The 65,010-nt window shown below is 41.0% G+C and overlaps 2 protein-coding genes across 2 annotated transcripts; one reads left to right on the top strand and one right to left on the bottom strand.

Moving 5' to 3' along the window:
- Positions 1–4,572: 4,572 nt before the first annotated feature.
- LOC308223356 (L-threonine ammonia-lyase-like) lies at positions 4,573–33,956 on the top strand (the record flags this gene model as incomplete). Its single annotated transcript, XM_080622185.1, has 12 exons — positions 4,573–4,718; positions 9,552–9,578; positions 12,801–13,143; positions 18,183–18,299; positions 19,560–19,801; positions 23,416–23,581; positions 24,055–24,151; positions 25,044–25,119; positions 25,833–25,958; positions 26,961–27,128; positions 27,442–27,499; positions 33,858–33,956. 12 exons carry the CDS (start codon positions 4,573–4,575, stop codon positions 33,954–33,956), a joined length of 1,665 nt encoding a protein of 554 aa, XP_080478311.1.
- A 7,699-nt stretch (positions 33,957–41,655) lies between these two features.
- Positions 41,656–49,541, bottom strand: TMEM254 (transmembrane protein 254). Its single transcript, XM_080621589.1, has 4 exons — positions 49,406–49,541; positions 47,297–47,400; positions 46,056–46,115; positions 41,656–43,867 (listed from the first exon to the last, which is right to left on the bottom strand). The coding sequence occupies exons 1-4, from the start codon at positions 49,511–49,513 to the stop codon at positions 43,747–43,749; spliced, it is 393 nt and encodes a 130-aa protein (XP_080477715.1). The 5' UTR covers positions 49,514–49,541; the 3' UTR covers positions 41,656–43,746.
- Positions 49,542–65,010: the final 15,469 nt, after the last annotated feature.

Genomic DNA, 65,010 nt, shown 5'->3' with positions numbered 1-65,010 from the left:
GAGGATTTAGATCAATGAGAGTCTAGTCCAAAGTAACAGACCCGAACTGTTACGTACTTGACCTTGAGCATGCTTAGGCTGGTGGGGAAACAGAGGAGTTCACATAAGCGCTGATGCTAGTAGGGGCTGGTACACTGAAGCATTTATTCATGTTCAGCAGAAACCACGATCTGTTCTTCACTGCTGCTGGATGTCTAAGCAGTGACATGTCAAACATCTTCGAAGGCTTTTTAAGCCTTGGAAACCATCATGTTGTAGTTATCTACAGACTGTGGCAAATCAGAATCTACATGAGAGTAAGCCTTTCAAAAGAAAGGAAACAAAAAGCTAAGTGTTCCAGCTCATGCTCACTTGCCATTTGAATGCTTGGTGATCTTTGTTAGTGAAAATAAATGTAATGATTATAATAGTCCTTTGAAATTCTGCAGTGCCGCTGTGATGTTCTAATGTCGTCTGAAATAGCAGAAGGTGAAGCTGCTGATCACAGTTGTTGTGCTTTGTGCAGACAAACTACTACATATTTTCAGGGATTTACTGTATGGGCTTCAGCTGGTGCATCTTTCCTCTACTGTGAACACAACTGCATAACCGATGTTTTAGATCCAGGAGGACAAAAAGCCTGGAGTCAGTAATAACATACGGTATCTCATGTTACCCTAAGATATCTAAATACAGTCTTCACTAATTAATATAATAGTGAGGTATATTTGAATAGATTATTGGATACTTTCATGCATCTGCCATGCTGATTTACTGTCTCTGCATGAAATTGAGAGCAGGATATCACAGAGCTAAATCCCAAATAGCAGCGCAAAATGGTTTGCTGCTTCTTATCAGTTATTTAGTCTCAATAGCAGAGAGTGTGCATTTTTTTGTAACAGGAAAGCAGCTGTTATGCTGGAGTTCCTATTTTTTGCTCAACTGCTGAAATGTGTTGGTTCAGCATCTTAGAATTAGACCATGTATGGATATGAATATTGTTTTGGGGAGAAAATTTTTGGACCTCTAATGTAAAGATTTACTATTTGTCTTGAGAAATATCCTTTCTGCAAAATGTTTACCTGACAAGCAGATCCAGTCTGTCCCATGTAGTAACTTCATACAAAGCACACCCAGACTTCCCTCTAGCCTCTTGTACCAGCAAATAAGTTCTTTGAATTGATGCCTGTACTTTTTCTCAGATTCAACAAAATATAGCTTGAGGAAGCTAAATCTGTTTAAAACTGATTTCAATCTACCTTATCAATTTTTTCTCAGCTCCCTAAAGATAACAAGTGGGAATGCAACATTTCACTACCATAGGTCAGCTGCTATCCGACAAACAGAAATACTGGGGGCTGAAACTCCAGTCTGCTCTATAAATGTTGGGATGGAATTTAAATTAGTACGCTAAATTAGAATGAAATGTGAAACTTTTTGGTGTATACTCCTTCTTTGTCTTTTTTTAAATTGGTGATTCTTTTTGAGTTGTCTATATTCATCCATACTGATTATTACAGTGGTTTACCACCACATTTGCATTGATATATTGCATAATCCTAAATTATCATTTTGGTTTTCTGTGTTGCTACTCTCCGAACAACTGAACAACTTCTGTTGTTTTTCTTGGCTTAACTTCAGATTGTCCCCACCCTCTTTCCTTCTGCAACTGATCAAATTCTGCAAAGAATTCTCTGCTTTGGATAGACTATCGGTTCCCACCCATGCTGTTCCCACTGAGGTTGGAAATGTTATTAGTTTTATTTAGTGTGGGGAAAAACTTGGCTAACCCTTCAAAACCATCTCTTAAGTTCTGTAATTCAATGAAGTCTTTATTTACAGTGGTAATAGCTATTTTTCCCAGTGCTGTCCAAACTGAGTTCTCTCTGGTTACAAAAGAATGAAGCACTGTTTTCCACTTTCATGGCAAAATAGTCCTATTTTATTTTTAAGTTTGGGGAAAAAACAGCATAACCTAGTTTAGAAGGTTTTCTAGAAAAAAGAAGCAGCTGTTATTTTCCACATTATGCTATCTTAATGGCTTTTGTGCCAGGGACTGAGGGAGAAAGGCAGGCAGTCATATACAACCTGATTATAGTAAAACTGTTACTCTGAGATTTGGATTTTCCTCTTCTTTGCAGTCCTGATCTTTGATCCCACACACTAGCACAGGAGCACTGAATTTCAATCAACTGTCCCTTGATTAAAGGGATGTTTCCCTTCTTTGGACTCAAAATTATCTAAGTACAATATTGTAGTGTGATGTGTATACAACCACTTCTCAAGCATTGTTGTTTCAGATATTTACAGTGCCCCTGACAGAAGCTGGTTTTACTGAGGTCTTCATTAGGTATGCCTAAAGCTGTGCTGATATGAACTATGATTTCCTTGCACAAACGCAAGAAATGTGAGTGGTGACTGTATGGAAGATGTAAATGAAATCTTTGGAAAGCTATACAAAACTGAGGCATTGGCTTTCTTTCCTGAGGACCCACCAAAGAATAGGTGGGAGGAGGTGAGAAGCTTGAAAAAAAAATGTGATCTGGGAGAGATCTGAAACTTAGTGTCAGCTTTGACAGTTTCATGGCAATTGTGTTGGGTTTCACTTGACCATACCAACAATGTAATTACATCTTACCTGCCCAACCCCCACCCCATGCCTCATATAAAAGGTATGGGTATCCTTATAAAAGGATATCTTTATAAAAGGATATCTTTTTTTATCTTTTAAAGGATCTTTATATGGATATCCATATAAAAGGTATCCTTCTGCTGGAGAGTTCTGGTTCTCAGGCAGCAGCAGAAGATATGCCAACTCCTGCTAATAATTATATTAGTAAAGACAAAACAAATAAATAGGAATTTCCTGGAGAATGATATTAGGAGGAAGTAGGATACCAGATTAACTTCTTACATGAAAGTGGCTAAGTTATACAAAGGATTCAAGTAACAACAGAGAGACATCTTAGGGAATACAGACAGATACTAAAAGAACAGTGCCTGTGAAAGGTGACAAAATCCAATTGCTTTAGAAGGAGAAAGCAGGATTGCTGTACAGCCATAGTCTCTGTGTGCACAGACAGGGAAGGTGGATACGTGAATTGGAAGACAAAGTGAAAGAAGCTTATAAGGACAATGAAATTTGACAGGCAAGAATGAAAGGAAGATATATCTAATATTAATATGGGTTTAACTACTTCTCTCTCATTAAGGAAATAACCAGTTCAGAAAATGGCCGTAGCTAACAGCAATAACAGTGGTGCAGAACCTCCTAAGACAATGCACAGTCAGCGTTTCCAGCACACACTTAGATAATGGCTTTGAATGAATGTTTGACTGGGGCCTAAACCTACAGCAGAAATTTCCAAATATCCTTTTGCCCTAGTGGTCTGCTTGTTTGCAAGTGTTTTAGAAGGACAGCAGTTCAGTGGCTCATGTACTTCTGTCCTGAATCATCTTGGCAGATTTGTTTCCAGCTGCTTGGTCAAATGGCCCCAGAAATCTTTTCAACTGTTTTGCATGGTCTATAAGTGCTGATCACAGATGGGGGCCTCATTCTGTAAGGAACTGACTTCATGTCAAGACTCAAGCACATCAGTCTGGGCTCCCAGACACCTGAAAGTGAGGCATTGTGATTTTCTCTATTTTTAAGTTCCTTTTCCTGCCCACCATGGCACTTTGGACACATTAGGAGCAAAATAATGACTCCACGTGCATTCTCTCTATGCTTCAAGGCACCAGCAAAGTTGGCTTGATCTTCACTCTGCAGATGCTGACAGCAGCCTCATCTGCAAATGTGGCACTGCCTTTGCTAGCACTCTCTCAGGGCAAAGAAGAACAGATTTAGATGTTTGGGGCCTTTTTATATCTCTTCTCCCAGTCTTTTGCCTAGATGATGTTTTCTATCTGTGTGTTCTGGATCTCTCTTTCTGCTACAGGGACTTAAGCCAAAAGAAGACCCAAATGAAGTAATCAGTCTTCTCTGCGCCTCAATCACAAAACCCCATATTCCTTAGTACTGCCTTAAAGGATCCCTGCAGGTGACTCAACCACCACAAAAAGGGCATTCCTTTCTTGCTATCTGTGCCTACCCCAGTGCATGCCATTCAATTGTGGGCCCTACAGCAGGTCTAGATCATGCTCCACAGCTAAGCAGTAAGTAACTAAAGCTTCAAGTGTCCTGCTAACAGTGTCACCCAAGTATAATCCAGGCCTTGACTCAAATTGACAAGGACAGGTTGGCCTCTGGAATAATCTCTTTAAATAGCAACAGCCACCTCTCTTGAAGGCACTTCCCTCCCCCAGCCAGGCTGGAGAGCTTCTTACAGTGCTGCCGCCCACTATTTCCCACCGGGCATTGCAGGGCTGGCGCTGCTCACAGGCAATTCCCCTGCCCGCAGCCTCCCAGCTTTGCTTCACACCAGGAATTACAATGAATTTTGCAGCACAGTTTCTCTACTCCAGGGTGCTAAAAAACAGAACTCCCAGGGACCGCTCCAGGGAAGATGAAGAGTACGACCCTTTCTGGCAAAGGTTGGAGAATATTGCTGTCTGACTTAGAGCTAGAGTGCTCCTTTCTCCCCCTCAGCGGTCATGGTCAGCCCTCGGGGTCCGCCCAGGGCGAGGCCCACGGGGAGGCCCACGGACATGACAATCCCTGGACCCCTCCTGCCTCCTTATGGTGTCGTAGTTGGAGTTTTGCTTCGCCTCGTTGTTTATTTAGTCGCTGTGCTGTATAGGTAATGCTTTCTTTTTCCTTCCCTTATTTTATAAAAAAAAAAAAAATAATAAAATTGCAATTTTGCAATATCTGCCAGGGTTCTGTGGGTCTGAGTTGCTTTTGGAGTCATCCACTAGAAGCAGTGAAGATTTGCTTACTTTAAACCCATGGAATTCAGCTTTTTTATTTCTACATTAGTATGATATTAGAAATAACCCTAGACAAGCCAATGGACTGCTCAAAATATATCTTGGGATAGCCTGTATCATATCCTGCTATTACAGGTGTTCTGCAGTTGTCTTTGTTATGGTGCTTATGGTCTTCCTGAATTCCTCTTTTCAGGCTTGGATGGTGCAGATGGAATTTAGCAGATGTCTAGTGTCCTTGCATAGCATCAGGTTGGGGGGGGTGGGGGTGGGGTGGTGTATGGTATAGTTGTGTTTGCACAACCTTGCTTTTAACCTTTTCTGTGGTTGTTTTCTCCTCCAATTTTATTATCTGGACACTGCTTGCAAGATCACAGCCTGGTGTTGCCAGATGTGGTATAAACATGGGCCAATTCTCATTTTGTGCATCCTGCCAATAGTTGCAGATGTTGGTAATAAGTGCACTCAATGCTGTTAATAAACCCTCAGGAACACCAAAGGGCAAGACAAAATCCCAGCTCTGCTTTGAAAAAATGACTTGCCCAAAGTCATGCATGATGTAATGTGTTCTGCAGCAAACTGAGAATCTTAAACCATTCCTTTCATCTCAGGACCACTCTTTCCTCTGGGTAATGCTATTTATTCTTTATTACAAATGAATTATAGAGATGTGTTAATCACCACAGAATCTCTAAACTCAGAATGCATTTAACTTAAAGAGGAAAAAATGTTTAATTACTTGAAGAGTTTTAACTGCCAAACTGTGTGCAATGTTTGATAGTGATCAGTTGACATACACAGCTGTGAATGTAAGGACTAATCAGAGGTGGGTATTTGAGGGACACTGGATGCTTTTGAAGCAGAGGTAGCCAAGAGGGGTGACCTTCTGAGTTCCTGCATTCAATTTACTTTCTCATGTTATCTGTTTAGCAGCTGACACACAGTTGCCATTGCCAGCAGTAAGCAATGACATTTCCACAGTGTGTGAAGAAGACTGACAGTGGATTATGACCACAGATAAAGGCAAATATAGTACTAGGCTCAGACTCTGGTAAATCTGACTTACTGAAAATAAGGAGATATTTTATCAGAAGCGATAATGCAGCTTGATTGTTCCCTGCATGAGCCTGAGCTTTCCTTACATTTGTGGCTGGTGTAGCATCACATGGTTTTGTCAGACCTGTATATGGTGAGTAGAGTTATAAACATCTACTCTATTTTGAGACTTGGTTATTATGTACCTATCTAGGCTGAATGGCCACAGTGCATACATCTCCAAACTTTTGTGTCATACAGGCTAGTAACTAAGTCTGACCTCTTTTTTCTTAAAGACACTTTGATAAGTAGCATTTCTATGAACTTCCTGCAGAAGTCTTAGGCAAGTCGCTCGATCTGTCTGTGCCCAGTTTTTATCAATAAAGTTGAGCTAATATTTCCTGAATTTGTCTTTGTGTTTAGGGTAAGATGTTGGAGATTCCTGTGATTTAGGAACACAATGACTTTGTGTAGGATTTGCATATTTAAATGTCAGAGATGCATTTTAAATTTCCACCTGTAATTGCCACCCGTTGAAGTGATGCAGTCTCAAATGTGTGTTTCTAAGTGCTAGTGTTATACAAAATAATAATAATTAGAGGAAATAATGTTTGAGTGCAGTATTGTCTTTATCTGTTTTAGCTGTATTGTGAGAGTGATCCAAGATGTTCTTTTCTCATGCCTGGGGGACTTGTCACCCTGTAGTGCTGCAGAGGACACTCAGACACTATCTAGTGCAATAACCTAGAATTACTAGCAGTGAAGATGATATCTATTATGTTTCTTGCAATTTGTAAGTCAGCAAGCCTCAATTTTTATATCATCTATCTTTCATATAGCTGCTGAGATGCTTTTAAGAATTGCTGTTATTGCAGCATTTGGATGTGTTTGGGGAGGAGGGCAGAAAAAGTACAAGAGGAGTTGGGATGGAACAGGAATAATTAGGTGCTACTGGGAAAGGGGATTGCAACAAATGGGGAAAGTATTATAGGGGTGTGGAAGGCTCAGGCATCCAGAAGGGTCAGAGGAGACAGGGCTGGAGACATGGAATAAGAAGTATTAATGGAGCTGGGGAGGTTCAGGGTAAAAGAGGGATTTAGATGAGGGAAAGGGCCCTCTGTCATATCCTGGGATTACCGCTTTCTCACTCGCTTGAGAGGAGATCCCAGCCTTGGTCGCATCTCAGTCATAAGACAGGCAGACTGCTGCCTCCATCAGGCTGCTCCTCCTGCGTCCCTCTTCCCACTCCCCACTCAGTATATGACCCATCTCTGCTCAACACTTTGAGGAATGGAGCAGAAGTGGCTTTAAAGGGGTCACTTTTTTCTGTAACAAATATTCCAAATTTGCAGGCATAAGATCTGATTCCATTTAACCAGAAAGCAGATGACAAATATGTCTAAAACTGTATCTTATCAATATCTGTTGCTCAGTGTGCTCCATGAAGATGTTCAGGAAGCTTGAAGATGATGGCAACATATAGGGTTTGAGCTTAAGAAACCCAGCACATTAAAACAGAATGAAAGGAAAAATTCACATATAGAGAACACATGTGTATGTGTGCTGATAAGTTAATTACAGGCTACCCCAATTTATTGGGATGGTTTGAAGTAGCATTTGGGCTTAACACTTTGCCAGTATTCACCATGTTACTGATCAGTCCAAGTTGGACACTGGAGTTTGAAATTCTTGTCATAGTGTAGATCTAGAAGGATGCTAAAATACTCTACAGAACTTTTGCCATACTGTCAGTCCCTCTTCATGGTGAGTGTGTACCTTTGTGAATGCAGATGATAAAAACTGCTCTAGAAATGACACAGAAACGTTTTCAGTCTTGCACTACAATTTCTTTGTTTCCTTTTGTAGCACTTGAATTTCTGTCTTGAAGCAGCACAGTAACATGGGTTTGTATATCCATAATTCCAACTTCATTTCTCCCTCAAAATGTGTTGTTGTGACTCATTTTGTAAGAGGTGTAAAAGCTACCAAATGGGCCAAATGCTGATATTGGGTATGTCTGCAAATCAAAATGGCAGACCAAAGAAGTCTACTCCCATGTCTTCTCTGTAGTGTGGTGGCCAGTAACAAGAACTTGGAGAAAACATGAGATCCACCTGAGATGCTTTTTTTCATATGTTTTCATGGTGTCTGCCAAATAGATGCTTAGGGGCTTTTGTAATCACAGGTTGCTTCTTGAATGTGTTTATTGATTGTTATTAGACCTACTTCCATACAGTTGCCCAAGTTTTTTAGGAAGCCATTTGTACTATTGTCCTTCATAGCATCCCATGGCAATGAGTTCTGTGAGCTAATTATTTTCTGTAAGAAGGGAACTTTTAAATTTTCTATCTGATGCTTTCATATGACCTCCCCCTAACAATTATACTGGGAGAAACAGCAACTAATCCTTCCCAGCCTGCTATTTACTGGGCACCAGTGACTTTGGGGTTTTTTTGCTCATTTGGTTTCAGAAGCTGAAGAGATCCAGTATCTCAGTTTAATCTGTTTAGTCTGTTTCATGGATCCTGAGGAAGGCATTCTGTGTGTGCTTCATCTGATGGGGACGTGTAATTGTCCCATCATCGCAGTAAAACTGTGTTGGCATTTCTTTCTCCTTGTAGTGGAGGCAACAGTTGTCATCTTTAGGCATAGTATGCTCTACTACTGCATTTTATCGTCCCAAAATTATTTTTGTTGAGTTTATTACTTTATTAGTTTATTGATATTACTATTTTTCAAATGTATTTTTCCCAGTGTTATTTAACCCTGGTGAAAATTATCAGTATATTAAAAGAAGAATAAAAAATAAAGAAAAAAATGGAAAACGGAAAAATTAGTAAATAAATGAACATGATCCGGCAGTGTGTGCTCGCAGCCCAGAAAGCCAGCCGTATCCTGGGCTGCATCAAAAGGAGCGTGACCAGCAGGTCGAAGGAGGTGATCCTGCCCCTCTACTCTGCTCTCGTGAGACCTCACTTGGAGTATTGTGTGCAGTTCTGGTGTCCTCAACATAAAAAGGACATGGAACTGTTGGAACAAGTTCAGAGGAGGGCCACGAGGGTGATCAGGGAACTGGAGCACCTCCCGTATGGAGACAGGCTGAGAAAGTTGGGGCTGTTCAGCCTGGAGAAGAGAAGGCTGCGTGGAGACCTCATAGCAGCCTTCCAGTATCTGAAGGGGGCCTACAAGGATGCTGGGGAGGGACTCTTCATCAGGGACTGTAGTGACAGGACAAGGGGTAACGGGTTCAAACTTAAACAGGGGAAGTTTAGATTGGATCTAAGGAAGAAATTCTTTACTGTGAGGGTGGTGAGGCACTGGAATGGGTTGCCCAGGGAGGTTGTGAATGCTCCATCCCTGGTGGTGTTCAAGGCCAGGTTGGATGAGGCCTTGGGTGGCATGGTTTAGTGTGGGATGTCCCTGCCCATGGCAGGGGGGTTGGAACTAGATGATCTTACGGTCCTTTCCAACCTTAACTATTCTATGATTCTATGATTCTAAGTCATTACTTTTTATCATTCTAAGAGTACATTCCGGCACACACTCTCTTTGCATTGGCTTTGAGACTTCAAGCTATGTAAAGCTATCTGCTTAAACAAATGGTACTTTTTCCAGTTCCTTAATTATTCATGGAATGCCTGCATATGAATATCCTCTCTTATTTTTTGCAGTTATGCTGAGGAGCTGCTCTTGAAAAAGTAGGTTTATAAAGTGTATTTTCATGTTTGCTTTTACTAATCACATTAAAGGTAAAATGTCATAATTTATAAGCATGTAACAAAGCTTGCCAGTTGGATATTTGGTTTATGGCTGGAAATAAACAGACTTTTTCATGAAAACTTGCCTAGACAAATTCTAAAAAAGGAAAAGCAATTCATTTGAAAGGAGCAATGTTTTATAATGCTTAGTTTTGTATTTATATTGGCTCAGAGTGGTGGGCATGATTGCTAGAATAGGAGTCATGTTTTGTTACTGTGCATGAGAAGTCATGTGCTGTCTTTCTGTGAGCACTTGCATGCGTTGCTGCTTTCTTTGGCTGTTCCTGCAAAAGAAATTGATACTAAGGTGGTCTACACCAAACATATGAGCAGTGGTCGAGGAGGGAAATGCATCTGATCCAACATGGTTATTAGCTGCCTGTTTCTGATGGATTATCATACTTCAACCCACTGATTACCTTAGGAGTTTGAGAGCTCTCAGTGCATCTGTGGCACATCTGGGCAGGTTCAATAGTGAAAAATGTCTTTTGCTAATGTTAATGAAAAATATGTACATAGAAGGGGAATTAAAAAGCCATCTGAAATAAATACGTGCAATGCATACGTATACAATAGCATGATGCTACTCCTTTGGTAATGAAGCTGCTTGAGCTTTCAGATGCAAATGGATGATAGTTTCCATATTAAATGTTGAGATGGTAATGTTTCAGATGTCTTTAAACATATCTCAAGCTTGAAAAGCCAATGAATATTTTTCAGCTGGCTTGAGTTATTTTATTCTAATGATCATAAGGTGGTGTCTCCATCAGGATCCTGATACTCACTGTTCATGAAAGCAGTGGTGAAGATTAAGGACTGAGAATGTGATTTATTTCCCACCTTTGTTCTGACAAAAAAAAAAAAAAAAAAAGAAAAAAAAAAAATCTAAGAATAGGGCCAAAAATCCGTATCTCATTTTGGTCTTTCTGTTTGCAGATAAAACTAGTCGATAGCAGTAGTGTTGTGAGGGGTTACACTGCAGTTTGTACTATCTAGGAGAATCCTGGTTCACCAGTGGACTTCTGGTGGTCATCTTTGGCTGGGTTTTTTGTTTGTTTGTTTGAGATTTTGTTGTTTGTTTGTTTGGTTTTTTAATTAATTTTGTAGTTAATTGCAACAGATACAAGGTAAAAGAATGAATTTATAAAAATCACAACTTTTTGATCTAGCTATATATTTTACCCTACGTGTACGCTTTCAACCCAGTTTAAAGTAATGTCATTCTGTGTAAGAAATGTCATTCATTGCTAGTGCTTGCTAAGCATTTTTAGATAATATATTCAGAGATAAGATGTATATATTGTTCTTTTTGGAGTGATTATGGGCTACTGTGATATGGAAGATTATTTTTGAGGGGAGGTAGGAAATGAACTCTTAACAGCAATGTGGCTTCTTAGATGATGATAGCTGTTGTTTATGCTAGGGGCTATGCTGTAATAAGTTGAAAGGGAAACAATCTGATCTGATTCTCATCTTTGCGTTAAGCAAACACTGGAATATTAACATCTTTATGAAGTGTTCCCACGCTCTAACCCCAAAGGAACAGAAATGCAGAAAAGTATGGAATAAAACACATTGATAAGCTATTTAATTTGAAGACAGAATGCCTGATGTTTTGGGTGTATCAGCTTAAAGACATGGTATTGGGAAAAGATTTTAAACCACAAGTTTCAGCATAAATAAGTTACAAACGAGTAAATACTTTATCTTAGAAAATTAGCGTTGATCTCATAAATTTTGAAGAGAGAAGACCTTGCTATAAAAATTTTCCTTTTTTGTCTTCTATGAGGTGATAGAGGATGATTGATGCTACTGGTGTACTACTTGATTCAAGAAACAACCTTTCATGTTTTCCATATTGTTACATGATGTCCTCAGTGGAACAATTGGAAGTGTAATAGGAAGCAGAGGTACTAGCACAGATTATTAGGACCACAAATAAAAGGGATGACACTGCCAAAAGTGGGTCAAATTGCTCAAAAAGCAGAGGTTTCTAGATATTTTTTTTAAAGAATACAATGCACATTACAGTGCTGATTGCTGCTGTAAAATCAGCTTTAGCCAGCCCTGCTGATGGGTAACTGCATAATTTAAATCCAGATTATTTTTTTCATGGTAAATATTTTTTGTTGGAGATGATGGTATGATCTCTGACATAATGTGACATGTACATTTTTCAGAAACCCCTGTCTTCCAGATAGATTGAGTCCTTCATGTAGAGGTGGTTGTACCCTTTGTGAAATCATAGCCACAGACTGGGGGTGGTATCAACTCTTTTCCAAATCACTGAACTTATGCTTAATACTCCTTCTTCCGCACATTACTCTGCAAATTGCCAGAAGTTTTGCATTTATTTGGTAGTACAGCTGCAAACTCCTACACTACAGTGTATTATGCCTAGTAAAGTTGTGAACACTGTGGACCATAAAGTAGGGCAATTGAAGATAGGAGAACTGTCAAATCTTTGTAGCAGTGTTGACTCTCTGAAGTTTCTTGTGAAAGAAGGTGTGTGTGGAATCATGGTGTCATCTTACCTACAGGTATTTTTATCCAACTCACAGATCAGGAGACCCAGTTCTTTAGCTCTGTAGTAGGATATAATTGTTATCCCTTATCAAAGTAACTTCCTTCCCATCACGAGGCAGCTGTTGACTGTCGAGAGTATGCTCTGCAAGTATGCAAGAGCAGAAAAGCAGACCTCTTGTGTGCAATGTAATGACATTTGTTACTGCTATTAATAGCATAAAGAAATGGTCTACAGCAGTTATTTGCCTTTTCTGAAAAACATGGAGCTGCATACAACAAATACAATTCCAGTTATTCCAAAATTTCTGGAAGCACTGAATTGGGATCATTGCCTACTGAGTACTGAGGAAGGTCTGGCTGGCTGTCCTGACTGCACAGATTAGATCTTTCTTCTTTTCTTGGGTATGAGAATTTCATAGTTTGTCCACATGCCAGGTTACCTTAGGGTCTTCTAAAAGCTGGCTAGTTACAGTAGCCTTCCATCCACCTACATGATAGGTAATATAACAGCAATAATTCAGTCTGCCCATTTCAGGCTTGCAAACAGCAACTGAGATGCGCATCCTTCTTAAATGCCAAGTGTCAAGCCTTTAATCATCCAAGCTTTCCTAACAAGTTTCTTTTATTTGTTTGTAGGGATGACAATAAAATAAAGAAACAAGATGCCCCAGCACTTTGTGATCTTCACTGTTGTAAGGATGGGCCGATAAGAAATGGCCTTATTGGGCAGAAGCCACCCTCTATCAACCCTGAGAGACTGAAGGATTTTGGTGAGGAGGATTACCTGAACGGGGATGTGAAGACCTGGGAAATGAAGATCGTGAGCCGTAACGAGGAGTTACTTAGGGATGGTCATTCCTACATCCCTCAGTCAAGCAGTAGGACCAGCCTGTCAAGTTGTAACAAGCTGATTCGATTTGAAGATATTAGTGCAGCAGCTTTCAAAATCCAGTGCAGTGTTCAGAAAACCCCCTGCATGGTAGGGAGTCTTTATGGCTTTGCATGTTTCTTTTATTTTCTTTATAAAAGTTAATCAGAAATGAAGGAAGGGTATGTGTGAGTTGCAGCAGATCTGTGTACAATGACTCATGTTCTTATTAGTTATTGTTAACTGTCAATAATAATTTTCTTCTTACCTGTTAACATTAAACTAAATTCTCAAAGATTGCAGTGACCTGCAAACAAAGGATAAACCTTGTTAGACACAGACTTACTGCACTGTGGTATTATGCTCCCAGTGAAAATCTCTTGCTACAAGGAACCTGAGCTGGAGATGGAGACTGTCAGTGTTTGGGTAAGCAGTCTGGTGGGAAGGTCTGGTTTGGAACCAGCCCTCATGTTTGGAGAGGTTGAAGGTGCAGATTTTCCTTCCCAGCATGGCCAGCCGGGGAAGGCTGACTATGTTCTGTAACCAGATGGTTCTGCCACGTGTCTTCAAAATGATACACATGCACAAACATAGAATTCCCATAGACATATAAGCATTTGCTAAGCTGTAAGAGAAGTACAGTGGCAGGCTATTTAATTTGTTGTGTATTTCTACTGAGAGAAGCTCTTCATGAAGGCTGCTGTAGGCACTCTATGGCTAACATCTTTTTCCTGTGTTGGGTGAGAAGAGTGTCTTTGCCAAATGGGAATTCACAGCAGCAGCCCAAAATTGATCTCCCAATGCTGACCTGGAGCATCCTCCAGCCTCACTGCCTATGGATTGTCTTTCTATCCTGCACAGGGAAAGGACCTTGGTGTCTGAACCACTGCTTGGAGTTAACAGCCCATGGAGCAAAGTGGTTGGGTCTGCAAGGAGCAGCAGTTCTCCTGGTTCACAGATAGTGCCTGCTGCTTCAGGGGCAACATAATTGCTTTTGGGGGTTCTTTTTTAGCTTAGAGTTCCCAAACTAAGGGTAGCTGTTTTTTGTAGCATACTGCTGAAGAAGTGTGTCTTGTGACAAAGGACGTGGTACAAGACCGTTTGGGGCTGTAAGGTGGCACAAGAATCTTGCAGGGTAGTGTTGGCCAGAGTGCAGGGAGGGAAACTGGATGCATTTTACATTCACAGATTTCATATATGTTCCGAGTGACGCAGGAGTAAACCATTCTGCTGGCTGTACCTGGATTTCCTTTCAGAATGGAGAAATTGGCTTGCTCGGGAAGGTAGCAGTGGGAGTGAGCAAGCACACATGCAGCACGAGTGGCCAGAGGGGCTAACAGAGGGAGTGTACCAAATGCTGCATGTTGCATCGTTCATCACCAAAACTCTCATGCTCAAGAGCACAGACAGTGCTCTAGACAGAAGTGTCAATCTTCTGCTTTTGTTGACACACTATCCCAGAAAAAGAAAAGTTGCATTTATATTGCAAGTAGTGAACACTTCATCTCTCTGCATTAGACAACTCTGGTCATATTTGTTAGATGAATTTAATCTCGCTGTACAAAGGTAGGTCTATGGGTGGGAGAGTGGGAGTGTCACAGTTTAGTTCAAAAAGCAGAACTAGCTAGCTCTGTACCCTTCGATAGACTGGATCATCCCTTCCCTGCAGTTCATGGCATCATGCATTTCTGACAAACAGTTAAAGGATACTGCTTCTGTACCTCTGCCAGTGTGAGACTGCGGGAGCCTTGGCCATGTGGGTCATTGAAAGACCTCATTCACACCTTCATCTCAGATGGATCAGCTCAAAACTAGTAGAGTGCACCTTGGCCCCATCCCCTGAGCCATTTACATGCTCCCAAGGTGTGGCTTCCACTCTGAAAATTAATCAGTCAACACATCCTAATGCAGGAAAGGTGAGACTGCATTACTGAGTCCATCTTTTGCTGCTGCAGGCTTCCATGTAATATGAAATTTTCTGTAAACTGGTTACGCTCCTGCTCACAAGTAGTTAAGATCTCTTTGGTCAATTCACACTGTTTGTTCCCAGGCAGCTTTGCCTCTTATGCTAGTTTTGGCTGGGGTAAAGTTAATTTTCTGCATAGTAGCTAGTATGGGCTATGTTTTGGATTTGTGCTGAAAACAGTGTTGATAACACAGGGATGTTTTTGTTACCACTGAGCAGTACTCACACTAAGTCAAGACCTTTCCTCTTCTCACCCTACCCCACCAGCAGTAGGCTGGGGATGCACAAGAAGCTGAGAGGGAACACAGCTGGGACAGCTGACCCCAACTGACTCAAGGGATATGCCAGACCATATGGCACCAGGCTCAGCAGCAAAACTAGGGGGAAGGCTGGCCATTGGGCCGCTTCTCAGGGACTGGCTGGGCATCAGCAGGTTGATGAAGAGCAATTGTTTTCATTTGCATCACTTGTCTTTCTTGGGTTTTATTTCTCTTTGTTATTTTCCTTTTCATGTCTTTTTCTTTTTTTTTTTTTTTTTTTTTTTTTGGTTTGGTTTTTTGTTTGTTTTTTTTACATTATTATGCTGTTCTTATCCCACTTTTCTCACTTTTACCCTTCCAATTCTCTTTCCCCCATCCCGCTTGGCTGGGCTATGGAGTAAGAGAGTGGCTGTGTAGTGCTTAGTTGCCAGGTGCAGTTAAACCACGACACCCCTCAACTTGAATCGTTCTTTTCTCTTGGGTGTGCCTGATGGGTTTGTGCAACATGGCTGTATCCCCTTTCTGCATTTACTGTGCCAAGCTAAACACCTAACTTTCTTCAGTCTCTTTTTATGAACTATGCTTTTGGGATGATCAGTGGAGAACCTACATCCCCACTTGATTTAGTGTGAAAATAGCCCATGACTACTGCTATTCAAAGTAATATTCTCACAGAAGTCATTAGCATATGTTTCATGCACATGTATTGAAAGCACAGAGTGGTGTCAGGAAAAACACAGATAATCTTTATTTTAACTCATGCTGAGAGGTAAGAGCCCCTTTCAGGGACATTTGTGTGGATTAAAAAAGCAACTATAACTGTAAGCCATTCAATTAATTGAATGGAATAACACATTGCAGGGTGATTCCTGTCTGTAGGTAAGACCATGAATAGCGTGCCCTGGATCCTTATGCAGGAGTTTCCCTGGAGCTGAGATACGGCTTGTGACAGATGTTATAGAGGCCCTCAGTAGAGAGAAACAAGGAATTAGCACTAACTTGGGTTAAGTTCCTGATGTAGGAACTTTAAGGGTTGTTCTGTGTTAGCTTTGTGGATGCCCAATGTAGGCTGTGCTGTGTGTTGTATGTTAGACGTAGTATCTGTAGTCCTTAGATAAGTTCACGGTAACAAAAGGAGAAACTTAGAGGCTGGGTCAGTAAGTCTTACAAGGTCACGCATCAGGACAGTACAGCTGAAAATAGCACTGACACCTCCTTTGTTAGAATTAATTGCTATCTTTAGGTTACGTGAAAGGAAGCCTCTGTTAAAGGACACAGAAAAGGAAAACGTAAAGAGTTAAAATATTGAGTATCAAAATTAAAGAAAAATAATAATAATCTGAAATACATCACCTCAGTGGTAGTTTAACTTAATGACAAATTTTTAAATATATGAAACTCAGCAACTTTATAGTCACAAGATTAATTTCCTTTAAATCCTTTTTTCTCGTTGTTCACTCTAGAATCCAAGATTGTCTACAAAACTGAAAATTATAGAACTAGTACAGTGTGTGAGGAACCAGTGAAGTACTGTTTCTTATCTAGCGTTCTTGTTCTGTTTGGCGTAGGCAGTATAGGATAGAAACTATTATTAGTGTACTAAGCACTTTCCATTCTTTCAGTTTTGCAGCCAGGTTTACAAAGGAGCAGCAAGTGGTAGCTCCTATTGCAGGATTTTCTAAGAGAAAATAGAGAATCTGGCCCCACCTATGGGTGAGGAAGTTAACACATACTTGTGAATCCACTAAAAAGCCTTGAAACAGTCATCTGAAATATTCAGTTTTATTCTATACCTTAAAGCAAGTATCTGTTTCAGATATATTTAGTTTATATAAATTCACTTTGAAAGTGCCACAGTCTAGAAAATGTCAGTACATATTACTTTGTACACTGTACACTGTGTGCACGACACTGACAGATACTTCTTGAGACAAATATTTAAAATATATTGTCATGCTGTCTTTTAATCTGTTTCTCTGTGAATTACCATAGATAAGGGCTTGATCCCCTAAACCCCTAGGTCCTCATTTACTTTGGCAGCCAGTGGAAGAAATAGAGCCAATTACTAAACAGAGACACAGTAAGCCTAGGGAACTGGAACCCACAGACCTACTGAAGCTCTGTATCACAAGTTACCTTGTTTAAAACTCTTGTTTTAGATAATGTGGTAATAGAAGATTACTATGGTGATGCATGCTGTGAATGTCTTACTATAAAAATTTACAAAAATTTTGCCATTAAAAAAATAATTAAAAAGTCATGTATTTTGGACACTGCATCACATGTACTCTGCTTGCTAGTTCCTCTCAGCTCAGGGGTCCTTTCTGTCCCAAACACTGAACAGATTCAAACAGCTGCTGCTTACACTTACGCTCCTGGGCAATGCTTTTTATTATTTCCACCATTCTTCAAACAAAAGATGTCTTTACTGATGTTGTACTGGCCTTAGGGTGCAAAACGGACAATAGTCAGTAGTGATTCAGTGTCAGAAACCATAGCAAAGACGCAATAGGAGGAATTTTCTGACTGCTTTTGTATTTAGGAGATGATTTTATGTTTGGGGTATTCAACATCCAGTTCTGACAAGTGCTAAAATATCAGACCATAGGCAGTTTCTTTAAATAATTGAAAATACTTATTTTAATATATGTATTTGAACACTAAGACTAAAAATGTACTGTTTTCAGAATTCATAATGGCATGGGGTACGTATTTCACTGCTGCCTGTTTGAAAATTACTTCCATAAACCAGAATAATCTGGTAGGTAGCACTGTCATGTATTTCTAAAGAAGCACAGTATGAAATTTACATTTCAGAGCTCTTACACAGAAGCTAGATGCATGCCTCACCAAGGAGCTGATGGGGTGTGGAAGGTTTTTCTTAATTTTACATGTATGGCCATAATAACATTTCTATACTCCAGTATTCTAGGCTATCCAAGCAGTATGGAATGGACATCTACCTAAAGAAGGAGTTCCTCCAGTACACGGGATCTGTGAAGGAAAGAGGTGTAATTTACCTTCTGACATCACTGCCTCAGGTATAAGAAAATGTCAACAGTAAAAAAGAAATAGATCATAGAATCACAGGATGGTTTGGGTTGGAAGGGACCTTAAAGATCATCTAGTTCCAATGCCCCTGCCATGGGCAGGGACACCTTCCACTAGGCCAGGTTGCTTAAAGCCCTTCCAACCTAGCCTTGAACACTGCCAGGGATGGAGCAGCCACTTCTCTGGGCAACATGTTCCTTCACAGTAAAGAATTTTTTTCCTAATATCTAATCTAAATCTACCCTCTTTTCAGTTTAAAGCCCTTTGTCCTTTCACTACAGATCCTTGTAAAAAGTCCCTCTCCGCATTTCTTTTAGGCCCCCTTTAGGCACTGGAAGGCTGCCCTAAGGTCTCCCTGTAGCCTTCTCTTTTGCAGGCTGAACAACTCCAACTCTATTGGCCTGTCTACTTCACAGAGATGGATGGAGCATAATTAAAGATATTTTTTACCCACATTGGACGTTCTTTTCTTGCCTTTTGAACCATTGTGTGAAACAGCATAGATAGGTCTGCAAGTATCTGAAAATACTACTTTATTTATCCTTGGCCAGTTGCTCATAAAATGCTTCAAAATATTTGAAAGAAAAGCTTACAAAATGTAGACATCATCATTTTTTAATGGAATTTAGGTGAAAGGGTTTGCATGCTTACTATGGTTCTGACATGTTGAAACCACCAAACTTTAAGTGGTGATGAAATTGAACTACAGTGAGTGATGAGAATAATCTGGATCACCAGTTGATTTTGTAATGAATTTCAGTTATGAATAGCTTGTTTATCATTTGCTGTAGGAGGTTATTGAGTCTCTGCAGCAATAATAATTATAGTTGGCATGATAGAGCAGCCCAGAAACAGTGGTTATTCCTGCACTTTTGTAATAAGATGAATAAATCATTCTATTAAAGGGAAACCTGAAATGAAATAATTTCACACAGGCAGGGAAGAGGGACCAAATATAGGCTCTGAGGGGCCAGATACTGGCTCTTCTGAGATCAACTGGATTTTTACAGCCAATTCCAGTGGAACAAGAATTGAGACCAGAGGAGTGTAGGAACACGGATTGATCCTGTGCTGTCTTAACTCTGTGTGTCCTGAGATCATACCAGATATGCATATATTGTATCATAATGCCATAATGTGACCAGCTAGTAGAGGAAAAGAAGGAAGTCAGACCATTAGAGTGATCCAGAATCATATGAGATAACTTTGTGACACTACATAATGCGCAATAAGCAACCCTGTTTTTTCAGGATCAGCAAAGAAAGGGGGTGATCGTGGCTTCGGACAGTAACTTTTCTATGGCTGTTGCTTACCATGCCTCAGAGCTCCGTATTCCAGTGTTTGTCATCATGTCAACCAGCACATCCCCAGCCAGAGTGAAAACATGCCGTGAGTACGGTGCCATGGTTATATCCTATGGCACTACAGCTAAGGATTCCCAGACGCATGCAAGAAGGTTGGCGCAGGAGAATGGTTATCTCTACCTTGAAGAGTAAGTGCAGAGTCAGACTGATTAGAAAGATTACTTTAGATACTTGTGCAGCTCTGCAGAAACAATTACTTTAACTAAAAACTGATCACGGGTCATCAAAATGTTCACATTACCTGGAGTATGGGCAGTTACATATTCCCAGGCACAAATCTTGAATCTTTCTATAACAGCTGGGGATGGAAAGCAAAATGAAACAATCTTCCCCCAAATTAGGCAAACTTCCTGAATAGGAATTATATGGGCTAGCATGATAATGGATATATGCTAACTTTTTATGAACCCTGTAAGAAAGCATTAAGGCTAGCATTCATTTTTGGTCTCTGTTTGGTGTAAGGTGGCTAAAAGCTACTTCAGTGCAAAGGGTTCAGTGGCATAGTGTAGAGCAAAAGAAGGTTAATGCTGTGAAATTTTCACATATCCCATGTGAGTGACAAAACTGTGATTATGCCTTGAAAAAAGATTATTAAGAGGTTACTTCACACACGTATTTAAAGTAGCTAAGGATGAGTATAAATTTAAGTTCGAAGTATTTAAGGTTATTAAACAAGAGGAGTCTAATAAAAACCTTAGAATAAGACAATGGACAAAAATATATAGAACTGATCCATTTTCCCTTTTTTTTTTTCATTTTTTTTCTCTGCAGTCTCTTCTGCCTTTCCATTCCCTTTTCTTTCCTTTTCCTACCTTTCTTTCAAGTGAGATTTCCAAAAGCATGGAGGGATGAATCATTAGCATGAGGTAGCTGGCAGTCCCTCTGATGCACTGAGCTGGAATGTTATTCTCCATCCCTGTCACTGCCTGTGTTCAGGCTTCATCCACCACTTCGTGTTTGTACAGCATCTACTGCAGCAAGTGCGCATTCCCTTTCAGCTGCTAGGCACTACTAAATTAAACATAGTAATAATGAGTAATGTTGCTTGGAAAGAGGATGTCAGGATGAGCAGAATGGAGGAAGTCCTAATTTTTTTTCCCAGCTGGTTTGTTAGGAAGGCAATATTAAAAACTGTACTCTTCAACTACACTGTTAGCTCTGCTGTTGCAGGTGGCTCACAGGGCTGGTTGGTCTGCCTTGTCCATCATCAATGGCACAACCTTGTCCCAGACTAAGACTTTCAAAGAAACGTAAGGGAATTAGGTGCCCTAGATCCTGCTGAATTTTAAACCCACTTCAGCTTTCTTTGAAAACCACTTTGCTTTCCATAACTTGGTGATTTCCAAATTCGTGTCAGCTATTTTTCAATCGATGTATTAACTCCCAGCCAGCTTGCACCAGCTATTATGTTTGCACAGAAGAAAAATTTTATTGTAATTTCATATTTAATCATCCCCTTCTCCCCAGGTAATTATTTATATTACACAACGTAGATATTCTCCAGGTTCACGAAGCTCAAGCGACAACACATGTGGAGAACTTCAGTATGTAGCATTGAGGAACTTGAAATGTACATGTTACCATTAATAATATCAAAGCATTTTGATTTATTTCATGTTACAAGTAACAGGTATTTCAGGTTATGAGAAACAGAGTTATTTAATCTGTTACTATGTTTAGTTAAGACTTCATAGATGCAATTTTTCACACTCTGGAGAACAAAAAAAGAATAGAAAATCCCTGACTACTCTTGTAAGCCTTTTCATAATGGGATGCCTGAAACATATTTTGTTAGGTGTAGACTGGGAGAGCTTTCCCATAGAGATGTATGCATATATGGATAGCCAGTCATCTTCAAGGCGTGCTGACACACATTCATTGTCACTAGCCAAAGTTGTCTGTAAAACATCAGCTGATCTCCTGTGCTTTAGAATGGAACTTCTGAAATGTCATTTTATTTCAGTTTAATTCTAGGTTGCATGAAATCCCTAGTAATTTGGTCTCTGGATTTCCTCAACCAAAAATTCATTCTTTTCTTCCTGAAATAGACATTATGTGCCTGTGTTTGGTTTTACCTGCATAGGTGATGTCCTGTGTAGGGTGTGTCAATGTCAGTTCTTCCCATTTCTTGAGCACAACTGAAATACTATGTTATGGAAATGATCGTGCCAGAATTCAGTTAGAGGAAGGAAACTTTTTATCCAACTGCAACTTCCCGTGAAATTCCAGGAATTAAATGTGATTTTTCAAATTGGAATTCAATCGTTAAGTCTACCTAATTGGTGCCTAGGTGACACGGGATTTTTATTAACTATAGGTGTTCAAAACCTCATTATAAATGCAATGTGAATATTGCCAGTGAGTAACACAATACCTCTGGGATGATGTGAGAAAGGTTGATTTGTGATTCAGAGGCACAGTTTTCAGTTACTAGTGAAGTTTTACTCCTAAATTGACTATTCCAGGTCCTCATTCATTTTTGCAGGTTCCCATTGTTTCCCATGTGACCATGGCAGAGGTAACTCTGCATACTCAATTCTGAATATTATTTGTGAATAAGAATTTTTCATGAGACCAGAACTGTTCACGAGACCAGTAATATGTTTTGCCACAAATAAGAAAGAGGAGAGAGCTCCTTCAGTATCTTGATAAAGACAATAAATTCAAGGGTTCAGTTACTCATCCCACAATGACAGTCTTTAGCTGTGCTATGGGAACTTGCTGTGTTTTGCTACATATGTGAGGTAACTTCTCAAGAGGGCCTTGCTTTCCACCTTGCAGACATCCTGTGCTCCTGTGCTAGGTCTCTCTGTGCATGCCTAACAGTAATAAAGGCTTAGCTTTGTAATACCCAAATGCCTTGGGTCATGTAAATCAAGTGAAGTCATTTGATCTATAATTCTGTTTGCTCATCCGTTTGGCAGAAAAAGCAGAACTTACAAGCATACAAAGATCTCCTAGTTTGGGGGGGTGGGGTGGGGTGGTGTTTGTTCATACACCAGTCTACATTTACATCATTGCTAACTTTTAAATAAAACGCAAAACAGCTTTTAGAAATAGATCCAAGTCAATTGTGACTGTACAGTGGACTTCTCTTCAGACTTTTGACTCTGCCCATCCCTATTTCTGCTCATTATATTACCTTTGCCTGAAAGTGTTTTACCAGTGAGTATTTTGGCATGACTAAATGCTTCTCTTACCCTTCCAGAGTCTTCCAGAGTAATGTGAAGGTATCAGATGTTGGCCCTGGATTGTGGAAAGGCTTAACTCTGTCAGAATCTGTTTAGTATTTGTGAGGTTGAATGCAGTGCTTATATTTCATGAAAATTCCCTTTCATCACAAGCACTAAATTCCACTTATAAAAAGAAGAAGATTTTCTTTTGAGACTCTGTTTTTAGTTTGGACTGCAACATTAAGAATTTATGAAGCTGAAGGAAGTGATGGCAGTGTTTTGTCTCACCAGCTCTGTAGACACCTGATGCTGGTAACAACAGAGATAAGTGCTCTTCAGCCTGAAGGCTATTTGTGGGGTTTATCAATGGCCCGAGTTTTCTCCCAGTAGGTGACAGCACGTGATGGTTTGTCTGATGCAGTGTCCTGTTGTACTGCCTCCTTCCTGCATTCTGCTTGTGATTTACTCTCACATATCTTTTTCTGCTGAACAATGTCCTCAAAGTAGTAGATTGAACTATTATTGTGTTGACTACTGTGAACCTTGAGCTGTGCCTTTCCTTCCCACAGGGAGGATAGTGCTGTGTACCTGTCAGGCCTGGGAACTGTGGGACTGGAGGTGTACGAGCAGGTGCCAAAGCTGGACGCGGTGATTTTCCCTGCAGGAGGCCACTGCGGCTTGCTGGCAGGGTCGGCTGCTGCACTGAAACACCTCAACCCACATATTTCTGTAATTGTAAGTTTCCTTTAACCTACAAAGCATTGCATTTGAACAGCTTTGCCGCAGCTGTTTTTAAAAGACACTGGTATCTAGTGATAACAATACACTGGTATCTGCTACTACACTGGCAGAGGTTGCATGTGCTGGGGATAACAACTATCTGATCCTGTGGGCTTCACCTAGGAGAAGAGACTCTGAGAGGTGGGAAGCCTCTTGTCCTTTCGTCGCTTGGCTGGATTTAAGAAACAATGTGGGAAAGACTCTTCCAAAGCAAATGAAATTCAGTTCTGTGTCTTGAAATAATTTCTTACTGGAGAAGTTTGGCCCTAAATAAAACACAGGATAAGTTTAATGATAGTACAGTTATTATGCAATTTGAAATTTATTATTAATTTGAAGGAAGCTTTGTGCAGCTTTTGTGGTATTGACTTTGGTGGTGATTTCTGTTATAACTGGATCAATAAAAAGTAAAAACACTTGTCTTCCAGGGGGTTGAATCTGAAAGTTTCCCTGTATTGCAACAGTCCTTAAAAGCTGGCCATCCAATTGAAGACCAGGCTTGCAGCAATCATTACTTTTATGGAGGTAAGAAAATGCATTATTCTTTTGGAGGTAAAACAAAGTTTGTAATTGATTTCTCCAACCATATTATTTTCTCAATGATCCAGTTCAAACATTTTTTAAAGGAAATCTTTGAAGAGTCAGAATTTAATTCAAGTTGTAGAGGCAACTTCTGCCACATTTCTCCCACCACCTCCCTGGGGTACAATACTATTTACAATGCACATGAAATGTTCAGGTGAATACTTAGAAATATTAAGAGTATTTATCTGACCATTGTGCTCACAAACAGCACCTTAACCAGTGAAGTCAATGGGAAAGCTCTTATGTAAAAGACTGCCTTGTAAGAAGGCAGGAAAATGCTGTGCTTAAATATTTAGACTTACAAAACCATTCTCTGAACAAGTGTTTATAAACAATAGAGTTGTTTCCATATCATTTGCTCAAAAACCCTCAACTGTTAAGCAATGTAAGAATATCCTGCTTACCTGATGTCCAAATCTCTGGAAGCTCTGGGTTAAATAGGAGTTTCATAAACAACTCTCTTGGTAAGCTCTACCTGTCTCTGCACTCCTTCACTAACTGTCCTGCTGTAGGTAACAAACCTGGTGCCACGCTTGGTTCTTCTCTCCTTCAAGTAGTGAAAAGCACTGGGTGCAAGGTCACTCTTGCAGTGCAACGATGCTAGTGAAGAATCAAAACTTTCTTAAAGGGGTCCAAAATGCAAAAATCTTCCTGCGAGATTTGGTCTTTCATTACGAGAAGTATTTCTGTCATATAAGAAAGTCAAGCAACTTAATATCATATGACAGCAGTGTGCTGCACTTGTTAAGGAGACAAAAAAGCCAGAGATCTGAAAAATGTTGAACTTGTCTAAAGCAGCCAGCGTCATATTTTTGTCTTTTGAAATCTGCAGATGTGAGTGGACTTTGCTTTGGCAGCAATTCCTTGCAGCTGACTGGGAAACTTGTGGATAAAGTTGTTGCTGTGAGGTGGGTAAACAAGAACAGTGAAATTAATAATACTGGGTGAGCATTATGAAAAATGTGCTGTACCACCAGGGTATGGTAGGTTCTTCACATATAGTGGAGAGCAGGTTGGCAGGAGTTGCCATCATGCATGTGCTGTGACAGCATGGTGGTGGTAAGGTGCCTTTCCTTCCAAGAGGGGCACAGAAGACACTGAACCCAATCCCACATATCATAGAATCGTAAATTATCTCAAGTTGGGAGACACCCATAAAGGACCATTGAGTCCCAACTCCCTGCTCCTCACAGGAGTACCTAATACTAAGTCATGTAACTAAAAGCATCATTCAAACTGACCCCTTTGGCCAAAACTTCCCCTGCTGCTAGTACCTGGTCATGCATCTGGGTGTAAAATTTGTCCTGGTTGTATTCTACAACACTTACAGGCAGCCTTTGACAAAATGCTTCTAAATCTTCGCAGAAAGGCCAAGTTGGCAGAATATACTTACCACTAGGATTTAGCTAGCGCAATGGTTCTAGTTAAAATGCCACCCTGTCTTTCAGTTAATATCAAGACTGAGATATACATTCACCCTGGCAGCACAGCTTTCGGTAACACTACTTTGGGGTCATATGTACCTGGGAGGGTGAAAGGAATCCAGTTATACATAAATGTATTGTCTTCTGCTATTGGTATCTCATTTTGTTTTGTTTTGACACAAGTCTTTTGCTTTCAGGGAGGAGGACATCCTCATTTCTATGCTGAGATTGCTGGAGTATGAGCGAGCCACAGCTGATGCAGAAGGGGCCATTGGCCTTGCAGCACTGGTTGCAGGGAAGCTGCCAGAGTTGAAGGGTAAAAGGTATGGCAGCTATTGCAAACAAGGAACTGTGGCGAAAGCACATGAGCACTTGGCAAAACAGGGAACATGTAGCAAAGCAGGGAACTGTGGCACTCAAGGGGTTGAGTGCCTTGGTCGCAGGAAATGGAGAGAAGCTGCTTGTTTTATGAGTGATGAGGCGGTTTGTGCCCATGAACTAGGAATGGGCTTATTATCTGTGGCACCTACTTCAGGCTGAAGAGACCACTCGCAGGTCAGAAGACCATGTTGAACAAGACTAATGTCAGCCTGGAGACCTGACAAATCTTGTAATGTTCCTGTATTCTTTAATGGCTGGCGAAAGCCACACACAGCTCCATGAGGCATGGTCACGTCTGCCAGGAGAGCATCCTGATCTTGTCAGACTGTTGGCCTCTCTCATTCTACATGTGGAAATTAGCCCTGTCTGTGGTGGGACAAGAGGTAAGCTGTCTTCTGCAGTTGCTCAGTGGCAGCTGCCTCACAACCCCAAGAACTTCTGCCCAGATAGTCAATGGGATTACACTTGTGCTTAGTGTTAAAAGTGTGGGTAAGTGCCTTCTTGCACCTGGGCTTGAGTACTTGGTACTTAAGCAGATTGAGTCTTGGCTCAGGACATAGTCCAGAATGTATGCCTTGAACATACATGTTGTCTAACCATTAATAGGGTGAGATTTGGAACCTCCAGGGAAAATGATGTCACGTTTTTAAAATTTGACACAGAGCTAGAATTTCCCATCTGATTATCTCTAATCAAACCAACATCTCCAGGTAATGCAAAATGAAAACAAAATTTCAGGCCAACTAATGCAGCCAGCTTCTAGGCTCCCACTGCCTGCAAACAGTTGATACTGAGAGCCAGGAGCCCCACTGACATTTAATATGTATTTATTAAAGGGTGGTCTAGCTGATCCTAAGCTGATATTGAATACAGTGTCTGTGATTTATGGTTCCTTTGCACAGACAAGTGCTAATCAAAAATCCTATTTTTCTCTCTGTTTCCAGAGTGGCAGTTGTTATATGCAGTGGAAACTTGGAATTACATTTGCTGCAGCAGTGCATAGCTCGTGCCCTGGCCCTTGATAACAGAGTGTGCAGATTTTCCCTTGTGCTTTCTGACTGCCCAGGAGACATTTCAAAGCTACTAGAGGTTTTGGCTCGGGAAGAAGTAAGGTAAATCAGACTTAGAGTAGGGAAATATAATCACAGAGTAGCACAAAGATTATTAAAGATTTGGGCATGTTTCCAAATGTTCTCTGAAGTCAAGTCTGTAAGTAACTAATTAATCAAAGGGGTTTTTTTTCTTGTTATATTTTAAAAACCCCTTTTATTTCCCTCATTTTTCTTGGAATGTGAAAGCACCTTTGCAGCATAGAGTAAGTGTCAAATATAAAAAGCAGCAAAGATAGTTACTGTCAAGACACAGAAACTGTTTTACAATGACAAAGGCTTGTTGTGATCTCTAATTTATCCCTGTTTGATCTAGAGTTTTGGATATCAAACAAGAATGCACATTTGTGACATCTGAGCTCTTCACCGTTGAGGTAAGATGAGATGCAATTTCAGTTTCTCCAGCAGCACTGGCCCTCCCTAGTTTATTCTGTTTTCCAATACCTCTATATGACTATGTTGAAGAAGTGTAGTACAGTGTGTACAATGATTTGGAGAGCCGTGTGATAATTTTTTCTGTGTTATACAGCATCTTGCCTCATCAAATGCTTGGCAGGCATATAAATAATAGAGGACCTGTTTTACCTGATATTGCAACACTGTGAGTGAAATACTCTGGCTGTTGCTGCTGCAAACCTTCCTTACCTGTGTGGTGGTGTGTTGGAGGTGGTGAACAAGCTGCATCATAAGTCTTGAACTTGAAAAGCCGGCTTTGTAGGGTGGTTGTAATTATCTGGGATTGCTTTGCCTTAAAGCAATGTGGAGAACACCCTTACTCTTAAGGATTCCTTATTTTTAAGTAGGGCTTCAGTTTTGTGCCTTATCTGCGAAGAGCACAGAGAAAAATTATTACTCCTTTCTTGAGTATTTGATACCATAACAGTGAGGAGGTGCTATCAGTTAATGGCATCTCTTAAAAGGATCATTTGCCTCATGGCATATTCCTTAATTCAACTGGTTTGGCAAAGGTGTGGTTCCACTGGCTTGATGCTAATGCTGTCAGAGTCCAACCTGACTTTGTGAAATCACAGGTGGAGGTCAAATTAGGGATCTTTGCTAAACAGGGTTATAGCTGGAATTCAGGAGTGTTGTTGAGTAAGCAAGTTCTTCGATTTTGACATTTAAATCTAATTCCCCACTTGGATGCAAAACCCTGCTCGGTATTTTCACTTGCAGATATAAGGAATAGCTTAGATTAGAGATGACAGTAGCAAAGGACTACAATGTAGTTCATGAACATTTTTCAGAACATGATAATATCATTTTTCTCAAGTGTGTAGGACTAAAACTACATTGTTCTGCAGTGTCATAACAATAGGCCAGCTTACTGGTTAAGGTAACTTGAAGATAACGTGACAAATCCGTTTGATTCAGTGACTAACCACTGAAAAAATCCCTTTCTACCAAGGCTAGATTCAACAAACCCTGTAACTCTTCTAAAGTTTTCAATATGATTTTTAAAAAGTAGGGCTTGTATTTTTTATTAATCCTACTAAGTAAATTAAACAAAATCCACTTTCTTAGGTTTTGATTGAGAATATTAGACCAATTTTCCATTGTTCTTGTGGACCTCTCCCATCTATAGTCCTTGAATCGGGAAGTGCCATGTGCTATTGTCTGCCCTTTAAACAATGTATTTTCACTGACTGTCCACTTCAAGGATGTGGCAGTGTTGTATTTGAGTCCCTGGATAATTTAATTGGATGTTGGATTTGCATGATGGCTTTTAATCAGTCTGGGAGAGGCTATCGGATAATTAGATGTGAAGTAGTGATTCAACTTGATAGACTTCAGTGACTTTGGAGGCACCTCTATCTGGTGACACCTAATGAATCATAAAGCTTTTCTTTGGAAACTAAACCAACGGTAATAAAAAAAGTAAAATATTGGATTTATCTTTAAATATGAAAATTAATTTGCTCTAACCAGATATAGAAAAATGTACAAATTTTCATAGTAAAGCTGACACAAATGGGGAAGGTTTTGCTTTTTCTTTCTTTGTTGTTTGTAAGAACCAAAGCCCTTTATTAGCAAAGCATTTTAAGCATTTGTTACTAAAGCAGACCTGCAAAGAAATTTGTATCATTTCCATCAGTGTAAATCACAGCATATTAAGTATAGCATGCATTTAAATCTGGATCGAGAACCAAAATTATCATGTGTTGAACTGGTGGTAATAATAAGAAAGGCATTGCAGCTATACACATTCCACTGTAATACATAGTTTTGACTGTGGATATAGATGATGTGTTTGACAGAACAGAGCAGTAAGTGCAGTGGCTTATTTTAAACACTAAATCAGTCCTGTCAAGATTGTCTTCTCAGTATTTAATCATCCTTTCAGATTTACCCCTTCCTTTCCAAAGGAGAGAAACTTGGCTTCTAGTCACTGCTTATCAGAAAGATAGAGCACATGGTTTTTCTTCCCCTCTAGTGAAATGTCTTTCTGGATTAGCGCTTATTCATCTGACACACACTTCATGGGAAGATCCTTGCTGATAGTCTGATTTCATGGAATAGTAAGGACTTACTAAATTGAAGCTGTATGTTCAAACTATACTTTTGGAAAAATAACTTTTGGAACATTTTACTGACAAAAAAATAAGAGTTTTTTTTAAATAAAAAAATATTATGATGACATTAGATTCAGCTGATTCTTAATGAAGCGCCTTGTGCAGTGGGATTGGCTGGTCAAGTACTTTTGGAACAATGTGGGAATTTCTTTTGGATATTGTCAGCTCACACCTACAGTTTAGATTCTCTTTCCTTGTGGCTCACACTGGATTTCTGTCTTGCAGAGGACTACACCTTAATTCACTCTTACCTGAGCAATGAGTAAATGGATTCTAAAGTCCCAGTATTGAAATAGATAACTCTTAGCAAATTATACAAATAACCAGTCTGGTAGGCTTCACCTTTTACAGCTATTGAAGCAGGATAGGTGATCAGGAATACAGGTAGAAATAAGGATCAGAGCTAAGCAAAAAATTATCTAATATTACTGGCTAACTGGATATAGAAATCTGGTCATATTACCCAGTTAGTGGGAGGAAATTACAACTTGCTTCTGTGAGCTTTCCCTATTCTTCATCAGTATCAGGGTGTCTCATATTTGGACTTAGGCTAAAAAAAAGGAATTAACTTTGAGCTCATCAAGTATCCATAAAAGTCTTCTCACCACCACTGCAACTGCAGCATAGTCAGACTGGCAGGTACAGGAGGGTCCTGGAACAAAGCATTGAGGGTCTGCAAGGTCTTGAAGTGCTCCAGCAGCTTTGCAGAGAAGCAGCTGCAGTGGCTGTGTTCCCTCTGACCTCAGTCCTGTTTGACATTATGGGGTTGTCTGGTTTGTTCACATCAAACCTCTCGGGAGCTTAATCTGCTGCGGCTTTAAATAACACAGAAGAGACCAGTTGTAAAAAGAACATCCATCACATTACTTCTGCCTCTGACTGTGCAACAAAATACTAATTCATAAATCAAATACTGCTTTTTCTTTATGATAACATTACACATTGTCCCAGTGGTGCTGCATTTCCTGGCTCACTTTGTGTGGTGTAATACCTTTTTTTTTCCATACAGTTTATTCACCTCAAGCCAGAGCCCATTAAATTACTTTAGTCTGCTCTCGTCAATTTGAGTAAATTCCTTTGGGTCAATGTGCATTTTGTAAAAGGCTGGAGGAGAATATTTTTGATTAGAGTCTCCAGTTGCCAACATATTCTGCATTATTGACCTGTGAAGAGAATATAAAGGAGCATGCAGCTGTCCAACTACAAAAAGGATGCTGTCATTCCTAAAGCATTTCCTGCATGACCCTGGGCAAGGCATTGTTTCTGTGCTTCAGCTCCCCATCTGCAAAATGAAGACACTTGGAGTGGGAAGTCCAACAATACATTTCTTCTCAGTCATTTTCTTCATTGGCATTCCCCAGCAGACTAAGGTGGTACAGAACAGTTTGCCCCAGTTGCAGAAATAAGAACCTGACTCCAGGAAGGCTAAAAGATTATTATCTGATTTACATAATGAGACAATAACTTGCTTGTGCTCACCAACCTGAATGCAAGAATACGCCAAAAGATAAGGGCTCAGGTTGCACGAACAAGTGACAGCTATGGCAGTTCTTAAGCTCTTTCTCAAGTGTTGCATTGCACCAATCTTGAGGACTATCTGGCTTTTACCTTTAAGTAAAATAACGTGCCTGGTTATTTTAATGGTCTTACAGGACGAGATTGTTTTATTTTATCCATCAAGGATACTATATGCAGGAGAGAAATGCATAAAATGTACTCATTATTTGCTGCTGGTGGTTTTTTGTGGGTTTTTTGGGACACCCAAAAGCAAGGTCTACTATGCAAACATGGTCCTGCAGTGAATGAGAGCTCTGCTGGGTCAAAAAGCTTGTGTCTAGTCCTGAGGGCTTATGGGTTTGAAACAAATTTAAAGCTTTCTCTAGTTGTCACGGGTTATCTTGCATGGAGTGTAAAACACATCAGGCAATAGGTTTTGTTATTCGTTCTTAGATAAGACCAATTTAGAGCATTTACTCTTAACTCATCAGCAGGTATGTAACATCCTGTAGCAATTAGTACCTAGGTGACTATTCATCCTAGATAGATAAAATCTTCATATATCTCCCCATGAATATGAGGATTGCCCTGTTAGACACTTATGTAAATGATACTTCCCTGGTGAAGTGAGTAAGAGAGACTTCTGTGAAAGTAAAACTACAGTGTGAATTGGCTTAATCTGAGCAAGAAAGCAAATTCTTGCCTGCCTTGCTGTTTAAATCTGCAGCTGCTCTCAAGTGTAGTGTAATTCTCTGTTCACTCCTGCTGTGAGGAAATGTTCTCTCTTCCTCTGCTTGACAGGTGTGAAACATCAGGTGAATTTCTGGAATTGTTTATTATTGCTGCTGTGATGCTGTTATTACTTTTATAACACACTACAGCCTATTAATGGCCATATCAGGTGGTGTATGCTGTGCATGCACAGAATAAAAAGACAGTATTTATCCAAACAGTTTACAAGCTCTTTGGCTTCAATCATTAGCACAAAGAAAAGGGCAGAGAGGAGGATAGTTACCTCTATAAATCAAAATCATGCTTGCTCCCAGGGCAGAATAGCTGCTTGCTGCCAGGTGTTCAAAGGTGGACCTGGCAAGTCCAGACTGGTTCCAAGTGCAGCAATTGATTTGCTCAGGACAAAACAGGCATGATTGCTGTGAAAGGGGAAGAAGGTTGCTTTTTGTAATTGCAGACTAAATCCCACTTCAGAGAAGAAAAAGTGGGATGTAGTCTCCAGAGAATTTGCGTTGCAAAGAGCCAAACAATAATGGAATGACGTTCAGGATAAGAGGCGTAGAATTACAGAAACAGATCAGAAATGTGTCTCATTTAATGAAGCATATTTAAGAAGCCATAGCCAGTTTTCTAATCAAGTAAGCTCATGACTGTTTAGAATAACGTGGAGTTAGTCTTTTATCTTCTCATTCAACAGTTTTGCTAAAGGTTTATTGTTATTTTAAGCTCATTCAGAAACATGAATTCACAACGTTCCTATTTAGAAATATCCTCATAAACGTATTTGAATAGAGACAATTTTATTTTTTGCTTTTTGCTCTCTGTAAAGGATGCAGCTCTGATACGAACATTATACAGGACATCTGTCTGCAGCAGTCCACCTTAAGGTTACCATGGCCAGGTTTTTTTTTATTTATTCTCTGTAGATTTGCCTGTTACAACAAACTCTGTTGTTGCACCATGACTCATCTTGGATCTTTTCCTCACTAGATTCCCATGTTTCTGTGAGCTATTTTTTCCACGTGCCACCTTGAACATCAGTGATAATTCCAGCAGGGTCAGCTGTGACAGAAATTAAAGAAGTCTAAAATTGTGAGGTGTAATTTTCCTTCTGCACCTTCACATTGGTGCCTCACGTTTGGTAGTGCCCAAATTTTCAAATGGTGCTATAGAGATGTGAGTGTGTAGAAAAGAGGGAATAAAGAAGAACTGAAAAAAATTACCTTGACGTTATTGTCTGTAGTGTCTGCCTGGCAGGATTGTCAATAATACTTGCAGAGGTGAGTGAAGAGTAAAAAGGAAAACTATCAGGGTTAGGTTTGTCTGGGTTTGATTTAGCAGCAGAACAACCATAACAGAAAAACAGAAGTGATGCAATGGGCAAACAAAAAATCAGAATGAAACAAGAAGGTGTGTGAGTAGGTGAAACCAGCCAGAATACTGCAGAGACAATGAAGGACTGGGGGGGATCAGTCCAAGAGAGAGAAGAGGAGAATATAAAGAGGTTGAAGGATGAAGGCAGTGGAACAAACAGTGCCCAGAAATACGGAAATGTGGTGAGGTAAGAGTCAGAGATGGGTGAGGTGGCAGCAGCACCATCTAAATACCTCAGGGAATGGAAATAAGAAGCTGCTAACAGATGACTTCAGGGAGGCCAACAGAAGACAAGTATTTTGCCCAGGAGTCAGCAGAGGATCAGCCTATCTCCTTTAAACCTATTGAAAGCAATAAAGCAGGGCTGTTCAAAGCTTTTAGGACCATACAGGACAGCTGGAAAAGCCCCATATGTCTGTTTTCTTACCTGAGTAGACAGAGGATGCAAGGTCCAGAGTTTTTATGTTGCACTGATCATTTTGCTTTTATGAGTTGGAAATGCCTGTATCTGAGGTTGCTGCCATGCCATCAGGAATGCTCTTAATTGTTTTCCCAGGTCACCTGCACTGTGGAGACCAGAGACAAGATCCACACAGCCCAGCTGAAGAATGCACTCTTGGAACGCTACCCCACAGCTGTCTGGACCGAGCGGTGATGGGCACAGCACAAGGGAAAGGGATGAGATCCTACGATAAGTGTTTTATAGAGCCCTAATCTTGAGGCATTCAGAAGAGATACTAGCTTTCAAAGCTGAACAGTTAGCAAATAGTTTCAGGATATTTATTTTCTGCTCAGAACATAGTGAATGTCCTTGGGAAAAAAGTCAAACTCCAAACTTTAGCTTAGCTAAGGGAAACTTCTAGTCTCTGCTGGTGTTGGAATTCAGTAATTCATTATCAGCTGGCTGGCTGAATTTTGGCTAGTATGTAGGATCCTATGTCATTCAATATATAAACTGGGAGAAGGCATTTTTCTTTACATCTAATATAGACCTCTCAAAGGTCTTTGGATTTTCATGCCTCTAGTTAAAGTAATGCAGCTCCTTCTTCTGGACTTTGCCATGCTGATAGTACAGTAATTTTCCATTTCCAAGCAAGAAGCAGTTCTCCATTTGCTGAATATGCTTCAGGACATATACTCAAGTGTGGGGTATGGGTTTGAACACACTTCTGATTCTTGCTCTGGTCTTTGCTATCATGCAAGGAAAAATGATGCTAACCAAATACAATTTAAACAAAACCAAAAAAACCTTGGAAGACAAAAGCCAATATTGTACTTTTTTTTTTTTTTTCCAAGGGAAAATGATCCTATTCATAAAGTAAAGTTCCAAAAGATGTTTCAGCAATTAAAAAAAACCCCAACATTACAAATATAATTAGACCTCATGTGCAGAACACAAATATAATTCTTCCCTTTGCTTTTGGTTACTCAGTATAAGAAGTAGCATATAAAATGGCTTGTGTTTCTTTATAAAAAGGGGTCTCTCCACCCATGTGTATTTTATAATTAGCATTCCACTGATCATCTTACTCTGCCTAAAACAGACTCTATCCATTTCACCTGACAGATTAAGTACACTGTTAAAAGTGAAATATATTTATAGACCACATGTTAATAGCCCAAGGCAGTGCCAGGTGAAGAGGAAGCCTGAGTCTCAGGCATATGGCTAATGCAATTAACAAAGAACACATTGACCTAAATACACATCACTACAGACAATGATAACAAAGTGGGATGGCAAGAAATGTAAGAGAAATTCAGGCCGGCTTCCGAGTGTGTGTACAACAGTGACCTTTCCACTTGGGCAAAATTCAATTTAAGGCCAGGTGCGACACAGCTGACATATGCTATTCCTCTTGGTTAAATGTAACCATGATTGACCCAAATTTGAGGTGTAGGCATTTTAATAAGAGGTAGGTATTTTAATCCTGTGTCTAGTGTATCAAGTTGATAATTAAGTATATAAAGTAAATATGATGTATTTAGCAGTGCCCTAGCAGAGCCCAGATGAAAATCCAGCAAGGTCAGAGTGAGCATCTCCATGGGCTGTGTAGGATCAAATAATTCCAGTTCCCACATGCAGAGCTGGGTGAGAGGTTGCTAGGTGTTCATGAAAACCAACTCTTACTATACCTTTTGGGGAGAAAGATGCTGCAAGCCCATAGTTATGCTCCTCTGTTGTCATATTACGATTTATAAATTGAGTTTCCATCTTTAGACCTCCCCTGCAGTTAGGAATGAGCTTGCTAGATATGTTTCATTTCCTGATTCTGCAGTGGGAAACTTTTGTCTCTAAAGCACTATCAAGAAGTCACATGAGGAAGAGGAGATGCCCTGGGGTGGGCAAAAGTTTTCTCTGCCCTCTTTTAACTCTAGTGCATCTGTAGGCTGGGAAGGGCATCATCCGAAGAGTTTGAGCAGCTTAAACAGAGTATCCCTATGGAGTAAAAAGAATGAACTGCATATCCAATCTTATGCAGATGTCATCTGTATTGTATCTACTACCTATGGACATCCAGCTGTATCTATAACTTAACTTGTGCCTGCAAGATGAGATGAAGAGGGCAGCATTCTGACTATCTGTACAGTATTTTTTTCTTTTCTGGGAAATAGTCTGTTCGTTCCTTCTTGTAGTGGCTCATGAAGGAGCAGGAATAGAGAAGAGACTATCACAAGTTGTGGACATACAATAGAAGTTCACTGATTTGGTCTACTTTTGAAAGGAACATGTTGTTTTGCATATGGAACTAAAAATTGTTCATGACAGAATGGCTAGTTTCTTTCCCTGCTTGCCATCCAGAATCGTGGGTATAGGGCTTGGGCTCCAGAATATGTTCTGTAAATCACAGCCTGTCAGACACTACCCCTTTCTTCATGGTCAGAAGAGTTTAAGATATCTCTATAGAGATATGTGATGTCAGAATACATATTGCCTATGTGCTACTTCAGTTGAAACTTGCAATTAAACCCATCGTCAAAGAGCAGATTTGGGGGTGTAAAAACCATTATATGTAAGGGTCTAATTATCCTCTTATCTCTTTTGGCAAAACTCAGGAAGTTTTGAGGATGTCTCAGGTATCTACATAAGAAGAAAATTGGACTTTTATACTAACGTTATCAGTAGTGACCAACAGCTTCTGCTGTCTGAGTCCTTGGTTTATTGCCCTGCATTATCCTGGACTTTATTTTTTTTAGAAGCTCAGAGCATTAACGAATTCTTTTCTAATCAGTGGGAACTACATTTAGCAAGTCCTTACCAGACTGGGGCAGGAGAGGCAACAGACAGAGCAACCAAAAAGCAATGCATTCAGAATCATTTGAGGATTTTGAAGACATGTTTTGGGGGGGAAAAAAAAAAAAAGGAAAAGTTAAAAAAAAAAAGGAAAGTGATGTCTAGAAGATACTTAAAATGTCAGGCATGATATATGTGGTTTGGTTTTATTTTTATTGCATTAAGTACAAATATAAAGTGTAAATCACTCTTCAGTGGTAAACACTTCACATGTGAATGTAATGATACCAGAGTTGATTTCCATTCTGTATTGATTTTATGCAAGCCTATTGGCCTAAAATCTAAGAAAAAATACTTCCAAGGAGGAAAAAAAAAAAGGAAAATGAAACATTTAAATGAATGCATGCAATTGCAAAGAATACTGGAATACCTGTGCTGCTGACCTTTTTGTATGAACTGTATGTATGTATGTATGACCTACAGTATGAACTGTAATGGGACTACAGCATTTCAAAGATCTAATAAGGTTTTAAAATGTTTCATTGAAAGAAGTACTTTTATAAAGAGTATTCTTATGTACCTTGAATAAAAATAACTAATGATTACATAAGAATTTCATAAATTGTTAAATCAGCAAAATGCAAATGTAAGCATTGTATTTTTTGAAAAATAATTAAAAGGATGCTGTACCACCTCAGCAGTGAAATATTTGTCATTCTTTCGTACAGTACTAATAGAAGCCTTGCATTAAAACTTCAGAGTTAATTTGTTTTCCATTGACATTGACACGAAATCCACATCTTTAATGCAGGGGGAGCTCTGGACTGCCAGGGAGGTGAGCACAGCTGGGCAGGACTGCTGCTCTTGCCTGGTGGAGTGGGACTGAGAGACTGCCAGGCTGGGTGAACATCTCTTCTTGAGAGGTGCTTCTGTTTCACATGCTGGGCCAGGTGCAAACGCTGCCTTGCTTGTACCTGGTTGTGTTCCTGTGCAATGTGTTGAGTCTGGGTGCAGAAGTGTCCTGGGCTGGGCTTCTGCAGGTGAATGAAGTCCATGATACCTGGTGAATCGGATCAGGGTGCAGCAGGCCGCCTGCTAAAATGTATGTGGATGTTTTGACCTGGGTATTTCCACTAGAACTAAGCTACTGAGCTTTGGGAGCAGCCCTATGAATACAAGGTTGTCAGGGACACAGAACAACTTCTTCCAAGAACTGACACAAACAAGGTGTATCTTTAATTGAAATAAAATCTCTTGCTGCATTGATTTCTTAATTTCTTCAGGCAGGTCCTGTTAGTTCTGGATTAACATCTAAAGCTCTGCCAGTACATGTTTACATGGTATCAGGAGAAGTTCATCTCCCCTTGCAGGTGGCATGTCCTCACAAGTAGCACCTTGCTATCTAGCCTAATACTTGTGGAAGATTTAGAAATGTGTGATCCTGCTTCCCATCCCAAAACGCAGTAAGTGCTTTTCACACACTACATCGAACTTTTGGCAGATCCAGGCCTGGACATGTGGTTTGGTGGTTGGAAAAGGCAACTGCAAGACTCTGGGGTTAGGCTGTAATTCCTGCCAGTCATTTATTTGATGGCCTTGGTTCGCCTGTCACCTTCTTCCCTGTTTGTTTAACTGTAAGCAGTCTACCATGTATAGGATATTGAAGTCTGCAGAGTTTCTTTCTATTACAAACCTTTCCTTTCATGTGCCCCCAACTGTTTCCTTCATCTCAATGGAAGGAGAATTCTGAATGTCATACCCTGCCGAGCTGCTGAATTTCTCATTGTAAAAAAGCACTTTATTTATATTAAATGAAATTGCAGCAAAAAGTGGTGGCTGTGGTTGGAAAGCATTCTAATGAAATATGAGTGTTTTGAAGTACTTCAGTAGTGAACATATATAACTACAGAGTCCTTAAGCCTATGCAGCTTGCCTCTCTGAAGAAAGGAAGAGTCCCTAATGGGCAGAGCCAGATCAACCACACCTGAGTGCATCCACACAAAGGATATGAGGGGCTTGCCCTGCCTTTAGAGGGGAAGGCTAGGTTGGTGAGGGGGGTTTAGTTGTGCTGTTGGTGTTGTCTGTAAAGCTCTTCTAAATGCAGGTACTCTTATTTACTTTTAAATCTTTTATGCTTCTGGAATTTGTGGAGGAGGGTGGTGTTTGTGTCTAATTCTGTTTGCTTGGTGGTTTTGTTTTTGGTTTTCTTTAGTAAGAAGTGAAGTGTCTTTAGAAGGGCATTTTAACTTGTGTGGTTTCTGAGCTTGGTAAATTGGAGTCCCTGTCTACTCCCTCAAGGTGTAAGAGGTTTGTTTTATTTTGAGAGAACAGTCTGGAAAAAAAGGGGCCAGAAAGTACAGTGGTGTTCCTTATATGTTGAAGAAGACGAGCCGAAGTCCAGAAAACAATATGAGTTACATATCTTGCTTATTTTATTGCTCAAAGCATCTATATTTATATTGATAATTACAGTCCACACACACCTAGCTGTTTCTTCGTTGGTTACATAGATCTGTTCACGCGCCTATCTATACACTGCCATTGGCTAAGCTAGTATCTTCAGGCACATCTGTGCATCAGCAGGGCACATTCCCTGCGGCAAGCAGTTTCTTCTACTTCACGCTTTTTGTTGCGAAGTTCCTCGCTTCATGTTGCAAAGTTCTTCACTCTAACGTTGCATCAGGAATAGTTCCATGGTTAGTCAGCCATCTCCCGTCCTGGGTTGTGCAGCCTTTCATGAGACACAAGGCCTATATTGTTCGGTCTCTGGTATTCCACGTGTCCACGTTCGGCTAACCATTGTTCCACACTTACACCTCTCTTTCCTTCTCTGTCCTAGTGATGTATGTGCTGTAGTCATATATGGAATGGCAGAGGCCTTGTAAGGTCTAGTACAGTGTGTGGGTTGTGCCACATTATTGCTTCTCCTCTGAAAAGTGTTAGTAAAGGACATATTGAGGTGGGGTGTTTTTTTTTGTTTCTCTTGCTTTCAACAACCCATGGCAATCTCTTGAGCTGTTCAAGCAGGCCTTGCAGACAGCCACCAATCTGAATAAACACGTTGCTGGCAAGACAGACTGAATGCATAGCCTGTTGGCCACAAGCCAGAAGTTTTAAATCCTCACTAAGCCAAGTCCAAAGGCAGAACCAGTTGACTCCTCTTGTGTTTAGAAAAACCTAGGTCAGCATAAAAGAGAGGCAAAGCAAGACATTGAGATTCTGAGAGAGGTTTTTCACTGCTCCCTTGCAAAAAATGAGCTACAGCCCTTAAGGCTTTAGAAATGGTGCTTGGAAACAGATGGGAGACCTCTCATTGCCTCTGTTCGGACTCAGCAAAGCTGCTGAGCTTTTGCTTTATTTCCTGACCCAGGTTCTCATCAGCAGAGCTTGATTTAAGCAGTGATTTGTCAAACATGCTCATCTGAATTCCTCACCATACTTAAGAAGTACATTATACTCATTTCTACATATTCCCATTTATTATGGTTTAAAAGTGAAAACGGATCTGTGAAGGTTTTTTCTGCATTCTCTCCTGCAACAAAGTTACCAAGCAATCAGAACAAAAGCGGTGTTGTAAGAAATGTGGTTATTTGTGACTTGTACGAAATTCTCTCTTTTCATCACCAATGCAGGTCAAATAATGACTTATCTTTGCCTAGAAAAAAAACAGGCACTGTTGTTTTAAATTTTCTTGGCATCTACTTTACTTAATTAGCATAAAGTATATTCAGCTCTGCACACTGGCTTTCATAGCAAGTTGGTTTTTTCCTTGTTTTCAATTAGGAATGGATAGCTAACCAGGATTTCTCTTCACTACTGTCCACACCCTAGTTAGCAGAAATATCCACCCTGAAAAACCTTTGTTAATGTCAGCTTAGCTTTCTTTGTGATTTGCCACCTTGTTTAGTGTTCTTCAACAGTAAAATCCCTTCTGTAAGACTCACTTGATTTTCCTTTTGGTGGGAAGCAGTATTTTGAGACATTTTTTTACAGAGAAGTACTAACATGTGCAAGTGTTTTCTTTTGGCAGGCTGGGAGGGTTGGGTGGGATGTGGAAGATGGTTTGACACAGCCTTTTTGCTGCTGAGAGAATGTAAGTGTATGCTTCCGTTGCTCTCCCCTTTTGTTGTGGAAAGAGGGTTTTTATTGCAGTGGAAAGAATTTCTCTATGTGATGAAGAGTAATCCCTTATTGTTGCTATTAGGGTAGCCTGGGGAAATGGTTGTGTGGTGTGTAACCAGTGCTGTTTCTGAAGAGCCCATGTTGCTAGTTGTAAATAAATGTACGTCTCTATGAGCTTAGTGAGTTGCAGACCTGGATTCAGGTTCCTTTTGCTTCTTCTGGTTCCTTTTTCTTCTTCTGGTTCCTTTTTTAACCAGTAATTTTGTAAAGTATCATGATATGTTTATCTTGCTGTGATGTTAGGGACACTAAACAAATATTCAGAAATGGTATCTTAATATTATTTTGAATCTTGTCATTCTGTGGGTTTCTTTCTAATAAGTGTTGCTTATCCCATGCTTCTCAGATTTTGACTTGGGGATCTCATGGGCTTCAAAACCTGTAGAAAATGGGCATCTGAGCTGCTTGCAGTTCTGAGACAGGCTGAGAGTAAATACTTGTTTAAACAAGTGGAGAAACTTGAGTGCTGCAAAGCAAGGGTAGGGAAGAGAAAATGTGTGATGGTAGCTGAATACAATGTAGTTACTTTTCTAAAACATTTGGTAAGCAAAGCCCAACCACCTCCAGAGAACTGCTGAGATCTGTCAGGCCAGAAAAACCCCAACAAGCAAAAAACAAAACAAACCCCCCAAAACAGGAAACAAACAAACAAACAAAACCCAAACAAACAAAAAAACAAACCAAAAACCCCACCACAAAAAATACCAGAAAACCAAAACCTGCCAAAAAATAAAAAATAAAAAACCACCCCACCCAAAAACCCCAACCAAACAGAATGTCCATAAACATTTCGGAAAACTGCTGATGATTCTAGTCTGGTTATAACTTTTTGTAACCTGGATGTATTTTTTAACTAAGGCAGTTATAAATGGACCACTTTTTTCTTTTGAAGCTTCCCTGGGCCTCACTTGTGGAAGCTTTTACCATTGCCTCTCTAAAGGGAAGCTCTTCTAGTTGAGTCTAAGAGTAAGCAGTTAATTTCTCAGAGCTGTGATTTATCTCTAGCCATTCCAGAGCTCAGCCTAGGAAGGGCTGTGAAAGCTGTGATGGTGAGTGTGACAAGTGCTTGGAGTGCAGACTGGGGGTGGGAGGGGAAGCTAGTGGAGTTCTGACCTTACCTACAGCTTTATTGATGGAAAGTGAACAGTGGGAAACAAAATCAAACAGAAATACCTATTAAGGAGAAAAGCATTCTGCCACTTTTCCTAACTCTTTAACTAGCCTTGGTGTTATTGTTACACCTTTTCCTCTGTACAGGAACACTACCATGAGAATGCTGAATCAAAGCTATTTAATCCCTTCCCATTCTGAAGTTAATGCTCATTCAGCATTCCATTAGAATTCATCTTGAGCCACACAGTATTATATCTATACATGTTTTAGTGCCATGGAGGTTTGGTTTGGTTTTTTTTTTATTTATTAGAAAGAAGTCACATCAATACCTTGCCCTGTTAGAAATGCTAGACTTCTGCAGCACTTTGGAAAGCATACAGCCAGCCAGCTGATCCTCTATGCTCCAAGTGTGAATACTGCAATGAGTATAAAGATGATGCCTAGACATTTTCTACAGACATTTATTTCCAGAGTAAATTAAAGCAAAACAACACTTTTATTTCTTTTTTTTTTTAACCTTTATTCCAGAGTCATAGATAAAGATAAAAGATTAGACAGCAAAACAGTTTGGGCTCTTGACATTCCTATTGGATTTCTAGCCACTAAACACGAGTTTCTACTTCTCTACAAAATGTAGACAAACCACCATTTTAAACCCTTCAGTTCTTCATAGCTTTAGTTCTGACTGAAAAGCAAAAACTTTGTGTACCTGTGCTTGAATCAGACTTCTCAGTCAGAATTATTAAAGTCTGTAGGTACCGCACAAGGCAGAAGTTTATTTGTTACTGCCTTGTGGAGCTCTTTGTTAAAGAACAAATTTTTCTTTTCCCTTTTTCCAGAACAATAGCAGCACAGATGGCAAGCTAAAACTTCTCCCCGCACCACAGTTAATATTTAAATAGTTATTATTTTAAAAAGTGCTAAAACAAAACAGGCTAAATTCTTGTCCAGATAGTCAAAGACCGTATGATAAAAAGTTCACTACGCATATAGAAGTATGCTGAGGGGGCCTTAAGATGGTCACTCAACCACAGATTTCACGACATCAGCATCATGAAAACAGTGGTGTATGTTTACTCACTACTTTTAATTTCACCCACAGATATAAAATATAAAATTTTCAGCTAGGTTTTGGGAACACCGATTTATTTTCTCTCTTTCCTGGATAATAAATTATTTTTTGAACAAGTGCCCTCAAAGTTAACTAGTTGCACTAACTCAAAGATTAAAATCTTCATTCAAAAGATGAGGTCATGCTGCATGAAATTTAAGGCGCATGTATGCACTGAAGTGCATTACGTGTTCAAGCTCATCACCGCACCTCAACCAGAACTGAGATTTGGTCTTTTTAATGTGCCTGCAGCAATACAGTAGTCTGTCTTTCGTGGAAGAAAATAACTTGACAAAACAAAGTACAAATACCAGGGTCTAACAGCAACAACAAAAGCCACTAAGAGGTCCTGTAGAGAAAATATACGTAAATTTAAATCCCATCATAAAACAAGTGCAAGTTCCCTTGTGGCTGTAAATACTCTCCCTGATGTAGAAGGAAACTCCTCCACATGAAAAGGTAATTTATCAACCGTTACTACCAGTTGTCAGGAACTTTTCTATGATAATCAGATTATACAATCTATGTCAAAAACTGCAGAGGAGCAGCTTTTGGCTTCTTGCATGCTAAATGGGATTAAACGCTGGCATTGCCAAGACTGAAGGGCTGAATTTTTACTGAACTATCCACAGGGCCTTGTAAACTATAATTGTCTTCTTTAGTAAGAGGAAAGTTACTTGGGTAAAACGGCACTGCATCATGTAGCAGGAATGTATTTTAGTTAATTACAGCACCTAGATACGTAATCAAGGGTATTTTCCGAAAAATGAGGATGAAGAATGCAAGAAGTGACTTCTTTCACTGCTTCTAGTACTGCTTCTTGGCTGCAGGCTTGTAAGACACCAGAAGACCGAAGGAAGCATACCCGAATAAAAGTGTCTGAAGAAACCAATGAAACTGAACTGCTGGGTCAGTGATTCCTTTAGCTCTGTAAGATTAATAAAAGCACAAAATGTGTCAAAAAACTTACAGATTATACAGGTCTTACAGATTATACTGTGATACTTACAAAGTAAGGTTAGATATTTCTACCCATCCTTTATACAGCAGACTTGATTAGAACACTTGAACCTAGCATCATTAATTTCTATCTGCTGAGACTTACTTCATGCAGTAACTAAACACACCAGTTCTTGTGATTTTAGTGAATTTTAAGCTATCTTTCAGAGATTTCATGCATACAGTTTCCTCAGTAATACACAAATTGCCGTTTCAGGTTATGCTATTTGAAATTACTTATCCTAGAAGTTTATGTACAAGGAAACAAGAAATTACAGTATCTTAACATTAATACAAGTCTGCATATAACTTTTTGCTGAATACAGTCACTGAAGGTAGACTGCATGCTAGTAGAGCAATGAGGCCTGACAATTACTTTGTGATGCAGGACAGAGAAGCACTGTTAGCTGAATTTGTGGCTAGAAAAATACACTGATACGAGGCTGAAGGCACCTGACCTGATTTATTAAACAGAGACCTTCCTATATTGGTTAGTTTTAACTTAGCATGTGTGAATTTTTCTGTATATTACAGAGGATTTCACTTTTTCCTCCACTTCATTGCTGAGAAATACTACTGAATTTTGGAGAAAAGCATGGGTTATAAGCATGATAGCAAAACCAACATATTTCACATGTCCAGTAAACTACTGTGAAGTAAAACTCTGCTCCAACTCATTGGTTTACAAAGGAGCTCCCTCTACTGACCTTTGCTAGAAGAGTTCAGCTGTCAGTTACTCCCTAGCCTGTACATGTACAGTGATTGTGTAGCAAGTGTTGACAAACACATTTAATTTTTTTAAGAATCTCAGCTGCAGTGTTTCCAAATGGGTGCAGAAACTGGGAAACAGTTTGCTTCATATGCCTGCTTATACAAGCTTATCTGAATAGACCATATGCAGAAATACAGGCCAACAGCCAATGACAGTACTACTATTGATTAATGAATTTCTTCTTCTGCATGCCTCTTTTGTGATGTTAATATGTAGACATCACTTTCATATAAGTAAAAAGCATATAGGGTTTGGTACTCATAGTAAAGTACAACAGTTTAGTAACGTACATAAATATGCTTGAGGAGATTACGATGGGCAGGCAATCTGTTTTTTCTTATGGGCTTTAACACTACTCTGTAAAACTTCATTACTTGATTACAATTCACCTATTTGGTACATTCACTCATAATCAAGTTCTCTCATACTTAAAATCACCTTAAGCCTATATACCTACCTATCTGTAGTATCAGAATTAAAGTTTTAACATTAAAGCTACATAATTTAAAACTGAAGCTTGGTAAAAAATTTATTACTAACTCCCATTCTGAAGGCATAAAATGCTCATCCATATTCTATTATCTTGTAAATCACCTTAAACAGCTTTCCATGGAATAAAATCCCTTTTCCTCCAAGAGATGTTACCTGAGAAACCTGTGACAGAAAGCTGTGAACTTAACTGAATGAAGTGGAAAGACACCATTTTTACAATGGCAAACTGACTGGCTATCTACTCTGTAAAGTATGAAAACCAATACCTAGGTTCTTCTGAATTATTACAAACAAAACTCAAGTGAACAGAAGGACAGTGTGTTTGGACAGGCTACCTTTCCAAATAATTTGTTATCCTAAGATAAAGCTTAGATACAAGTAGACCTTAAGTAGTCCCAAACAGAAATGTCCAATTGTATTCTCACAATATAGATGCAATCATTTCGGCATGTAATTAGCCATCTTAAAATTCTGATGAGGTAAGATATGATGAAATTGTAACACCTTAAGTTATCAGACTATTTCTACACTATCTATGGTTCCCTCTGCTTCCTAAGGCACTACGTTATCCAGCGAACAATGAGTTCAGAGGCAGACAGACAATCTCTGGCAAACTCTGCTGCTGCCAGTTCTGCAAGTTGGTACCCCTGGGTTTTCTGCCACCACACCAATAGAATTTGCAGTAACCTCTTGTGGAGGATAGCAAACTATACCTGCAGTAAGAATTTTATCAGTATCCTCTGCACTAATAACACTGCCGAGAGTCACCCAAATCAGTCTGTAGCTTATGTCACTTGTATCAGAAATCCTTTTCAGAGAAGTTATGTTGGGGTTAGGGGAGGGAAAAACTTACTGGCACATTTTAACACCGTAGAAGGCTTCTACTACGTGAATCAACCAGGATACCCAGAACCTAATAAAAAGAAAACATGTTTTGATTTGTTGAACATTAGGGAGAAGACTGTTGTATCCAAGATGCATTATGCAGATAACGTAAAGCTGGAAGCGTAGAAGTGACATCTCATTTTCAGCCAGAAAATGAGGTGTTTCTTATCTTAGAAAAACAAAAACCACGTGTACTCTTAAAAGAAACTGAAGTCCACTGAGAAAATGAGAGGGACTGTATCTATCTCATGCAATATGCCTCAGCCTACCATTTCAAGATTCCACTGCATGTTTCCAAAAGTTTCAGCACTTGGATTAAGCCAAAAAGCTGAATGCACAGTGAAAGCTGTACAAGTTAATCTTAGTTAAGCATGCAAATCTATCCTTTTACTTACACAAGTACTTTAAGTGATCCTAATGAATTACTGAACTTTTTAGAGATTTAGTTCTACTAGAACTACTGTGTATGTAGATTCAGCACATATAATGACTTGACCAAATTTGATATACATAGCAGCTTTTATTTAGGATCAGTTAGGATCAATGCAATACCTTGCTAAAGCAAAAATAAAGGCTTATTTTCTAAATGATGCATGATAAAATAAACAAGGCTGTTTTGCTGTCTTCCTGTATTTACAAGAGGTCAGCAAGTGAGAAACCTGGTTACAAGGAAATGTTTTCCAGCTCTTTTGTTAATTAAAATAACAAAACCAAAGTTATGTAACAGAGCAAAACTTAGCACTATGCAGTTTCTTCAGCAGATAATTTTTCAAGTGGCAGGATCAGGATAAGTTAATAGCGGAGCAGAAAATGTGTTCTATAAGTGAAGCTGGAAAAAAAAGACTCCTAGAGAAAGAATTAGGCTACTTGAGTTACAATTTGACAAAAGAACCACTTTTAGGTGATGTTACAAGTTTACATATGGACTAATAACTGTCTCTAAAAGTAGTACTTTTTTTCTCCCCCTCTCTCATTATAACACAAATGTTAAATGCTAAGTGGAATTTTTAAACTTTCATACTGGTCTTAGCCTGCCTAGTCTGCTGTGTGCTTATACCCCATACCCTTAGTTGTAATGAGCTTGAAAGGAGAGCTCTTTAAATCTAATTAACAAGTGGGTTATAGGAAATCTTGTTAACGCTAAGCGGAAGAGTCAGAAAGAGGCAACAGGAGAGATGCAAAGTAATCACATAGTCGAATATTACTTACCCATAGCATACCCATTTGTGGTGGTTTTCCACTAAATAATTAAGGAAGGTACCAAACACTCCCAAATAACTATAAGGTATAGTCGAAGGAAAAAGCGACACCCACTTCAAAAAAAAAAAAAGGAAGTTAGGTTACTTCAAGGCAGAACTATTATCAATTTACCTTTCAAATTAGCTTTCTTCTTTTGCGCCGTCCCCCGTGTCTGTCAAACATGGCTTAGGACCTTAGGACTCATCTATTAATAGTGTAACTCTTTTATTCCATTAACCTTGCCCATGACCCATATTCTTCAACAATAGGACCACTAGCCTTCTAAAGCATACTTACTTAAGAAGATTCAAACTATGAAATCTTTCTTTCCTGACATAGAAGATGCCAAGGTGAATAGTTTAAGGTTGCTATCTGTGTACCAAGAGTGCATCTGCACATTAAGTGGCTTTTAAGTTAAGCTCATTACCTATTACACACAGAAGCAGCAAAAAATACATTGTCTCTGTCCTGAGGAAGTTAATCTGAGGCAACTAACCTGAAGAATTCAAATAGTGGCTAGCCTGAGAAGAAGGAATAACTATCTATAGCTGGCGGATCTGTCTTCTTTTGTCTGTTAAACAAAAAGCACAGTTTTGAAATGGGCACAGAAGATAATTAAGCGCAAAGCCCAAGACAGAAGGTGCATGCAATGTTCAGGTATCTTGCCTGTCACCAACCTGTCTGCAGTGCTCATTGCTGTCTACCTTTATTTTAACAAGCTGTGGAGGAGAAGCAGGGAGCCAGTGGCCTGTGCACTGCAGAGTCCATTGGGGATCTAAGGTAAATACTAAGCTAGGCCATAGTTCACACTGGCTTATCTTTCCTCTGGTATCAATGCTGCAGTTTCTAACTATATGTAAATTTGGCTATGCCAAGGATGTGGCAAGATGATGGATTCAAACATGGAATCTGCTTAAAGCTCACTCTGTTCCCTGGAATGGTACAAAAGCTGTTTTGTGAGCTGTGTGGCCTGACCTGACAGTCATTTTTTCAGTGGCAGTCGTTACGTTTAGAAAATTTATGCAAACAGAACAAAAACTACAGCATGTGGAAGTCATAATATAGACTTGTCTGATATATCAGAACTGTCATTAATCTTTGCATTCCAGTAATTTGACCTATTTTATCTTAAGTTTATTTTTACAAATTAAGCCAACATGGTGACTGAACTAGTCTGCTTTCCAACAACACTACCAGTTAATATAGTCCATAACTAAAGTCATCACTTGTGAATACACCTTGTTTATTAGTATCATAGAATGGTTTGGGTTGGAAGGGACCTTAAAGACCATCCAGTTCCAACCTCCTTGCCCCACAGGCACAGACATGAACACCTTCCACTAGACCAGGTTGCTCAAAGTCCCGTACAATCTGGCCTTGAACACTCCCAGGTTGTGGGCAATTTGTTCCAGTGTCTCATCACCCTCATAGTAAAGAGCTTCCTAATGTCTAATCTAAATCTCCATTGTCAGTTGAAAGCCAATCCTCCTTGCCCTGTCACTACAGGTCACTGTAAAAAGTCCTTCTCTAGACTTCTTGTAGGCTCTTTTAGGTACCAGAAGGCTGCTCTAATCCATGGCTGTTCTAGAATTTTATTGCTCCACAATGTAGTTTCAATTTTGTCAATGCTGAAGTCACCTTCACAGGCTACCTGCAATACAAAACCTCGCAAGTTGTAGCACCCAGGATGCTGTACGCCACAGCCTTCCTTCACCTCGGAACTCAGGCTGTGTCCTCTGAAATTGCTTCATGGATTTGCTCAGCTGCCTCGGGAGCTGACCTGGCCAAAGCAGCATTTCTAGTTTCCTTTTAATCCCGGTTTACTTTAGCAAGCGGCGTTTCCATGGCTGCCGGGACTACTAAAGAAACCTATTCCACAATCCCTGCAGCTTCGGAGCTGCCTGCGAGCCCCGCTGAGGGCTGCTATGGTAGCAGCGAACCCCGGGAGGTGCCCATCCGGTTCCTGAGCTCCACAACTCCAGCTTCGAGGGCGCCGGGGAGCTGCTACAGGCCTGCGCGTCTGTCCCGGGGCCCGCAGGGGCCCGCCGTTCCGCCCCGCGCCCACCCGCCGCTCCTTACGCCGAGGACGACCATGCCGAACGCGATGGCAATCATCCAGATGAGCCGGGAGCGCTGGAAGTGGCAGCTGCCATCGCGGAGCCGCTCTGCGCCGCTGACCCCCGCCATCCTGCCGCAGCCGCTGCCAACCGCCGCTCTGAGCGCTGGGCCCCGCCGAAGCCGCTAAGGCCGCCGCGCGGGGGGCGGAGCCGGAGGCGGAGGCGGGGACGCCCCGCCGGTGACAGGCCGGCGATGCCACTAACCGGGGTGGGGGGGTTGGCGGCTTTGTTCACACCTGGGCGTGGGGGGGAGCGCGGTGCTTCGGGGTTACGGCCCGTGAGAAGCCGGCGAAAGCCGGGCCCTTGCTGCGGCCGAGGAGCGCGGCGGGAGCTTCGTGGTGCAGCGGCAAGGGGCAACATGTGCCGGGCCGCGGTCTGAGCCGGCGGGGTGCCCCCAGGTACGGAGGCCATTAGCAGGGGTAGCAGCGCCCCGTCACTTCCTGATCAGCCTGCCCACAGCGGCCTCTCCCCGCAGTGCTATGCGGCAGGTCCCGTTGTCGGCAGCCGGCTCTCCGTGGTGCCCGTGTCCGGCCAGGACGCCGGGCATGGCCCGGGGGCCGCACTGCCCCTGGAGCGGAAGAGGGAGAACCGCAGCTTACTAAACACGGTTATGAAACAGCGCCAGCTTTGGAGTGAGGTTTTTAGCTCCACTCGTCTCAAATCAACTCCAGCCTTTTTTTCTAGGGGTGCAGGAAATGTAGGCAATCGGGCAGTTACAGCGGGTGTAGCTGGACACGCACCGTGTGCAGCAGGGACTGAGCTCTGCATTAGCACTTCGTAACCCCTCGCACCTCCCAGGACCGCCCCGGCTCCTCAGCTGAGAGGTGAGCAGTGCCGTGCAGAGGCCGAGAGTGCTCTCTTGTGGCACAAATGGGAACAGGCACAGAGGGAGGGACAATGAGGTCCAAAGGCCTTTTCCGAGGGGTGCCACCGAGAAAGTGCACGGACCATCTCCTCTAAACCACGCAGTGTCACCGACGCAGCCCACCTGCTGATTACAAATTAGCTGTAGTACTCGCTACTGGGCTAAAGTAAACTGGTAATGACATTTCTATCACTGACCAGGTCAGTCTTATTATTTAGAATGCTGTTTATTACCCAGTGCTCAGCACCAATTCAGGTTTGGGCTGACAGCATCCCTGAGGAGAAGGACTTGAGGTTGTTGATTGATGAGAAGCTCAACATAAACTGGCAGTGTGTGTCTGCAGCCCAGAAAGCCAGTAATAAACTATTAATAAATTATTTGTTCTTAAAGATAAGATACTAGCAGTGCATTTAATTTTATTGTTTGATATTATGAATGCTACATAATACCTTCCCATTTTAAAACTAATGATTTGGACCATCTTAAATCCAGCATTTTCTATTTGGTGACCTTTTGGGACTTCGAACTAAGTGCTGAGCTTGTCCACAGAAGTCACTATGGCCTTGGGAAAGGTGCCCACAGATAGAAATGTTGGGCAGCTCTTGCTTGCATTTGACCTTTGCTACCTGTTTGCTTGACAGTGACTTTGACAGCATAGAGAAATGCGGTGAGAAATGTTGGGTCTGCTGTTCTCTACCTGAAGGCTAAATAGACTGCTGTTTTAACTATGTGTTAATGATGTGCCTGTAACGCTGGTTTTGGGTTTGGTTTTTTTTAACAACTAATGCAGCAAGTCCAGATATTTTCCCAGCATGAGCACTGTGTTGCACAAAGGGATTGCTATAGAGGGGTTTGACTTTGGGAGTGTTTGGATTGGTTTTGTGCTGTCTTTTTTGCCTGTCTCTGTATCTCATTCCCAGCCATTCCTGCCCAAAGCACTGTGCTTTTTGCTGGGCTCTTCTGTGGAGATTACAGGAGATTTTGATAAGAAATTCCTGCAGCAGTAAAACTGTTGCTGGAACGCCACCTATAAAAAGCTTCGAGGCTGGCTACATGGAATACTCTCTGCATGATACAGTTGCCTGGTTGCTCTGCTGATGCAGGGGGAAAGAGTGTGGCTCTGTCTAAGATGTCTTAGTATATGGCAGAAATTTCTAAAATCCAACATATTATTTTTGTGGCCTATTACTTAATTTCTTGCTGTAGAAAATTCTATGTAAATTGCTTCTGCCTGCCTAGAAATCCATGTGCAAAGGTTGTGCTGAGATGGCCAGAGTGTTGTTGTAGAGGTGCCTAGGACTGCCCCACACAGGGAGCTCTACCCACCGGGAAGAACTTCTGAGGGCACGATAAGGCAGTTGTGTCAGAACGTGGACTAAAAGCAGCTAACTTGTTACAGGATGGATGTGCTGCTGCGCGGAGGTGACTGGAGAGGGCAGTCAAGTACACAGGAAAGAAAGAGGCTGTCCTCAACCGGGTGCTGTAGCAGCAGGAAGGTGTTGGGAGGGGAAAGGTGATGCTGCCCTAGCCGTGCGGTGTGTGACCCACAGCTGGGGACGAGGCCTAACCCTTCCCCTTCTGACTGCCCCTTGGAAGCAGACACTCACCTCAGCGGCTCGTCCATTTCTGTGGACATGTGCTTTGTTAGATTCTCTTGGGTGGCCAAAACAGGCAGGTGAGGCCAGAGGTTACCCTTTCTGCCACAATCCAGTGAAGACTGCCCACACTGTCACCTTGGACAGAGGAGTGGTAGCTAGCTTACTCTTTTTTTCCTCTTTCACCAGCAATAACTGACTTACCTTTTTATTAACATGAAGTGATATCTTTCCTGGCTCAGGTAGACTATGGTAACGAAAACAGCTAGCCCAGAGTGTGGCCCAGCAGAAGGGACCAGTCTCTGTGTGTGACAGCAGCCCCCACTTGCTGCTGGCTAGGTTGACACAGGTGTCTATCAGCCCTGGGCATCTCCACAGCCTTGGACTTGAAAGTGAAATAGTTACTGAAGACAACTCCCTGCTCAGATCTTTTGTGGGGATTTCAGCGGTTTGATTTCTAAACCAGGGCAGTGTCTTTGACCTGACTTTTTCAAAAAGACTGTTGCTTTTGACAAATAGAGGAGTCTTTGGAGTATTTATTTTGGAGAAGCTGAATACAATTCCATTTTTCATAATTTAGTCAGAAGTCCTGTAGCATCATCAAGTCTGGACAGCCTAAGCCATTAAATATTGCCTTTTTTCTCTGAATTGAGGTCAGTAACTGGCACTTACTTAAAGCATACTGTTCAAGGTATATTTTATCTTACTTTGAAGACATAGAAAGACAGAGAATTCTCTGCTTTCAGTGGTTAGTCTTTCTTGTGTTTCTTAGGTGTTGCTAGTATGTACCTAATAACTAATTTTGACAGAGTAATTTTCAACAGTCTAGCTGAAAAGCTTGCTCTATCATAATTTGCAAAACATATGCATTTATGCCTTCATATTTTGGACCAATAGCTTAGCTACCTTTGTGGCTTCAACACTGGAAATGTTATTTGTCAGTGGGTTGTATTTATTGACAAGTATAATATAAAAAAGAAATTAAAAATCCCAGAGTTATGTGAATTATTGAAAAAAATGAATAACCAATTTGTTTGGCAAGTTTACAGGAAATAAAACTATTTCTGCATGCTTTAATTCACCATAACTTCTGAGGTTTCTACTTTTTCTCCTTTACTTCTGTCCTAATCAGTGCCATAAAGTGACTGAATGAAGACCTGGCATGCTGTTATGAGTTGGTGGCTCTCAATAGCATACTACGCACCCAAGTATCACCAGGGCTGAGTGCAAACACAGCTCGGGCAGCTCTGTCCACACATACCAGAAGCCAAATTTAGATTTATAGTTTGGAACATGTATCTGTTATGATGGGATTTAAGCAGCTCCATGTTTTTTCTCAGACCTTTCCTATGCTAGAGAACATGCACATATGGGTAGCTAGCAATCAGCACAGCTGCCATCACGATGACAGGGCTCTATAGGCATTTGAAGATGAGCTAATCTGTCTTTACTCTGCTTCAAGTTGCACGGATTGCTAAACTGAGTCTATTTTTATAGTAGCCAAGGCCATAGGAAAGCGAGGGAAAGCATAATCTTAAAAACAAGTTGGAAAGAAAAAAAAGTGTTCCCTCATAATTGCAGACAAACATTTTTTCTATTACTTGGATTAGATTTCAAAGTAGGTTGGTAATTAAAGCCACAAGTACTTTTTAAGAATCTAAGACTGAAAGAGATGTTGCAAGATGAACAGGTAAGGCTGCTAACCATACAGTAGCATAAAAATGGGCTGTACAATCTTCTTTGAGATTTCAAAGACAATTGCATAAGTTTTAAAAGAATTTTTTTCACTGAAGTTGTGTCCATAGGGTCCTATGGTCTCCATAGTGACTGGGTGTGTGGTTAGTTCTGCTGAAAACAATAAAATGGACTTGTGCATTCTTCCTGCCTAATCACTGAGACATTGCTGGCTCTTTTCATACACTGCTTATACCAGTATATTACTCTCTTAGATTTTCAAATACTGAAGTTTCTGTTGTACCTAGTAGTGGAGAAAACTTGTTCCCCCTCCAGTTTAGAAATATTTGCTATCTCTAACTTAGAGATATTGACTATCTCACTTTCATTGGGAAGTACAAAGGGTATTTGCCAGGTAGTCTGCGTCTTTTGTTTGGTGTTCTTGGTAGATGCCAGAGACTAGATAGAGACATGTTAGCTCTTCTGTGACTTTTAAAATTCTTAAAAAAAAAAGGGGGAGGGCGGGAGGATTAGTCGAATTCAGACCAACCTCTGTGGCATGAGTCATCCTACTGGAGTCAGTGATGTGTAAACAGCAACTTTTTGTATAAGGAAGGATTAAGGGATCTAGCTTCTTTCAGGAAGTTACTTGGAAATGAACTGTAGCCAATTTTAAACTGGATTTGAAGCTGGTATAAAAAAGATGGGATGTATTCAGTGAAAGTTACCTAAGAAGATGGAATTATCAATGAAACATTTTTTTATAATCAGGGTTAAATGACACAAGGCTGTAATGGCACTACTGCAAGCCATTTCTGATTCCTAATGTAACTAGTTAACATGTGACTGTTCTTTTGTTATTTTTAATGGGGAGTTAAAAATTATTTCACTTAATCTTTTAGTTCTAAGACTAAGGAAGCTAAGGAAAAGTATCGTCTTTAAAAATATTTCATGCTGCAGTATGACAAGCTTTACAGTTTTGAGGCTAATGGTCAAGACTTTCAGAAGATTCCTGAACTTACAAAAAAGTTTAAAGAGTAATGATATGGGCATAAGAAGATCAATGGGGTATAGTAATTCTGCTTGTTGTCATAATGAATATAATTTGTGACTTGGAAGTAACTAAACATTTGTACATATCTCTGCTGTATCATTCTCATAGACACATGGATTCCTTGAATGTTTGATAAAACTAATTCTCTTCTATCACATTTTTAACACAACTGGGAGCATAATTCAGGTCTTGGAAATTATCAGCTATAAAGGTCTCAGCCAAATACTTCACACCTTGCAAAGATTAACAACTTAGTAATGCCTATAACATATAAAGGTATGAATTTCTTGTTGATTTTACTACAAATTCAATTTGTGCATTTTAGACATAAATTTATGTCAGAGTTCTATATGCTCATTCTAACACTATCATTGTGTGTGTGTGTGTGTGTGTTCTCTTATTAAAAAGGAACAAAGGTGAAACTGACATTTTTATCATGATGCTTTGGCCAACATTGCTTTAATAAACCCTTCTAAACAGACAGCTAAAGCTCACCAGTTTGAAGTCCAGGTTGCATAGAGAGCTTCAGTTTTAATCACAGTTGTGAATTTACAGTTCTATATTTGATTTTATTGATGTCTTCTGGAAGTCAGTAATCTTTAGTACTACTAAACAGTGAAGTGAGACAACTAAGTCCTACTAAAGACAAAATTAGCCCTACTAAAAATATTTTGTGAACATCACTGATAGCTTTCTTTTATTGTGTGAGATAGCTTTACAAAAGGAAAGAGTAACAAGTAGCAATTTGAAATGTCAGTTTATAAAGGCTGGATTTCTGCTGCAAGCATTTGGTCAGGAACTTTTTAAATTGAATACGTGCTACAGGTATTTGACAGGATTTTTGTGAAGGTATGTGGGCAACAAATATTTCATGTTATTTGGGGAAGCTATTTAGTAATACTGAATGTACCTTACAAGGATAAATTACATATGACCAGACAGCCTTATTCATATTTGTCATGTTGAAAAAACAAACTGAGTACTTTAGGCTATTCAAAACTGTATTACTTACAGATAAGGAGCCATGATTCTGCATGCCAGCATCCTACAGCATTATAGACTGAGTAGTTAAAACAGGCTGAAGGACCAAGTCTCCAGCAAGCCATCAGCATTTTGATGCCTTGTTCTGTCCTTTGACCACTTGACAACAGTGCATGTGTATCTTAATACAAAGTATTTGGCATCTGATATCACTTCTTATTTCTCTCGGAAGGAATTCCTAACTCTTTATTCCTGCTTCCTGTTTTGAAAGACACCGCCTTAGTTTGCCAAGTTCTTCATAGTCATGGTAGTAAACACAGGAGTGCAGTGTTGAGAAAAATGAAAGGTTTCCAATTAGTTCACTGTTCTTGAGGGTCTATTGGGACCAGCTAATGCATCTTTATTGTGTCTCTCAGTTAATGAACAAGTCATGTCAATTGACACAGTTTTCTACATGTCTGGAATATGAATATTGTGATGGAAAAGCTAACTGCAGTACAAAGAAGCCAGCACACATCTAACAAAGAAATGGGGTCACTAGCAGATGGGTGGGAAGCACATTTCATTACAACCACATGGGTGGGGATGTTATTTGTGGGATGAGAAGGAATAGGACCTAGGAGGAAGGTTAGAGTGATGGTTCTTTGAACAGGGAGGAGAAGACTCCAGACAACTTGTCTCCAGTCCCAGCAGACTAGCCTTAAGGCCAATTCACTCATCTTTAGGCAACTAGTTATCCTAATCAAGCCTGGCAGACTATGATGTTGCGATTTCTTGTATTTCTACAGTAACATATGGGTGTGTTTGTATTCTGCCTGCACAAGAAAAAGCCAGTCCTTACCTGAAACATCTGTCGTTCAGAGGTCTGATCCTCTCAGGTGCTAAGAGTCCACAAGTGTTTCTGGAGCTATCAGTCATAGGGCATATCTCCAGTTACACAAACAGCATAAGTGAAGATGATGACTGAGACTTTCTTACAAAGGCGAGGAGACAGGGAAGGAGACGGCAGGGAGTATGAGGGAAAGGATTACCATAAAGTCTTGCAGACTGTGAATGTGACCATACTGGGCATAAAGTACTGCTACATTTAAATGGAAATGTATTTATCTCAGTGGTGGTGGAGGAAGCAAGGGTTTGACAGACTGGACTGCACTCAGTAATCATCTGGAGGCCCAGGATGGATTTCAGGAGGATATTTTATACATGATTTCTTGATATTTCTTGAGGCAGGGCTTTAGTGAACACAGGTTTGCTATTGCATGGGTTCCTGTGCAGCTTTTCTACACAATGCTCAAAGAGCTCAAGAATACTGATAATCTATGTGTTAGGCTTATTAGAAGTGGAAATCCTACTTCAGCCCATTTCTGTGCTGGTGCAGGCTTTGCTCTGCTAGTTTGCCCTTCCCAGTGGTCATCCTCTTTACAAGCTCAGGCTCAACTGTCCAAACTCTAGAGCAGTGCTCTGTGTGGCTGTCCCACAGAAGAGAGATTTCTCTCCACCAGAGCAGGAGACATTGTACCCCACTCTTGCACAAGAGTGGGAGCACCACTCACTAACTTCTTAGCAAGTCTGTGCTAGCCTATATCCATCTCCCAAGACTTTTTCTACTGCATAAAAGAAAAATGAATACTGTTGGGTACCACTGGGTTACCACTTAATCAATAAAAGACACAAAGTTTGCAAATACTTTGGCTTAAGTTTTATGTCAGGTCTTATTTAATTTAAAATTAAGGGATGACAAGTCAAGATTGTCACAGGACTCAAAAACTCACCAGTAGGTAGCATGATGACAGCCCAAGTCAGGAACTATTTTCAGGTTCAGACAACAGATTACTATTACAACTCAGAAATGAGGTCTTGGAGTCTGACAGCTGTATGAGAATGCAAGCTCAGTGATGGTCAAAAAAGCAAACAAAAATGTTAGGAGCTCTTAGGAAAGCAGTGGAGCAAAACAACATTATCATCATAATACCTAAACCACCATGATTCCCCTACATCTTAAATTCTAAGCATCCCTCCAGTCTTCCTATACAGAAGAATGGAAAAAAAATGAAAAGGGCAATGTGAACTACCAAAGGCGTGGAGCAGTTGCCACAAGGCGGGTAATCATGAACCAGCTACCATGAGTAAGATGGGATACTTCAGTCTGGAAAACAGGTGACTGAAGGAGGAAAGTGATGGGGTTTGATGGGAAAAGTGGGCAGTGTGAATCTTAGGAACCAGGAAAGGTCATTCCACAGTCTTGTGTGGGAGGCACTGAGAACCAAATGATTCTAGCAGGCAACATGTTAATAACACATAAAAATAAGTGTTATTTAATGTAACACATGGTTAAGACCTAGTTAGAGGACCTTTGGAAACTGAAATTTTACACAGGTTCAGAAAACTACTAAATAAATTCACAAAATAGAAGCATATTGTGCTTTCTGTATACTTAGGAACTCTCATCCATGTCAGAAAGTCTTTGCACTGAAAACAACTGTGGTTATCATCATCTTTAGGAAGTAAAAGTACAAGTCTGTCTCTGACTGAGCTGGTTACAGATATCAACCATCCCTAGATAGTTATCCATTTCTGGCCAGTGCCAAAGAGTTAAATATCAGGCTAGACAGACATTTGGTCTTAGTATGACCCTTTTTTACAGCTACCCTAGACTTCAGATAATTAGTCAGTGCTGTGAATTATTTTAGGGGTCAAACATAAGAAAAAAATGAGTGTGGGATTATTCAAGTTATGGGGAAACTGGCCTAAAGCCTTCTTCACCTTGAAATCTATAGATTTTAACGAGAACTGAATCAGAGCAAGACCGGTACGTCTCAAAAAAGTGTGTGGTACTTTTAGCATTATTGTTTTCCTCCATCTTTGATTGCTAGAAACAAAATTAATTTCAGGTAGGAAAAAGGCTAGCACAATACTTTGGTGTAATAAACGGATTTTCTGTAAGGGAAAGCTTGGTGATGCAGGTGACAGCTCTTTCACGAGTCAGTTCTGGACTTGGGGAATGAATGCTCTTAGAAAGCAAATACGGTAAGTTTTGCCCCCTTTTTGCTCAAGGTGCAAAATGTGTGCCCATCCTGCTTGCCCTGATAGCACATCATGGAAGACTGCGAGTCTGGCCACTGATTTATTTCCAAAACAAGACAGGCTGCTATAAATGCTCCTTTCCCTGAAGATCAGGTGAGAGCAGAACCATCACTTGGCTGTTCAAGTGCTTTGGAAGTTCTTGGGTGCATCTGGCTATGACAGTACTGCAAATACAGAGAAATTTTTGTGGAAGAGAATCCATGTTGTTTTGCTGAATTCCACAGTTTTCCATTTGAACATGAAATTTGTTTGCAGTTCTTCAGGGTTGCTTTGTAGCATTTTCATTTCAGTGATGTAAGAGCTGCCTTTTACTGTCAAGCCCATAATTAAAGCAGTGTTGACTGGTACATAATGAGCTGCAAACAGTATACCAAAAGATAATTAAAGATGCACTCCAGATAAGCAGGGCATGAGCATCCTTTTTATGAGGTGTTAATGTCAGAAGACCAACTAGTGAAATTGATCTTGGCTCTTTCAGGATGAAAGTTCTGCTTAAACATCAATAGCATTGTACTGCCCAAGAAAATGTTTGATGTGGGGATTTCTAAAGGGGTGTGCTAGTCCTAAGACTCCCCGGGCAGGCGCCTGGTGACAGAGCCCATGCCTCACAGGGTAATTCGGCATCCCATTCATGCTAGCATGATTATGGGGTCGCCTTTGCGACTCCTAACACTAGGGCTGCTCTGGAGGGAGAAAGGAGAGGAGCTCCTGATGCCCTGATCTTGACTAGTATAGATGTAAACCTTTTTTTGAGAGCCATTTTGAAGAGCAGTGTGGCTAGTCCTTGTCCAATAACTGTGTTGTGCATCCTAAATGTCCTTTACACTATATCTTTCTTTTTTTTTTTTTTTTTTTTGTTGTGTTTTCAGCATATTCTACATGTGACCTGGATTCTTCTGTAGATGAACTTATATCACGACTGGCATAAAGGAACATAGGCAGAGGACACAGTGGGTTTCCACATTTGGACTCTGCTGAAATCTATAGCAAAATTCCGTGGGTTTTGGTGGGAGCCTAAAGATAACCTATGAAGCGACGAGACACTGTTTTTTCTAAGCACGCTGCTTTGGGTATTCCTGCTTCTTTCCCCACGCTCTTCCCATTCCCCTATTTGTGAAACTAATAAAAAAATATGGGGCTAGGGGGAATACTATTTTCCCAGCACAGTTTAGAGAAGAGATGGGAGAGCTCACATTCAATTGTTTTGATTATGACTGACATGCAACAGCAAGGTGGTGTGAAGGGAACATAGGCAGCCATGGCTAGTCAGTGTTGTTGCCTGAATTAGTGTATGGTCAGAGTGCAGCTGTAACACAAGTTAGCTCTCACATTAGGCCAAGTCCAGGAGGGCGAGGTTAAGATTACCATCTTCTTTCCTGGAATCTCACTTAAAAACAAAACTTGCAATCTAAAGTCTCTATCAATTAGCATTGCAAAAAAAATCTCTGAAAATGAAGGGTGTAAAGAGGCTGCCTGGCAGAGCGCCTGAAACAATAACTCCGGGAAGTGTGAACTGCTCTCTCCATAGCCAGAGGATGTTAACAAAAGCCTGGTCTATTTGACCTAGCTAGTAGTGATGAACAGTCACTATTAGTAGAGCAGCGCAAGTCTGTGCAAGTCTCTGCTGACTCCTCCTTATCTCTTCTGCATTGGATGTGGCTATAAGGAGTATATGTGTGTGCTGGAAGGTGTGACTTCCCTGTCATTTTGAGATCAATATTGCAGGCTGCCTGCAGGATCAGCTTTGTGTTGTAGTTATTCCTTTGAGATTATGTTTTCTGCTATGAAAATTGGAAATCTGGAAAGAAAAATGACAGCATTTTTTCTAGCCCTCTCTGTGGCCAGACTGAACGAGTAAGCTCTTTGTACCCTACAAACATTCTGGGTACCCTTGATCCAGTTTATTATGCACCTCACAATTATATTGGAATTGCAGAGCTATGGAAAGGTCATATGCAATTCCATATTTTCTTGTGCCAGTTTATATCAGAGTTCCCCATTTCTCCTGTGCAGCCATCCCCAAGCTGGTGCTTGAACTGAGCTCGCCAAAAAATAGCCTGGCAAAAAAAGAATGATGAGGTTTTTTGGAAGGAGTAGCTCATTTGCTAGCCAAGTGTGCACTGAGGTGCCTTGTGCAGGACAGCATGCAAAGCCAGGGCTTAAAGGCAGGCAAGATTGAACCCTGCATTCTTAGATCATGAAGGAATAGCTGAAGCTGGATTTTCTGTAAAGAAAACTGTTAATAAAACTGTACCATCAAGCTTTATATGTCTAAGCCTTCATCAACCCCTCCCTACAGATGTATCTGAATGTGGAAAGTAAACTAAAACTGAAGGACTAGCAGCATACCTTGACTGTATCTAGAATTGCTGAACCACTTGCCACCTGGCTGCTTTTTTCTATTCTCCACATGACAATTCTTGCTTAAACACATATTTTATTGTTTGCATGAACAGGAAAAAACTCCAAACTATCCTGAAGCTCTGGGGGAGAAAAGAAATCTTGTGGGATGTGTCTGTGCTATGGCAGCACAAGCTTATAGGAATGCTGTGGTAGAATAAAAGGGAGGAGTACTAAGAAATTGCTTTGAGCTGTTGCATCCAGATGTTTTGGACTATGTGCTGCTGCCATCCTCTAACATTCTGCCTTCACATGAACTTCTGCTTGAAAGCAGTATTTAGGTAAAGTGGTTTCTAAAGGCATTTATCTTGCCATATGGGCAGAGCTGCTAAAGAATCCAGCCTGTGGAGTACTAGACTCACAGGGGCTGACTGTTGCCCCTGTCTGGAAGGACATTTGTTTTTGTTGTGAGCCACTGCAGTGGTGTGTGCAATATTAAAACCCTTGCCCAGCTCAACTCAAAACTGTCTGCATGGATGTTGGATGTACTGGTCCCTGCAAAATGCAAATGGTATGTGACAGCTTTCAGACTTTGTCCTCGTACCCTTTAGTTTCAGAGCAAGCTGGAGCAGGTCCCAGATCTGAAAAATTAATGGGTACATGTTGAGATGAAAAACACATGAAGTAATGATGCTGTTGTTCTTGAACACCTTCAGTGATAGCTATTAATGGTCTCATTTGACAAATTATTACATTGACTAATTGATTTGCTTCTGTTCTAATCCTGTTTTAACATCTAATCCTTTTCCGCATCGCAACTGTCACTCCCTGTTAAGTACTTATGTCACTCTTGGCTCTTAAATAATATTTGTGGCCTTTCCTCTGGTCATGATTTCACCTTGGACTGGAAGTACAGACCTTGCTTGTTTTGTACATGTCTTGAATGAATAGAGCTGTCTGGAGTGAAAAAGAAGCAGCACCAGCCCTAGCAGGGGAAAAGCCTGCTGTGAGCTCTTCAGCACTGCTCAGGCAGGAGGCTGCAGATGACTGCAGATTGCTGGGGGAAGCTTTGTCCTTCAGTGTGAACTGTGGGCTTTGATGCAACTTCTAGTATAGCCACCAGCGTTTTCATTACTGCAGCGAAGTTGATTCAATTTAAAAGAATTTGCCATGGATAGAAACAGAGTGGGGTAGACAATGACTTGTAACCGAGTGCAGTAAGTGCTGGGATGGTTTCCCTTCAGGAGAAGGTCGGTGTGGAGGCCTCCCTGCATCTGGAGGAGCCCCATGTTTCCAGCAGAGCCCCGGGCCTGTGGTGCAGAGAGAAGGGGAGACTTCTCTGAGGGCTCCAGCAGAGGTGAAAGATAATTTCATTAAATTATCCACTCTCCATGTGAATTAAAGAAAGGTGGATGGGTTTGCGGTGGCAGTGGGGGCTTCACTGGGAGACGCTTTGGCTCCTTCGATGGGCCGAGCCCTCATTATGTGTATTTTGGTGATGGGATGACAATGGAGGTGTGGGAGACAGCTGTGAGTCACCCTCGCAGGCCCGGCGGCTCCGGCCCCCTTGGCGGGGGGGTCGCTCCCGGCCAGGGCGGAGGGCTCATAAGCACGGAGCGGCCTATGCCACCCCACAGCCCGCAGACCTCGGCCCACATGGAGCTCGCCAGCCTGCCCCGAAGCCCCGAACCCACCGGTAAGACTCTCGGCATTTGTGTGGCCGAGGAGGGGAGGTCAGGGCGGCGATGGGGCAGGAGAAGTGGGCTCCAGGAGCGCGGCTGGACGCCGCACCGCTGACTGCCGTCCCCCCTCCCCGCAGGCGAGGCCCGGGCGCGTTCCACCGCCCCCAGCGCGGGGCGGGAGGGCGGCCGGCGGAAGCGGACCACCTTCAGCAAGGCCCAGCTGGAGCTGCTGGTTCGCGCCTTCGAGAAGGAGCCCTACCCCGGTATCGCGCTGCGGGAGCAACTCTCCGGCCTCACTGACATCCCCGAGTCCAGGATCCAGGTGAGAAGGGCGGGAGGGCGGCTTCCCCTGGCAGGGCCGAGGCGGAGCGGGGGCTCAGTCTCTGCTGCCCTCGCAGGTGTGGTTCCAGAACAGGAGAGCCCGGCAGCTGAACCACAAGAAGAGCGAAGCCGCTGCCTACCCCAAGCCGGCCAGTGGCAAGCAAAATCTGACCCGCTGCGGCGGCGGCGGCTGCCAGGAGAGGAGCCGGACGACGGAGGGGTTTGAGCCAGATGGAAGCCTCCTTCATCCACAGCCCGGCCTACCAGGAGGAAACCAGAGTTGCACTGGTCAGCCTCTGCCCTACGCGGGGCAGCTTTACTCAAGGCTTGATACTCATTTCAGGAGCTTGGATAACACTTTGGGAGCGCCGGGTCAGACCCCAGCTCACTTCGGTTTGGACTGCATGGGAAAAGGGGTCCCACTCGGTGCAGGAAGTATGGGGAGTACCTCGCAGGTCTCGCTTCCTGTGCAGCAGGCACAGGAATATCCATACCTGAAGAAATCTTTCCCTGAAACCTACTGCTCAGATGCAGATGTTTTCCAGTATTGTGCAGAAGATCATCAGTACCTGGCAGCTAAAGAGAATGTGTGTAGGAGGCCTGTCTTAAACTACTTAAATGCTAACCAGGGCCTGGGCAATCAGAACTATTTGTATATAAAGTCAAACATTTCTCCTTTTGGGAAGGGCTCCACTTTCAATTACGTTGAAGGGGAATCTAAGCTTGAGGTCGAGCAGGTGGGGCACAGTCCACCTCTGGTTCCAGCTAATAACACCAGTCCTCCTTTGGTACTTCCAAAACATGAAGAGGGGTGTCAAGGGACGCTTTCTGCTCCAGCCCCATCGTATGGGCAGCAGCTGCTGGAGACAGTAAGTGACTATGACCCTCACTGGCTGGGCATGAGAAATGAAATTTTAGGAACTGGGTTAGACTCGCTGTTTGAGAATGAGCAAAATTGGGGGCAGGGTGGGCCAAAAAGTTACATTTTTGCTTTTGGTGGCCAGAACTCAACCTGTCATCTGGGTCACACATGAACTTGACAGTTGATCTGCTTGACTGATGAAAAACTAATGTGTTTTTGTTGGCATGGCAGTGTTCTCCAAAGCAGCTAGAGATTTTGCAGGTCTGAGTATGGAGTGCTTGTTCTGAATTTTGTGCACTGTCTGGAAGGAGAGCAAAGATAGGCAAGGGCTACAGGAGAGTAGCCTGCTGAATGTGTGCTGCCTCATCCTTTGGGAACTGTCACAAAGCTGTTTGGAGTATTCCTGCATGCATCTGGTTATTGGCAGCCTCACATTTACTTGCACATACAGACTTTTTCAAACGATGCTGGATTAATTCTGCCCTGAGGCTTGGGGCTATGGCATTGTTTTTGTGGCCTTACTGCAGAGTTCTCTTTCTATTCTGGTCAGAATTCACTTTAACTTAAATCTGTAGAAAACAGATGTATTTATAGCTTTTAGTGGAGAAAGCGTTAACATGAGAGGGGTACTAACATGGGAAAAGCAGCCTTGGTGGTGGCAGGGGACAGTTCACTGGGTGTGTCTGCATTTTAGGTGTGCTCCTGATACAGAATACTGCTGGTCTTTTCCTAGATACTTGATGTATAGTGTTTTCACTTAAAATGACCACATGTGTAGCCTTTTAAAAGGCAATATTTTTGTGATTTCCTTCTGTATATTTTTTTTACTGTGTTTGTTTTGAAATTGTAATTTTCTATTTGCCAAATGAAGGAGTTTTTACCTGGGTGATAATGAACTCACAGAACTGCGTACAAAGGAAAAATAAAAATGTGTTCCAGCTTTGCATTCGCACATTGAGCCTGTTTTTATATTTCTCAAGATCCATGGCCATCTGGAAGACCTCTGTAATCATGGAAGTGTTTTCTTCCTGGAGAGCTGCCATGGTTGTGTATTCAAGCATTATCAGGCCTAGGATGCTGAAAATTCTCTATGCAAATCCTTTGTTTAA

The sequence above is a fragment of the Psittacula echo genome (assembly GCF_963264785.1).
Source record: "Psittacula echo genome assembly, chromosome: 6".
NCBI lineage: Eukaryota > Metazoa > Chordata > Aves > Psittaciformes > Psittacidae > Psittacula > Psittacula echo.
The sequence above is the reverse complement of the archived record's forward strand: the minus strand, read 5'-3'. Positions and strand labels throughout refer to the sequence as shown.

Coding starts and splice junctions, on each gene's coding strand:
- TMEM254 (XM_080621589.1), bottom strand. CDS start 49,513: ATGGCGGGGGTCAGCGGCGCAGAGCGGCTCCGCGATGGCAGCTGCCAC. Junction 47,401..49,405: donor TCGGCATGGTCGTCCTCGGC/GTAAGGAGCGGC, acceptor TTTTTTTTGAAG/TGGGTGTCGCTTTTTCCTTC. Junction 43,868..46,055: donor TACGGTGTTAAAATGTGCCA/GTAAGTTTTTCC, acceptor TTAATCTTACAG/AGCTAAAGGAATCACTGACC.